A 64,348-nucleotide genomic window follows, 5' to 3' on the forward strand; every position below is an offset into this window, starting at 1 on the left:
TCACTAAAATCCGGCCCACAAACTTCCCCTGATTTCAGTACAGGCAACCATTCTTAAAGGTTACAAGGAGATGGTAAAAACCTCTTTATGTAAAATAGATACCAATTTAATTCCCATTTTTTTAACATTGAATTTTGCTTTCTGGCTGATCCTAAAAGCACTGGGGAAAAGTAATTCCTTATAAAATTAGATAAATTCCCTTGTTAATGCAGGATTTTGCTTCAATTTTTAACTGCAAAATGCGGTTCCCATGGAAGCGGTGCTAGGCTGCTGTCACATGGGTCTCACCCTCTGCACCTTCTCCACGGGGGAAAAGCAGAGTGTGGTCCATATCTGGTAGAGCTGCCTCTAGGTGTTCACGCAGGCAAATCCCATTCCAGGAAGAGCAAGAGGAAGGGCTGAAATTGTCTCACATCTACTGTTATTTAAAATAATCTCCTAATGTTTTGAGGATTTTTTTTAAAACACACTCCTCTGATCTGCCAAATGGACTTACAGACTTAGAAAACTGAGTTGATTTCTACTTGTGTGCAACCCTATGATCACTTGTTACTATATTGTATTATAGAATAGGATGATGAATGGATGGATGGATGACTCGATGGGTGGATGGATGGACAGACTGGACAGATGGACACATCAACACACACGCTACACCTCCAGCAGGAATGCTTTTTCCATCCCACTCTACCTCGTTCACCTAATTAACTACTACTCACATGTCGGTTCTCAGATTAAGCACTGCTTCCTCAAAGAAGCCTTCCCTGATCCCCAGTCAAGGTCACGTTCCTTCATTGTCCTTTCACATGCAGTGTTCCTTTCTTCAGAGCACTCATCTGCATGTAGTTATGCACTGATCAGTATAATAAGATAGATATTTAATGTTGATCTCCCCATCTAGGCTATAAACTCCATGAGAGCAGGGAGCATGTGTGAACATAAAAAAAAAAAGTGAACAAATTAGATCAAAGGACAGAGGGCTATGAGCTTGGAACTTAATTCTAAAGAGGTTTCCACTGTAATCACAGAATTGCAGTGTTTAAGAAAAGAAGAAACCTTCGAGTTCAAATGGTACTCATAGAACGAAAGAGTCTCAGTGTTTTGAGGGAAGCTTCGTTTCAGCCTTCCACACAATATAGAAATCTCTGCACTGTATTGAGATTTGACCTGTATGAACAAAGTGTATAATTTGTATAAGACTTTCTTTTTGGAGTAGGCATTTAATTCCTTGGGAAACATCATTTATTCTGGTTACTGTGAAATCCTGAGACATTGAATTTAGATCATATCAGTGACAATTTTATTCTAAAGGGTTGTTTTACTCATGCTTTTTCAATCAATTAATAATTCTACCTAGCTCAGTGCAAGGCAAAAGGAGAGAGAGAGAGAGTGTGTGTGTGTGTGTGCGCGTGTGCGTGCACTCAGATATTAATTATATGGAAATCGTATTTTCACCAATAAAATTATTTAAAGTGCACCAGAGTACTTCACATTTAAAGGAATTCTAAGGTTAATTCTTCTATAAGATGAAGGCTATTTTAAATTTTAGGTTATCTGACACCTGAATTGTATATTGTGTGAATCAAGATTTTTAATCTGAGCTTTCCAAAAATGAGACACACCTGCAAAGTTACCTCCAGCACTGGATTTTACAATTAAGAGGATCCTCGGAAAAATGATTGGGGAGCATTTTATCATAATACATAATAGATGGGGTTTAAAATTGTTCTCTCTAGTATGTTCCAGAAGCCATATGGTGATGACTCTCAGCTTCCTCCTTTCTGCTTCTGTCTCATGTCAGTGATGTGAAGATTCCATTCTCAACTCACAGATTGACTCTGCTCCCTAACTACCATGGTCGCCATCTGTAGATGCCTTTGAAGACAAGCTTGTATGGCCCCTGGAGGACTCATCTCTGAGTGTTCCCAGGGGATGAGCTCATGGGCTCCCCCAACCTGATGCCAGCCACATAACTGGAACAGGGAAGAAAATAATGTGGTAGACAGTATTAGTTGCTCCCTCACCTTCCTTGCTGGCAGAACCCTGACTGTTTAGGCAGCCCTGTGCTCAATTCCCAAAGCAGGAATGATTGGTGGTTGGCCTACAAGCTAAGCACATCAGTCCTCTTCTCCTTTGCCAGTGGCTGGGCTGGGGCTGGACCTGGGAGCCAGTTCTAACCAATGAGATGTGAAGGGAAGGCTACTAGGGGAAGTGCTAGGAAAGATTTTCCTCTTTGACCAAAGGAGAAACGGCTGGAAAGAGATGCCCTTCCTCTCCAACCCCTTCTCTTCTTGTTTGGAACACTGTCATGGAAGAGCATGACTTCTGGAGTGATGACATCCATCCTGCACTGTGAAGAGAGGTATTACTGACGCTTGGACCTAAGCAGAATGTAGAGCGCAAACATCAGGTGTCAAATAACATCTTGGAGCCACTGCACCAATCCTGGGGCCCTGCATGTCCACGTAAGTGAACGTTAAGTGTCTTTATGGTTTAAGCCACTGTTAATCTAGTTCTCAGCCACTTGTAACCAAACGCATTACTGATACAAATCATAGCATAGTCAATATTTTACATCAGCATGGCTTGTCACATTCTTCAAAATACTTTCATATCCATTACCTCACTCAATCCCATCAACAATCCTGGGAAGAAATACTGCAACTACCATTATCCCTCATTTTACAAATATAGAAACTAAAATTTTAAAAGAATTGGTCTTGCATGTAAAAACAAAAAGAACCCAGACTAAAACGGATTCAACACTCTTTGCTTTAGACCAAAAGTTAGCAAACCACGGTCAAGTATACAGCTGGTAAACTAAGACTTTTTTTTTTTTGCATTTTTAAATGGCTGGAAAAATGTGAAAAAAACATAGTATTTCGGGACGTGAAAATTATGTGAAATTCAAATTTTAATACCCGTAAGTAAAGACTGGGAGACAGGCACGCTCATCTGTGTACACATCATCTAGGACTGCTTCAGCACTTCAGTTGCAGAGTTGTTGTGTCACTCTATGGCCCACAAAGCCTAAAATATTTACTACCTGGCCCTTTACAGAAAAGGCATGCTCGCCCCTGGGTTAGTCCCAACATGCCCATTCAAAAAACCTCCTGTTCCAATAAAAACCATGTCAAGAATTTAGGACACCATATTTTACAGTGATCTGAGGTTTAGTTTGCTTTGGTTTGCTGTTTGTCATTTTTTTCATCATCTGAATATAACCTACTGACAGCTTCATAATCCCCAGGCTCCTCAGATAGGAGCAGGGAAACGTCTTGACTAACTGCTAATTAATCAGTCTGGCTTAAATTCTCCCCTCAGTAAACACCAGAACACATCTGTTTAAAACAATGTTTTGATGAAACAGTTCCTCAATCATAAAGAAAAAACTAACATCCCCGTCATGCCAGGCTGCAGGAGTTTTTCTTCTCCGAGAGTGGCCATCACTTCCATCACATGAGCGTCAATGAATCACGCTAAGTCTGGTGTTAAACGTACAGAAGACTTCCTCTATAGAGAGATTATGGGCAACCATATTATGTAAACCAAGATTATGTAAACCATAACCAGCAGATATCAAACAAACACATTATTTTATTTCTTGTGTTCTTGTTTGGGTCTTTGTAACATAATATTTAATGAATGATATATTTCACTATGTGAGGAAATATACACATAAACATGTGATACAATGCCCAGTACATATTTTGTGCTCAAAGATCAGTTGAACCTGAAATTCCATGAATCATGAGGAGGAAAATTTGTAAACCACTTAATTGTTAAAGCAGATTTTTTTTAAAGTATGCATCTTTAGCAGATAAATGCTACGAGTTGGCAGTCTACTAAAACCCATCTGAAAATAAATTTTTTCTCATTCTTGTGGCTTTGGTTTAAACCACTTCATAGAACCCCCAAAACATGCCTTAAAAGACACAATGCCAGCTTTATTCCAGCCAACATGGTTATACTAACGTGGTTTTGCCGTGTTTATAAATCTCTGCATTGTTATAAAGCAGAGGCAACAGGCTGGTGTGTAAAAGATTCCTTCAAGAGTTTTACGTTAAAATTAGACTCACTCCACTGTCACCATCAAATATAGGACTACAGAATCCCTGGTTCCCTGTCACCCAGAGAACTCGATGTTTTGAGTTTATCTGCTCCCTCTGCTGCCTGGTTCTGTGGTAATTACCAGGCTCCTGGAGTTGAGCTGACAACTCATGTGATAGAAATATACAAGCAAAGAAGAAAACACAAACAGCTGTGTTAATTCCAGCAATGTCAAACTTTAAACAAGCTAAGGGAAAAGTTGCTGAATCAGAAAGGAACAAACCCGGCAGTAACAGCTCTTTCAACTTTCTAACAGAGAACCCAAGGGCTACATCCATTAGGCCCAAACATCCAAAAGTAAAGGGACTATAAAATGTGCAGACTTTTAAAATATAATGATTGAAAATGTTCTTTCTTTCCCAGACAAAAGCTTTATTTTAATGACTGCAAGTTCTCTGGAAGAACTGATAAGAATCCAATAATTGTGTTCTCAGGGAAGTGGGTGACTTAAAGTGGCATGTGAGAAAGAATCAGTTATCAATGAAAATACTTTTGCACCTTTTGACAGGTGTAGCATATGCATGTATAATCTAGTCAAGTAACTGCATTAATTAATTATACACCAAACACGTGTCCTAAATATATTCAAGTTACCAAAAGCATACAATGTAAGTTATGACTTCTAATGAAATTCTTTCCATCATTTAACAAATATCATTTATATGCTGGATACTAAGGATGCAAAAATAGAAGATGCGGTTCCTACTCCTGCAGAACATTTGGTCTAATGGAGCATGGATATGCATACAAGCAATTGCATACAATAGGTTCAAAGTACAGTAGATACAGAGGAAGGATGCTCAAGAAACACTGGGACATATATTCCCAAATGCATGTTACAGCCTCCTAGAAGTCACGTGGAGACACCACTTAATCCAGGAACATTGTTGTTCTTGTTCAACATTGTGAGTTCCTCTTTTGGAATCAGTTTGCAAGCTGTATCAGTTACCTATTGCCATAACAATGCTGTGTAACAACTACAAAATCCCAGTAGCATACAACAAGAAGAATTTATTGCCCATCTCTTTGGAGTGATCAGGTCCTGATCTTTACTAGGCTCATTTATAGGGGTGGGGGCAGTGCAGGCGGTGGGGGTCAGCTGGCTCTCAGTTGATCTAAACTGACCTTGACTACGACAAATAGAGTGACACTACTCTGTTCCAAGTGTCTCTCACGCTTCATCAGGATAGCCCAAGCATGGTCTCATGGTAATAGCAAAGGTTTGAGAGCGTAAGTGGAAACATGTTAACCTCTTTGGTCCTAGGCTCAAAAGTGGTACACCCTCACCACCATTGCATTCCACTGGCCAAAACAAGTCATAATGCCAGTTCAGATTCAAGGGATAGGGCCACCTTTATAGTAAGAGCATCTGCAAAGTCACACGACAAAGAGCATGGATACAGAGAAGGGTGAAGAACTGAGACCATCATTGCAAATTACCACCAAGCCATAACAGGAGAGCCATCTCTAAATCACCTTCTCTTGGTTTTAACCCACCTCTATCACTAGAATTTATTTCAGATGGTTTGGTCTTTGCCCCCAGATTAAACTCATCCTCAAAATCCAGTTAATTGCCACCACTGAATATAGGGATGTTATTTCATGCCTTTTTTGCCCAAGTGCCAACACAAGGCCTTATGAAAGGAGGAACCCAAATGATATTTGGTGGATGAATGAACAAATACATTCACACGTCATAAAAGTGTTTTGAGCAATAGCTGCATATTAAGATACGCAGTCTCCTCACATGACCATTCTGAAATGGATGCCACATTCTAATATGTCAGTCCTGTGTTTGTATAAAAAGGTGATCCATTACATTTAGATCATATACCTACTACTCAACATTGTAAAGCAGATACTTTATTACATTTACCTTACTTTTACCTTCTGTTTTTTACTCAAGATGTCCAAGATGCACTTCCCAGCCTTTCATCCATCATTTTTCAAATAGTGAAGTCATTCTACAAACATGTTAACCGCTAACCTCATGTTGGGTATATTACACACTGATCTGGCATTGGCTAGAGAGCGCCTCTGGGAGGGATAATAATGACCTACCTCACAGGACTGTTCTGTGAGAAGTTACATGATGGATTCCTCAAAAAACAGTCTGCAAATGTGCTTTTTGTAATATTAATTCTTTACGTTTCTAGAGTTGACTTCCTCCCAAAGAACGCTAAGCACTTCACATATGGTCGGCCAGATCCTCTCAGAGTGTAAATTATGCCCCAGGAGTAGAGTGAATTGCTTGGAGGGAGGCGTTAACTCTTTCAGGTCACCAGGGTTCCACTTAGAGCACTGCAGGAGGGCAGTCATTTACCAAATAGCACCCTGGTGCCTGGAAAGTATACGTGCAAAGAAAAAATTATTCCCGGGGAGTAATTTATGAACTCAGAAAATCTGGTTGAGTATCTCATCTAGTCACACAGCATCCCAGTGAAGGAGAAAACAAGCAAGAAGGGAAAAACAGGTGAGGCTGGAGATGCTAGAAGTTTCCTAAGTTCCCGCAGCTCGTCAGGGACAGAGCTGCAACTCAAACTGCCTGATCATTGACATGACTTCCTCCGAACTAGGCCTCAGGATTCGGGGCTGCCAAAGTGCAGTTTCTGCTAATGAACCAGAGGAGGACGAGGCGAGTCAGGTGCCTAGGATGCAAAATGAGAAGCTTCAGCCCCTCACCGTAGACTCAGCCCCTCACCATAGACTGAGCTCTGCTGCTAATTCAACGAGGGATATTTGGGTAGTTGCTTGAAACACCTAAGAAACCACAAAATTCACACTGACATTTACTACTAACTTCTATTGAATCTGTAAATGTTGATGAGGATTCATTAGTTGATTAATTTGTTTTCCCATCCTGAGGGAAAGTGAAGGCAAATGGGGTGGGGGTATGACGGCAGAGGAGAGGGGCCGTCTTCTTGTTTTGTTGTGGAAGTTGGAAACAGTCAAATAGTTGGTCTATTTTAGATAAATCTAGAAGATTTATTTTAGAAGAATCTAGATTGAAGTCTGAAAAGAATATGAAAGTGAACATATGTATGTATACACATGACTGGGACACTGTGCTGTACACAAGAAATTGACACATTGTAACTGACTGTACTTCAATTTAAAAAATAATAAAAATAAAATATATAACATTAGATTGAAGTCTGTGCTATACAATTAATATATGGCAAAGCGGTCCCTTGGGATGTTTTGGGTTGACAGTCCAAGTGCTGAGTCCTTGTCCCAGAGTCAACCATCCTCTATGGCAATACCTCTAGTTACCGCCCCGTGATTTCAATTCTTTAGGAAGCCCCCAGAAGCTATGCAATAAGCACCAGGTGGTCAACAAAGGAACGAGGATGCAGGTGTCTTGTTTCCCTACTCAGATCGCTCTCTCTCCACACATCTCTCTGCCCTTGTGCTGAGATCCTGTGTATCCACTGCAGAAATATAATAGCCTTTTCAGAAGGAGAAAAATCTACTTAGCACTGTGCTCTGCCTGGGAGCTCTGCTATTTTCTAAAAGGTAGCAGTCACCAGACATCAACTCCTACCGCCAATGAAGTCCAGTTGTTTTCTCTGTATTTTGACTCATTTCTTGCCTCAACAAAAAATACTAAATCCTAATTTGAAAGATAAATGATACAGCACAATCCCTGTGTATCCCCCCATTGCTGCCACTGGAGCACACGTGCACGCACACACACGCCAGGGAAATCGTTTGATCTCATGTTTTCTTGATAATAAGGGTGTGTCACTCACTCAAAGAGTCACCTTGGATAAGTCACGTAACCACTCTCTGCTCGCAGTTTTCTCTCCCAGTAAAATGAGATTACACTGGAAGCCTCAAGTGCCTTCCAGCTCTGGAATTTCATAATTCTAAAGGTGACGCATTTCCTCAAAGTTATAACTGTAATCCAACTGGAGTCAGCAAACTTCAGCCCTTGGGCCAAATCCTGCCTGCCACTTGCTTTTGTACAATCTGAGAGCTCAGGATAGTTTTCACATTATTAAATGGCTGAGGAAAAAAAATCAAAAGAACAGTATTTCATGACATGTGAAAATTATATAAAATTCAAATCTCAGTGCCCATAAATAAAGCTGTATGGGAACACAGCTGGGCCCATTTATTTATACATTATCTATGGCTGCCTTTGCAACACAAGGGTCGAGTTGAGTTGAAACGGTTGCCTGCAAAGCCTAAGATATTTACTATATGTATAGAAAATGCTTGCCCTTTACAGAAAAAGTTTGCCAACTCCAGGTCTAAGCCACTAGACCATGTTCATAGTAACAAAGTCTGCTGAAACCCTCTTACCTGACTGAAGGTTTATTACTGGAAAAGAGGAGTCCTATAAAGTAACCCTAACAACCAAAAAGAAAGCTATGCCTAATTAGACAATCTGATCTCTCTAAAAGAAACGGCTGGAAATCATTGATAAATCTACCATGTCAATGTCAGAACTGATTTTTTATGAGAAACAGTTTACTCCAAAGAATTTATCTCTTACTACTACTTTACAAAGAGGCCATTACAGCCATATTTCCCATTCTTTTTTTTTCTTTTCTCTTTTTTTAAGTGGGCTGAAAAATAACACATTTATTTTTCCTTTATGTGTAATCATATCATTGGTGAAAATGACTGTTAAAGAGTGAGGCAGCCTGAAACAAATCCCTGCCCAATAAACTGGTGACTTTGAAAAGGAAATTGCCCTGCTCAAGTGATGGATTCTGTTTCAGCCGTCATGACCCACGTTATGAGGGAGTCCAGGGACCCGGGTCCTGGCCCTTACAGGAAAAGCAGCTGCAAACGTCCACTGGGAGCTCGCCCGCCGAGGGCGTGCAGTGAATGGCCAAAGGCTGACCCGCCACCCCACCGCCGCTCCAGGCTGAGCACTCATCCCTGGGTCTCACCTAGCCTGGAATGCCCCCCATCTCCCCCTTCTCTCTGCTTACCTACCCCTGTCAAGGCCCGGTTTGAGTTCCAAATATGGCCATACTCGAGGCCCATAGCCTCAGGACCCCCGTATTACTTTTTATCAGTGTATGTTTGTGTGTTCTCTTCCCCCGGACTGCAAGATCCTGGGGCACAGAGAGCACCCTCGTTTTGACATCTTTCAGTTAAAGATTTACAGTAAGTTATGATTAAGATGACGCGATCGTGGTAAAATGGGAAAACAGTAACATTTTAGATCTTTTCTCGAAGAGGAGATGAGAGACTTGAACAAAACTTGCTTCCCTCTTACTGATTCTCAGGCAGGGTTTTCCCGGTGAGAGGCTGATACCTGGGGACACTGTGGGAATTCTCAGCAGTGTGTTGCTGTTACTTTATCAAGGGGAAATCTACCCATAAAGAGCAAAAGGGGTCCTCTTCTGGACAGTAAATGGTTCTCTTCAGAACTTCGTTGAGCTTCAAGTCAAACATAACTTTGTTTCCTTGAGAAAGAAGATGGGGCCACAGAGTTATTGGGGGTCCCTACTTTCAGTATTTGGGGGCTTTGAGAGAGGGACACCAGGCCATCTCTTTGTCTCAAGACATCAAATCCTTGCTTCTTGGCAGTCACTTTGGAAGCAGCTTTGCTCTTCATTGTCTGTAACGGTGAATCTGAGGTTTTTCTCAGTATCAGTTAAAGTACTTTTAAATGTTGGGCTTTGCAGCAGGGGATCTTGGAAAATTTTAGTCTTAAAACCTTTTCTGCTGTCATCAGAATGTTGTAATCATGCAAATAAATGTTCTTTCAAAACTAGAAGTAATTGCTTTAACTCTAAACTAATTTTACATTTTTCCTTTATACTACTGTTTAAGGTAATTAGCAGTATTTCAAAAGGATTTAGTGTTTTGGAAGAGTCTTAGTCCTAGAGCCTATCAAAAGGTGTGCCTTTTAGTTTTACTCTCAAAAAGAATCATAAAATGATTGTAATCATTTTTTAAAAAGATTTATTTGATACCTTAGCCCTGGCTGCACTTAGAACAACGCAGAACAAAATATCAACTCCTGGGCTCCACCACCCAAGAAATTCTCATTTAATTGCCCAGGGATAGTGCCTAGGCATGAGTGTGTGTTTGCAATCCCCTCCAGAGCTTCACTGGCCATGTAAAGATCAGACATGAGCACCTCATACATACCTCGGTTACAGCTTTTATCACTTTGTACAATGCTTATGTGCACTCCTTAGAGATGGCAAAATTATGGAGAGCCAGGAGTTGTATCTCACTCACCCTTGGGTCTTACAGTAGACAGACGTTTGTTAAACCACAAGTGCCTGACATTAACACAACTCCTGGGGGCTCAAATCCCACAGGGAAAGCAAGGAAGGAACTCTGGGAAGTTTCTTAAGCAAAGGTGACCAGTCTCTGAACCATGTGACCCAACAAGGTGGACATGGGTGATTAGCCCAGGAATAAGCACTTGACCAAGGTCTGCTGAGCTACGGGGTGTCCAGTAATCTAAAAGAGGTCCTGACACAAAAGCTCAATTCAACTCTAGCACCTAGTTAGTCCCCAGCGGGGCCAATTAGATCCTTTCACTAAAGGAGTTTAAATGTGAGATCAACAGAGAGCTGAGCAGTTGGTAGCAAGAGCAGAAGCCAAGAGACACCCGGAGAAAAACAGAGAGAGAGGAGCTGAATCACCTTGGCGGCTAAGCCTGTTAGAAGGCATCGCAGATGCCTGTGGCTCAGGGGGCAGCGAGATAACCCAGTCACAGAGCCGGATCCTGAATGACCTTCCAGTTCCTGAACTTCAATCCAGTTTTCGTGAGGCCTGGCTGGGTGGCCTTTCCGGAAGGCTTTTCGGAGACACGTGGCTGAGTGGTGGAGATTCCGGTCAGCCTTCCTTCCACAGTGAACTCCCATTACTTAGGGTAAACTCAGTGGTATCTGTTCTCTGCAACCCCCAAAAGCCCAGTCAGCACAATTCCCAGGGTCTAGCACTTTGCCTGGCACATAATGAACGCTAAATCATTGCAGGTGCTTGGACCGCTGGGCCATTCCCTGTGAAAAGCCTTCTGAAAATGAAGAATTCGTTCACAGCTGCGGCGAGAACACTGATAGGATCGCCGTCAAATTCCAAAAACAATGCTAAACTAGAATAAATCTGTTGAGCTTATTCTGCCCCCCCCCCATTTCCAAATCTATCTACACTTCTACCATAATCTATCAAAGAAGGAAATGTCAAATTCAGCAGAACTACAGTAGGCATCCTAATTTGAGCTAAGGGACATTTGGATGACTTGATTTTCACTCCGCTTAATCTTAAATCACGGTAATGTTAGTAAGAGCAATTTTCCTCCCACACTAGCTTCAGTGACAAACCTCCAAAGTAGCTGATCTTTGACTTTAAAGCAGTTTAATGATATGAGATCTTCCCCCCACATTGCCACACACATTTCCCCTGTCTATTGTCTGTATTAGCTACTTGACGAACACATACTCCCCAACAACCGGATGAGTCATAAAATAAGAGGTACATGGATGTAAACTGAGCCTGTTTATGCTCTCCCTAGCCCCAGCTAATAAAATAAAAGAGGTCCCACTGAATTCACGTCCAATGGCTTCTGGAAAGCAGCTTTCTGCTTAGCAAAGACGTATCTTAGTTAGTATATTATTTTAAAGGTAGAGCTAATTTTATGCCCTGTGTGAATGAAACGGATTTCTGGGGAGAGTCATGTGCAGGGTGTGTAAGGACTTGCCCTCCTCACGTCCTCTGCAAAAGGCTCTGGCTCTTCTGGTGGTAAGCAAACCAACAAAAGGAATGCCTGCGAGGTCTCACAGAGATCAGGAGTGGAAGCTGGGTCCCTGCTCACGGAAACTCAGCACCCAAGGGAGTGCTTGCTTAGGTCCCCCATCTGCATTTTCAAAACTCTGGATAAAAGCAGATTTAGCCCAGCCTCCCCTGACCTGTTCCTGATAAAGTGATCTTACGTCTCTGGAATTGGGATTCTGAATGTATGTGCCTACCCCACGTCTGGTATTATATTACAACAGCATGAAAATGGAGCCTAGGACCGAGGAGCGGGCCAGCCTCAGAAGCCTTCTTCATTGCCTGCCATGTAATACATGATATGCAAAGCCTCTGACTTCAGCCAGCAGATATTTGGAGACCGTGTTGGCCCTAGCATGGGGACTAAACTAATGTGTGTTTAGGTCAGAAAGCGAATCAGAAAAGCCACTGGAGGGCACGTCACGGAGTGAGAGCCCTATAAATTCTTCCCCACGCTCAGCGTCCCCTGGCAAACACTCGGCTTCCCTCCCCGGGCCGCTCCACATCTCTCCTCCGTAGTGCTAGGAGAACTCTGGCCAGCAGCTAGCTGCTCTCCTCGCCACTGCCTTCTGCCCTGCAGCAAAGCGAACGGGCTAGAAGACACCCGAGGAGGGAGGAAAGCCTTCGACAGGCGCGAGGAAAGCCCAGTGTAGCCCTGTAGCCCGACAGAGCCCGAGCTCAGAAAGCCAGGCGCCAGGGAGAAGCCGGGCGCGGGCGCCGCGGTCAAGCTGGGATTGCCCCCTCCGGCTGGTCTGCGCCGAGCTCCGCACATTCCTCCGGATCTACCCGGCGAGGAGGAGGCACGAGCCCGGCAGCGTCTCCACACGCTGAGCGCTCTCTCCCTGCACCTCCGGGAGGGGCGCCTCGCGTCACCCACTCGCACCCCGAGCCCCCGCCTCGGGAGCTCGGGCGTCTCCTGGCTGCTCTCCTTTCCCTCCTTCACCGCCGCCTTCCGACCCCTCCCCTCCCAGGGCCCCGCGCCTCCCCTCCCCCATCCCGGCCCCCCGGCCCGGGCTCTCAAGGACCAGCCTGCGCTCCTGGCGCCCTCATGTCTTCACGGGACTCTCGGCGCCGGTTGACGTGGTGTCTCGTTCGGATTTCCAGGCAATACCTCAGCTCCGGCGGCAGCATCAGCCCGGCCCGTCTCGTGCTCCCAAGCGCTGCGCCCAGGGAAGGCGCAGAGCGCGGCGGCCGCCGCTGAGCAGCCCGGGGAACCCCGCGCCCGCGCAGCTCCGGACAAGAGCGCGGCGCGCGCAGCCGTGTCACCTCCGACCCAAGACAGCGGCGGCTGCTCGGACCTCGGCTTCCCGGGGTGCAAGAAGCCGGCGGGGAAGCTGTCGGCATCCCTCGCCCTTCTCGTGGCGGCGGCGGCGGGAGCCTTGGCCGCCGCCTCCTGCGCGCCCTCGCCGCCCCGAGCTGCCCCAGGATTGCGAACTCTTGCCCCTGACCTGTTGGGCGGGGCTCCGCGCTCCTGCCCTCGGCCCGGATGGGTCTTCTGGCTGGGACTTGGGGCTCCTGGAGTTAATGTCCAACTGGGGGTCTGCGGAGCCCAGATCCGAGGTAAGAGGGGGAACGGGCCTGGGTGGAGGAAGCGGGTGGCGCCTGAGTCGCCAGCGGGTGCGGCGAGCTGTGTGGCGTTGGAGACAGGGGGGCGCGGCTGGACCCAAAGCCGGAGACTAGAAAGAGGGGAGAGGGAACCGAGGTGCGGGAAGGACAGAGGAGAGAGGGAAGAAGTTGAAAGCTAGAGAGGCTGGCCTTGCGGAGGGTCAGGCTGCCTATCCACGTGGGCAAAGATCTCTGGCGCCCCTGATGCCTCTGGACCCCCGCATGTCCCACAGGGGCAGTTTCCCTCCTCGACTCTGCGGGGCGCTCTTCCGTCAAGCCCCGGAAAGGTGCAAGGCTGGAGTCATCTTTGAACCCACCACGACCAAAATTGGGTCCTCTGTGGACGTGCAGCTGCAGAGATACCATTGCTGGAAGTGTAATCTGTTTTGGTCTGTTCCGAGGGAAAGTGCAGGCCCGGGAAGGGACTGCTGCAAAGGTGCTGAGAACCTAAAAATAGAGTGCTCACCTCCTCCGGGCGCCTCTTGCAAATCTACATTCCTCGCCCTTTTCGGAACCCGATCGCTTGCACTTTGCTAATGCCCGCAACCCCAACTAACCATCCCCGTCGAAGTTAAGAGAGGGGCTTCCTGGACAGTCCAGGACTCAGGTCTCCGCCTCAAATAGACTCTTGAACCTCCTCAAGGTTTCCGCTAGGCCATCGAAGTGATTATTTTAATGACCTCTTTTCTCCTGTACTCTGTGCCAGCTCCCCAATAACACCCTCTACCACTACCTTGCACCACCTCTGGGCTAATTTCTTTGCCATTTGGTTTCCATCCCCACCCGGTGAAAACGAATCCTTACCGGGGCGGGGAGTAACTTTCGCCAGAACCCCTCGGCCTCCTGGCGGCTCCCTAATTTCGCTGGTGGCAAACCCGCCCGCCGAGCCGACAGGCGCGCCCCGGGAGGGGTGGGGGCTGCCCAACCCCATGCTCCCAACATTTTTGCTCATTGGTGGAGACAAACAACTCTTCCGGGCCCTGCGGCGAATATGTTACAGCGCACTCGACTCCTCCTCAGTATTCACTGAATACACAAATAAGTGTTCCAAGTAAGAGATGCTCCTTCCAACCTCATGCACGCACCTCTTCCCGCAAAGCCCTCAAAGTGGGAGCCGCTGGGCTTCCGCCCCACCACGACCAGGTCTCGCCCTCACACTTTGACCACGTCTTCGCTTTGGCAACAGTGAAATACCATGTCCCCTTTTCAACGAATGTCAGGTGTCTGGGGAGCCCGCAGCGTCCCTAGCCCACTATCCCTAGGGGTTCAGGGGCCCCTAGATCTGGAACCCAGCCTCGGGGCGCTTTAACAAACAGGCTCCTTCCTAGACTGCAGAAAGCGTCCCTCATTTTTTTTTTTTAACCCTGGTCTTGGGCCCAACAGTTAGAATGAGTGCAGGACACGAGGCACAGTTAAGAAAAGCAGTACATCTTCCGGCAATTTCTGTCCCTACCCGAAAAGCAAGCCCCCGAGTTACAGCACACCCTCAGTCCCCTACCCCCGCCTCCCTTTTCTCTTCCTGATACCTGGATCTCGAAGGCAAAGCCCAAACAAATCTCCTAGGCTGCCAGACACGAGAAGGTGCGGGGGCACTGGCGGCAGGAGCACTCACCCGCGGTGAAGCTGTCACAGTGATGCTGGCAATCGGGGTAGGGGGTTAGTTCATAAAGCAGGTCGCTGAGGAACCAGATTAAATGAGGCAGGTAGAGAGAAATGAGGGAGAGAGGATGAAGAAGGGTAGGAGTCAAAAGCCAGGATGTTGGTGGACATTCAGGAGTTGCAGGGATAGCGGGGAGTAATTTGGATATGGGGAAGATTGTAGGGGAACGCTTGTTCATCGGTTTTATACTTAAAATGACAACGCGGCCTCCCGGCCGCGTGGGCGCCACAGGACTCTGGCGGTTTCTGGTGCCCCCTGGTGCTGGAAACCCTGAAGCGCCTCGCGCCGAGCAGAAGCTTCTGCCGCCACCGCGTCTCTGCGGCGTTCTTTCTACCCCGGGGCCCGGGGACCACCAAGTGCCGGCGCTCGTGACACTCCCCTTTTGCCTTGCCGGGGGCATAGGTCCCCGGCGCAGATGGGGACGAGCCTGTGGGGTACGAAAACGGGTGCGGAGGCACCTGGCGGAGCTGACTTCGGAAGGAGAACTTGGTTACCGCACGGGGCAGCGCGTTCAGCAATGCGCGCGCGTAACCAAGGTGGATGGTTGCGGGAGAAACACTTTGGCCCCATGTGCTTTGAGAAAGCGATAAAGAGACAAACAGGGAAGGCGGGGGGCGGCGGCCCAGTTGGGCTCTGGAGAAAACGTCCCTATAGATCCCTGTGAATGCTCAGCCCCTAGACCTCCTCTTGGTCCTCAGCCCGACAAATACTAGGAACTAAAGAGCCGCTCGGACTGAGCCTGCCCCGGTGGTACTCAGAGCTAGGTAATGCGCCCTCCCCGTCCCGGGTCCTAGGCCGCACTCCGCGGAGGGCGGGAACGGGAGCCGGGAGCCTCCGCTGCCGAGGCGGAGAGTTTTCCGATGTTTCCTCTTTTGCCAGCTTCGCCACACTTCTAATTGAGGATCTCCACGTCCAATTCAAAAAGCCCTCCGTTGGCCAAGCAGGAAAAAAAGGAAAAACCCTCTTAATGCGGAAGGGAAATCTGGTGCCTCTGTCTCTTCCTGCTGGCGGGCACAGCGATTTGGATGGTATATTAACCCCGCGCCTCCCTGCCCCTCTGGGCTGCCAGCCAGTTCGCACGTACCCTCGAGTTGGCACCGGGACGGGGGGCGGGCGGCCTCGCGTTCCCCCATCCTCTCTGCTCCCCGCACGCACCCTTTCTCGATCTCTGCTCAAGCGCCTTACCAGGCTCATTTTGCATGGCCTTGGTAAGGTGTTGCTTCTGCCCGTGTGCCCCAACCCTACCTAAGCCTTTCCTTTTCCCCGGGTTTGTAAACCAGCCAGCGCGGCATGGGGAGCCGGAGTTTCTGGGCCCTACAGGCTCCCCGAGCCCAGCAGCTGCGTAGAGCGCAGAAGCCCAAGGAATGGAAAATGCAGTCGTCTCTGCAGCGTTGGGAGGTGGAAGTCGAATTAAGCGCTTCCCAGTGTGGCCTACATTGGAAATACGGGAAGGAGTTCTATGTGGAGAAAAGGGTGGGGAACAGTTGCTGGAAGGGATGTGGGCGCTCCTGGCATCTAATGGAGAGGAAAGGTGCCGAGGTTTTTGCTTTTATCTGGAAACTGTTTTACATTCCCATGGGTAAAGTTCAAGATGTTCCTAAGAATCCCTGTTCTTTGGAGGAGAGAGGATAATCAACTGCATGATTCTTGTAGTTTCCCACTGGAGAATGCCCCTTGGAAACTGCAACACTGGCATTGGGAAGGCATTGGGTAACACCCCGGTCTCCTCCCCACCTCCTAATTGTGTGAGACTTGGCCCAGAGTTGAGGGTGCCTTTTTCTCGTCCTACCCCGGCTGCGAGACCCTTCATTCTAGGGATGTGAGGCCTGAGAAACCAGGCGGAGCCTCCTCACTGAGCAAAGCTGAGCCTCCCCGTACACACCCTTTCTCGATCTCGGCCTTCCGGTGCCCGTGCTCCTCCGCAGAGTCCGCGACAGTGTTAGTCGTCCGGGACTGGCTGAGGCCGGGCGCGGGGGGCTCCAAACTTCTCTGCAAGGGGAAGGGATTTAAAGCCAGAATCTCGCAAAACTGCAAAAATAAAAAGAGGATGTTCAGATACACCACGAACATTGTCAAGACAAATGCAATCCCTACCCAACAGCGATACTAAAGCATTTATTTAGCGCTACGTTATGCTCGGCTGGGCCTTTTCCATGTTAATGTTTGTAACCTTAAGAAATGGAGGTAATACGTTAAACCGAGTTGATGCTTTGGGACGTTAAGTAACCTAACGCAGATATTCCCAGACAGGTCCAAAGTCTCCAGGTCCCTACTAACTTCTTGTTCCTGCCACAAATTACTTATTTAAGTGAGAGGAATGAAGAATGGGCGGGGCTAATGGTGCCACTGAGCCTGCCCCCGCCTCGCTCGGAGGAGGATCAGGACCCTGGCACTTGATTTTATTCCTAAAATAAAAGGCTGGTCTCTTGCTTGGGTCCAGGGCTGGTTCCCGGAGCCTGTGGGGGCTACTGGACCGGGCGGGGAGGTCTCTGCTGGGGCAGGGCACAGTATGAGAGTTGCCGGGTCGCCCCCCAGGAATGGGGGTGGGATTTCGTGCCAGTACTGGTGTCGTCGTCGCGTTGGCCAGATTTCCTGGTGTCATCGTAATGGTACCGGCAGGGGCAGCGGCCCTGCTGGAACATCCACCCTTGGAATCAGGTGGCGGAAGACAAGGGTAGTTGTGGATTGGACACCGAGAGCAGGGCAGCGCAGGAGGTGCACCCGGGAGGGCGAGCGAGCAGGGTGCTTAAAAGGAGGGCGAGGGATGCTTGGGGAACGGCTGGGCTGCAGCAGTCTGGGACGAGGGCGGTGCGGAGTTCGGAGGGGGCCCCCTGCGGGACCCTCGTGGATGAGGCGCCAAGGGCAGCGCGGGGGCTGTTGGCATCCGAGCCTAACATACTCTCTCTGGTTCCCTCCCATGCCCGCCCGCACAGGTGCCGCGGCTGGACGGGACTCTAAGATGAAGTTATGGGATGTTGTGGCTGTCTGCCTGGTGCTGCTCCACACCGCGTCCGCCTTCCCGCTGCCCGCCGGTAAGAGGCCTCCCGAGGCGCCCTCCGAAGACCGCTCCCTTGGCCTCCGCCGCGCACCCTTCGCTCTGAGCAGTGACTGTAAGAACCGTTCCCTCCCCGAGGGGTCACCCCACGCGCCGCTCGCACGCACCCCAAGTCCGCCTGGACCGCAGTGTGGCCTCCTGAACTCAGGGCAGAGCCGTGCTGGCACTCGAGCCCCCCCCCCCCCCACCGCCATGCGTAGCTACCTGTTGGTGCCCAAAGGCCCCAACACCTAGTCTGTATATGGCACGTGCTGGTTTTGCCCAGCACGGAGCGTAGCACATTTTTCTGCCCATCGTTTAGCATTCTGATGAACAGATGTTTTCCCCATCGCTACCACCACCATAGGAAAAACCACAGTTGTCCCCTTTTCTTTGCTTCCCCATCACACATGTACACCCCGTTTTTTCTTCCAAAGCCCTCTTTATCTGTTTGGGTGTGCCTGGCTCTGCTGTGTTCTGAAAACAGTTGCATTTCCATCCTAAACCGCCCCTGCAGGGAAAGAGGCTGAGGTTTCACAAAACCAAGCCAGAATCAGAGAAAACACAGAAGGGCCTTGATTTCCAGAACAAGCATCTGGGCAGTGTCAAATCTGTTCAGAAAAGTTCCGGTTCTAGAAAGACAACGGTAAATAGTGCTAGCCGGGACTAGGGGGAAAAGCTGGAGTTCACTCCCCACATGAGATTGTTAACTTAAAGGCCAGGTTATTCATATTAGAAAACAAGTCTGTGATCTGCCTCTCAAAAATGTCTTTGATGGCAGTTTATGAGGGCATGTCAACTCTGATTTGATATAATTTATCCTCAGAAGTGTATCTATTGCGTAAAGCGAAGTATGCTACTCTCAAGTTACAGATTATCAGGGAGGTAAGTGGCTAACAAAGGCAGCAATAGAAAATTTGACACGACCACAAACTAAAGCAGTAGTGAGCCGGATCCAGGATGTCATCCTGGCTACTCCCCACTCCTCTAGTTATTTTGCATTTGAAACCCACTGTGCTCATAGGCACAGTAGAAAGGGTCCCACAGGTCAACTATATGCTAAGAGTCCCTCAAACCTTGTGGCCTTGGGCTGAAAGCAGCCCAGGAAATGTGATGTGTTTTATTCTGCGCTAAATTACAACAATAAAAGCATCTTCTTCCGGAAATCCCAAGAAAAAGTGCGTTTTTCTAAGGCAAATTAAGACTTCAAGAGTGACTTAGAACATGGTTGATCCCTGAAAGTAAAGTAACTGTTCCAAGAGTTTCTGTCAATTAGTTGTATAAATCTGTTTTTAAGGGCTTTGATTTGTTGAAACCGAATTTCCATCTTAGTGTATATTAAATGTTTTCCCAATAGAAACTTATATTTTAAGTGCCCCTTTGTGCCATTGTCTTCAAAACAGTACCCATAAGAGCTGAGCCAGTGGCTTTTCATTCATTCAGACAGCTTAGGCCAGAGGAACAGGAACACAGTGGGAGGTAATAGTTTTCTGGAGAGAAAAATGACTGTGCCTGATTATGATGCTGATTAAATCATGGAGATTTCATTAGCATGTTAGTATCCTGTCTACCTAGGCTTATTTAATGCTGGCTCCTAGTTCCGGCTCTGCTTTCCGCTAACTCTGTGACTTTGGACAAGTTACTTACTCACTATAGAACTCAATGACTAGTTTCCAACTGTACAGTAAAGAGGAGGCCTTTCCACTCCAAAATGCCAATGACTATGAGATTTGCCCCACCCCCGGGCTTCACGCCCCTATCCTAACCATCCTTTGAGAAGAGACTCATAAGAAAAGACCCCTACTCACTGGACTCACCTGGGGAACTTTAACAAACACTGACGTTGGGCTTCATATCGAGATTCAGATCTAACTGGTTTGGGATGTGCCTGGCACCGGGGTGGGGGGGTGATGTAGACAGTCCCCAGGTGAATCTAATATGCAGTCAGGGTTGAATCACTATGACCTGATAATACCCTAAGAAAATCTGTGCCTCATATAAGGTACAGTCAGTCACAAAGCCAGCAAGGTAGCATTAATCCTACTGACTGGGGGTGGGGGTAGGGGCATGTTGTGGGGGAAGGGAGATTACTTCCCTTTTCCAAAATGGATGTTCAGTCATCAATGGACAAGATTCTGACTATTCTATTTACATTTGAACCGGCAGAACACACCCGATTCTGTTTTATCTATGGGAAGACCCAATAGATCCTTGAAAGAGAAATGTTCCCAAAGAGAAAGTGAGCTGCATTCTAAGCCAAATTGACTTCTTTCCAGGTATGTTCAATTCGGTAGCAAGCTGTCAGTGCGGGGAAGGCAGAATAATGACAATGTGCAGACTTTGAACACTCAACCAGTGTCAACATGCCCCTGTCACAGTGCTGACATTTATATCCTGCACTGTACACCGTGCAACTGGTTAAGGCTTACATAGAAAAACATTAAGTCACTCATTTCATCTGAAAATAGAAAGTACCGTAAATACTGGTCCCTCCTCTTCTCAAATGCTTGTAACCTAGTGACTGAGCAAAAGCTCTTTTGTGCCACCTTGAGTCATTCTGTCCTATTCAAAGGGGGCTGGACTGTACCCTGTCCACACACTCACCCTTGAGGTTGCATGTGTTCTGTTGGTTCTGAGGTAAATGAAACAGCCAGAATTCTGTTCCTAGCATTATCACAGGCTGAACTAACCAAATAGAATTCCTAACTGTCTCTCTTGCTTGCATAGAGGTTGACTATAAAGTTTATGGACTGTGGCTGCCTCCTGTAGCAACTTTGAACTTGTCTAAGCTCAAGGACTTGTGATTTTTCCTTTTGGGGCATCTAAGACTTTTCATTTTTGCCATATTTGTTCTTGTATTTTGCTTTTTACCAGTATCTTCTCCAAAGGGCAGTTACATCAGACCTGAGGAATATAGAAGGTAATATTTGCAAATGTCATAGCATTTTAGAACCAAAAGGTAACCCCTGTGGTCCCTAAAGATGTAAAGCAGCTTGTCCAAAGTGCCAGAGTTTCATGATGGCAGAAGATATTCTGCTGAAGCCAGAACCAGAGTTTCTCCAAATCACTGAAACACAGAGTGTTCAGTTTTGCTACCTAAGGAAAACACTTTATGTGGGAGGAAGTTTTCACTAATAACTAAAACTGTGTTGCACAAGGTTGTCTGAACTTACTAAAGATTAGTTAATTGTACTCATACACCAGATCTCAGCTATGTGTGGCTGCTCTAAATGTGTTTCACAGGTGAAAGCATAAAGTGCATGTTGCTTTTAAAAATTGTGATCTTAAAGCACATAATCATTCAACAAATAGTTAATGTGTGCCTGTATGTACCAGGCACTGTCCCAGGTGCCCAGGAATCCTTGGCACACAGACAAAAGCCCCTGTCCTTATGAAACATACTATCTAGTAAATGTACAATGTCTGGTTCAATTTGGTAGCATTGTAAACTTAAGCATGAAGAACCTTGGGCTAGAAAGGCGAGCTCTTTGTGGGACTAAAAGCCAACTAGAAGAAACACTGAGCATTCTGAGATTATAATTGCAGGTAATCCACAATTTATTTTAATATAATAGGATGATATTTTACCAATTTGGTAGGAAGTCACAAAATTTCATATAGAAACAATCACGAAAATCAAGCTATCAAGTTCCCAGCCTAGCCCACAAAAATCTATGTAAGCCATGATATAACTGAGATATAATTCACAATATTGTTAGGCTAGAGTCTCTTCCCAGGTTGCCAGGTCCCGTAATCTGGAAAAGAGGGCACAGTGCAACAAATCATGGAATTTCAACAGGCAAGAGCTCGAGTTCACACATTCAGATCAGACTAGGGTTTGGATCCCAGCCTTGCCACCTAACCAGCTGTCACTTAACGCTCTTAAACCTCAGTTTCCTCATCTGTAAAACAGGAGTAATGTTAATCCTGCCTCACGGGGCTGCTGTGAGAGTGACATGAGATGAGGCTTTGTAGAGCCCTTGTGTGCCCTGTATCAGCTATTGTACTTGCCACCCTCCTCCTCCTGACAGCCCCTCCCCATGAATGCCTGTTCTCCCGCTGCAGGCTTTCACTTCAGCCTCTGCCAAGACAGCGCTCTAAATGGTGGAATTTCAAGCAGCACAACAAAGTACAGAGAGTGAAAGAAATGCAGGCCTTGCGGGGAGGCTATTTTGAGCCCCACAGCCAGTCAGTTGGTCAGCACGTAGGCAGGCCAGCCTCGCCTGGGATTCTGCCCCCACCCCGCACCCCGGGTCAACTGCCTCTGGCTCTTCCCAGGTTTCACAGCCCCTCCCCTTTCCCATTCTCTGAACCCACATAGTTCCTATGGAATTTTCCCCACCAGATTCCCATGGTTGTGTTGGGGAGACCCTCTTCCCCCATGGGGAGAAGGGAGCCCGGACAGACTCAGATCCTTGTTTGTAAGAGAAGATGGGGCTGTGAGTTGCAGGCTACCTGTATTGAGTTGGAGTGTTTCTGTTTTAAGTGAGCCTAACTGGGTATTTAATTTCAGATGTTTCACAAACCCAGCAAAAAGTTGTTAATGAATTTAGGGAACTTTCCACCCATCGTTATCCAGCTAGGAAAGCTTCTAGTGCAATACCCTAGTTAAATGTTAAGCTTTCAAATCTAATGTTATGGAATGTAGAGTTCAGAATAAGTAAGCACCATCCATCTACTGCTCCTTACTATTTTAGAGGCTCTATGAATAGGCAATATTGTAGTAAAGCACCTAAGCTGGGAAGGCGCTCTGCCACTTGAGATGAGGCTCTTGGAATCAAGAAATTGCATGTCAGACTTTTAGGAGGCACTGATTCCTCACTTGAGATCTGAGACTAACATCTCACTCTGGCCCCAGTCTGAAGACCTATTTCAAACTGTTGCTGTTTAGAGAACTCTATTTCAGGCTTCATTTGAATTGGCCAGTCTTAGGACCTTAGGCTGATCCAACAGCCGGAGAATTATTCTCAAAAGATTCTATGTCCACTGATATGAAAATAAAAGTTATCTGGCACTTCCCCCTCCTAATGTCATTTTCATCTCTGTTTCTTTAGCACTTAATGGTCCATAGCCCCTTTATTCAATTAAAACACTTTTTTTTTAAATTAGTCTCTTGAGCTCAATCAGGAAGCAAGCATTAAATATCTTGCATGCACTAGGTGCTGTGTGGGCATCTGAAAGGCAAAATTGTGAACTTAAATAGCTGATGATCTGGTTGTAAACTATGGATAGGCAGATGGGTGGGTGGGCGGGTGGGTGGACTGTCAGTCAGACAGATAGCTGTGTCTACCAGGGGGTTTACATTAACTGCGGTTATGGTAAGAATTTCTGGCAATGAAGTCACTGGGATTTGGAGATCATAGCGGGAAAGAATTCAGGGGAGAGGGAGGATTTGAGCTGGTACTTGAAAGATGGGTATTAGGAAAGGAAGGAAAAAGGAAAAGGGTACATTCCAGACCAAGGAGAAGCACGATTGGGGAAGGGGCAGGTGGTGGATACAAGGAGGAGGCCAGCCTGGTCGCCAAGTACTGGGAACAGGTGGCGGGAAGTGGTGTGAAATTTAGGATATCTCTGTAGGTGATACCCAGATTATGAGATGCTGTAAAATCCAGGAAAAGAAGGTGCTTGCTCCGTTTCTGATAGCAGCGGGGTGCCACTGGAGTGGCTGAGGCAGGCAGGGATCTTGCTGCAAAGCCTTCTTGCTGCAAAAAATACCCAGGCTTCATGAGTCGGGGCTGGAACATAGGCATATTTTTCATTTTGAAGGCTTGTGCCTTTATTTCTAAAAGGCTTCTCGGCATAGGCATGATTGAATCAACCTATTAATCCTCCAATAAGTGAACAGCTACAGATAAAAACCGGTTAGTATCATAGCACCTCTTAGCTCTCCACGTGGTAACCCAGTTTTTTCTTGTCCTGAAAATTGAGTAAGTCTGAGAGCTGCAGGGCAGGAGGAGTGTTAGTCTTTCCATTGTACCAGGGAAGCAATGAGACCTAGAGATTTGCTCAAGGTTACAAGTCTAGTAAGTGCTGAAGCCAGAATTCAAACTTCAGACTTCTAGCCCCAAAGCCAATCATTTTGGCTTAACACAGACTGTGCTCTCATATTAGTAGCTTAAGAAAACACAAACATCGGCTTGCTAAAAATATACTCCCTAACTGAAACACAGACCTCTAGGAAAATTGAATGAGCAACCCAGTAAAAAGGAGCAAGGAATTTTGTAGTTCCTTTCTTATAGAGCCCTTTCTTTGATTCCTACTGGGCCATCATGAGCCTGGGCTCATATTACTAGTGGCTACTTCAGAGTCCAAGTCAGGGCGTTTTAGGGAGAGAAACATATATTTCTCTGCATGCTCCTTAATACTGATGCATTTTGCAATGAGAGAAGTCTCCCAAACTCCTCAGGACAAAGCGAGGTCTCCTCAAATGCTTGACAGGCTGGCAGCCTGCTGGAGGCCTTCGGAAAGGTACTGGCTCTCAGACCCTCCTGTTACGCCACGGGGAGTACACGTGGGAAGCCATGGGTGACCACCCCGTGGGCCAGAGTGCTCACATCTGTGGAAATAGGATTAGGTTTGGGCCACTTTTGGCAATCAGGTAGTCAGCTCAGTAGAGGCAAAACCTACTCTTGTATCATTTTGTAAGATAACTGAGATAGAAAGGCATGGTTTTAAAAGTCTTCAAACATTTTTGCTTTCAAACCTACAAAATAATGTCAAAAAACTATTGCACACTTCTAAGGTGACATCTGCAATTTTTCTAATCACAAGCTTAAATAGTTGTAACAGATGTAATTTCCAGCCCATTTGGGAACTATATCTGCACTTCAAATATACTTTTGGCAAAAACCTTGGAGCTGCAAATCTAGCTGATTTGATTTGTGGAAAACCATCAAATGGATCAGCTCAAACCAATTGATATTTTGATCAGAAAAGGTCCAACCTCATCTTCACTTCAAATACACAGGTTAGTATGCATTCATGACAACGATTATACTCCTGGGTTCTAATTGTAAGATGAATAGATGGATGGGTGGATGGACAGACAGGTAGATAAAGCACCATGCCTTGCCATGAGTGCCTGGCCAGAATAAAGCATGGAACCATCCACTTTGATATTTCTTGGTTTATTCACATGGGACTTTTCCTCAGCATTTATAGTACCCTTTCACCAAAATTGACCTCTTGTTAGCATTTTGCTTCATTTTTTTTCCCTAAACCATTTGAGAATTGGTTGCAAGCATAACAATAAATAGTTCAGCATATACCTTCCAGAAGCAAGGACATTATCTTATATAACCACAAGCCAGTTACCAGTCTCAGGAAATTTAACATTTATGCAATACTGTTATCCAATAGATAGTCCATATTCAAATGTCCCCAGTTGTGGCAATAACACCCTTCGTGGATTTATTTTTTCTTAATCAAGGGTCACAAATTGCATTTGATTGTCATCTCTTTATTCTCCTATAATGTAGAACTAGCTCCCACGCCTTTTTTTCCCCATATTGACATTTTTGGAAAGTCTAGGCTGTCTTGCCTGCTGTTCTGCAGACTGCCCTTCAGTCTGGATTTGTGTGATTGTGTGTGACTAGATTCAGGTACACACCCTTGGAATACTAAGTTCATGATGACTTGTGCTTGCGTCTCGAGCCACTGGTAACAGTTTGTTCCAAGGAGCCATGCATGCCTGAGTTGTCCTTATGTGGCACCTGCAAGTCTCTGTTTCCCAAACAGTGCCTCAGGTAAAATGAGTGAGATGGGCGCGAGGTACGTCTCTCTCGGGAAGGTAGAAGGGTGACTGTGGTAGGAGAACCAGCCGCAGGAGTGTTCGTGGGCAGACCAGTTTCAGGACACAGCACTTGTGGAAGTTGAAGATCTGGACACTGATTCTCTTAAAACTACCCATAGACCCTGCAGAAGGAAACCTGCCACCGTTTGCCACTATGTGCCATAGTGGACACATGATATTGCACGTGGGCTGTGGAATCAGTTCACATTGGTGTGGTTAATTTGGGGGATTTCTAGGAACAGAGATGAGCCAACACAAACTCCCAAGACAGGCCTGCTCCTTCTGCCCACAGGCAGGGGCCTTCAGGGCCTTCTCCTCTGTGGAACATTCTGGACTAGCATGGAGCCAGTGTCTGCATCACCTCTAGGGTAATCGTGCTGTGTCCAGAGCCAGCAGAGTTGATCTTCATGCCGCTGCCGGCAATGTCATGTCAGTGAAGAACGATCACCGACAGGAAAACCGTGCGGACTTACTTTGGGTACCACTTGTTCAATACTTTCAGGCACTGAGCTGAAAACTTCTCTTCTACCGGTGTGAAGGTGTAACTAGCCCCATTTTGAGGGGAGCCTGGGGTGGCCCAGGGTTAAGCAACTTGGCCAGACCCTGGACCCAGGAAAATCTGAGCCCAACACTCATCCTCGTGATCACAACCACTCCCTGCCAGCCTACGACACCCCTGCGGGACTCTTCTGGCTACGTCAGAAAGTCAGCGAGGAGAAAAGTCAGGTGTATGCAGCTGTTTTTGAGTGATACAGCTGATTACCTGAAGAGTCTCTGAGGTTCCAGTAAATTCATTCACTGAGGGCTAGAAAGCCCCTCCTCACATCTGACCAGAGGAATCCATCAAACAGGCTCAAATGATACAGAGCACTTTTCTTTCACCCCTTTTGCTCTCTTTTCATCTTCTTAGTCCCTCTTCTTCTTGCCTAAGTCTCTCAGGCCCTTCGAGTTCCTTCTACCTACTGCTCAGTTGGCCGCACCCTGGGAAGGGCCAGGGGAAGTTGAATGCAGAACCTGGGGGAGTTCTGGGCCCTCTCAGGCTGCAGGGGGGGCCTTGTGGGAAGGAAGAAGCTCCTTTGCTTTCCAGGTAACTTTAGGGTTTCCCCTCAGAAACTACCTGCCTCTGACAAGGGATTATTTTCCCAAGTGGCTTTTTGTGGGCTTAATTTTACTGGGTAACCTTCTCGCCCTTCCCTGTTAAGTGTTTATAAGGGCAGTGGCAGGGCTCCTGGGGTGCACTCTTTGGTGTGAGGTGTTTACAGCTGGCTGTGCAGAGCTTTTAGCTCACACCAGGTGTTCATGGATTAGCTAATAAATGGACACCCTATTGGGTGTTTTCCTGACTTAAAAGCAGAAGAACGGACATCTTCCCCTCAGGGGAGCCATTCTGTATTACTGTAAAATTATTAGTCTAACTATAATCAAAGTATGGACCACGTAGGTGGAAATCAGAGCAGGGCAATTAGAATCTGAGTAAATGGCTATAGCCTGTCTTTCCTGGGTGAGGGTTTTTGGCTATTTCTATTCATGGAGTAATTTCCATTACAGTGGTGACAAGTTCTCTGAGTTAAATTGTAGGATAAATATCCAAGATAATGGTATAGCTGAGTGTGTGCAATGTTGGTCAAAGTGGATGCAGATGGTATATAAAATGGCATTTTGTGGGCCAAGTGGCCCATAAAAATATACCCAAGGCTCCTTTCTTCTGTACTGTGAACTGGTTTGTCTTTTCTTCCACCTTGAGAGGATCCAGAAATGCTTTTTTAAAACAACAAAACACTGGTGTTTTTATAGCACAAATACTTTTCAAATAAACCCGTGTCATGTTTTATTGCCAGCAAACCGCTGGTCATGGAGAATGCTCTGGTAGCTCTGGCAGTGGTCACAGTGACTTAGTAAATTGCCTCAGGTGGTGACTATTCACGGGAGATTGGATGCTGTGGACCCTTCTTGAATTTAACCCAAGAGCCACGTCTGACCTGGGTGGTCTATCTAATGCTAGATGAATAGTGGGTCCAAAATAGGAAAGCAGGGGAGCTCATTACCTAATGTGAGATGCAGCAGCATTCCAGTGGTTAGGGGCCCATGGGCCTTTTTTTATGTATAATTAGTTGAAATAAATGGCAAAATCAACACTTTTAAATAGTAGCAGATGACAGAACTTTGACTTTTTCAGGGAACTGAAACATTCTCCTGGACTAACACAGCACATTTCAGAGGTCAATGAAGGTCAAATGAAAACAAGGGTCGACAGCTTCCAAGACCAGCCGTGGGGTCCTCTCTGTCCATTTGGTAGCAGTTGCCGTGGGTGATTCTAGCCTTGGAGTCCTAAGCTGGGTGTGGCTTAAACCTGCTCAAAGCAGCAAAACCAGAAATGAATACAATAGAGATTTTGAGAAAATGGTAGGTTTGGTGTTTGACCTTTCGGTGATGGGGACTGAAGGGACTGGTATCGTAGGTCCTCTCTGAGGTCATTGGCTCCATCTCTGCCTTTACAGGAGGAGACTGGGGTGTAAGGATGCCTCCCACTAGTACCTGGGTGTTCTGAGACTCATAATACAGGGTGCTTTCTACATGTCTTCTCACCTCTCCTAAACAGGACATTGGAAGATGATGAGTTGAGGGACACTTGGTTATTTCAGTCGTAACCAAGATGTTGAGCCAAAGGGCAAACTGAAAACATTGAGAACTGCTTGAACCTAGAAGACCTCTTGCGGGGTCTCCTGGGGCCCCGATGGTGGTGGCTGAGCAGAGCACTGCTGGGGCATCAGCAGGAGGCAGTCCCCTCCCTGACGGGGGTGACTGGAAACTAACATCCAGCAGCCCCTTCCCATCTTAGGGTCTTAGCACTGGGGAGGGCACCAGAGAGGGGCTTGCTGACCTCAGAAGGGTTAAGTGACTAGTCCAAGGTCACGAGGCTGGGCAGGGGCTGACCCTGGACTGGAATCCCAGGCTCTGTCCTCTCCAGCTCTGCAGTGAGATTTTGTCACTTGGTGCCAGCGTGAGTTTGAGGAGCTTCCGGAAACGGGGCCTGTGTGTCTGAATCTGCCACCGCCCTTGGCTGCCAGCTTTCCGGTTTTAGTTGGGAAATTGCCAGGTCTGCCTTAGAGTGACATGCAAGACCCAGGACATGGGAGAGATGCCCCTGAACGGCATGCTTTTCCCTTTTGGGACAATTTATTGTACTCTGAGGCCTGTCGCAGCCTGACTTCAGAACCTACTTAGAGCACCTCCATTCATGCTGAACTTCCCAACATAAAGTGTGTTTCTTCCTGTTGTCAGCGTGGTAAATGTGTGCAGGTGAAATCAGCACCTCTTGCACTGGTTCCAGGGTGAGTTACCACACGCCCGAGACTTAAACTGCTCGATAGTAGAATTTTTACTTTAAAACAGACAGGCAGCTTGGAACAGTACAATGAGTTAGAGCTTTGAGACCAAGCCAACTAAGTCCACAGTTACAAGCCACGTGGCCCTGGGCAGAAATTTGTCTTCTCTGAGCCTCAGTTTCCCAATATATAGAGATAATATGCGATCCCAACTCCAACCTTGCAGGGATGTTGTTGGGTTTAAAGTTAATGTGGGAGAGTCAGCACCCATCCCACCTTTGTATTTGTTGGTAATGCTGTCAAGTGCATCAAGGAAGCTGTCATTTAAAATAGAGGGTGATGAAATTTTGTAATGTGAGGAATTTTAAAGGTAAGACTCCATTATGTAGTTCTTATACTATTTCAATTTTATTGAAAGAAAATCATATTTGTACCTTGTTGAAAAGTAGAAATAACTTATAAAAAATGACATTAGCTGGGAGTTTTCTTAAGAGGTTATATAAATCTTAGACTGATTTTTTCATATAAATATGCATGCACATGTTTGTATATATGTGTATATGTATGTATGTGCATGTGTGTATACACACACACACACAGAGAACTTCTATTTTTCATGTACTTGGTCTGCAGAACAGTTGGTCCTTTACCTGGGGTAAGAGTAGCAAAGAATATCAGGTTAAATGGCCCCACCCCCAGGGGTTTCCACTGCCTCTTTGCAGACAACCTTTCAGGAGATGCTCCCCCTGTGAGGCAGGGCTGCCCAGCCCCACAGCGGCCCCAGGTACAGCATCCCCTGGCTTCACACCCAGGGTCTAGCCCACCCCAGAACTAGGCACTACCTGCAGTGAGGGCATCCTGGCTGCTGGTTCTCCATGCTGCTCACCTGTGTGGCCTTGGCTGAGGCTGTAGTTCACCCCTGTAGACCCCAGCGTATTAACCCTTGCCCTTCCAGTGCACAGAAGCTGGACACTGTGCACTGAAGGACAGAGACTGGTCCTCCCCAGAGCAAGAAACACCTGGGCCTTCTCTCCAAGGCTCCTGCATCCTTGAGGCTGGGAGACAGCTCCTGTAGGAGAGGGCCACTGTGGGTCCGAGGGTCCAGCTCCTTCTCTCCTGGGCCTCTCAGAGCCCACTCCCACTCTGGGAAAGGGGTCACCCCCTCACTGCTTTGCACACAACCTTGTGCTGCCCCCATCTTGGGCCCACAGCTTGAAGGCAGGCTGAAAACCAGCTTAGACCACCAGCTAGGCCGGGGTGAGGAGGGGACAACCCAATACGAGTATAAAATGACCCCTTTGATTAAAATATAATTAACCTGTACTGTTTTTAAGAGAAATCTAACATTTAGGAGAATACTTTGTCTACTACATGCCAGCTTAGCCAAGATAACGTTTTGCATTATGTGCCTTTTGATTCGGCTGTTACAGGGTACAGGAGGACTCCGAGTTCTCACCATAGTTCCTGTAAAAACTCAGTTACCTTTACAAGATAGTCAATATCCCAGGTCTTTGTTCCTGAGGTAATGTTACTATTTTTTGCCCATAATCGAGGGAGGCGAAGTCTCTGCAGTGAACAGTTTGGTTTGTTCCCAGAGTCTGGCCCAGCACAAGGTTTCGTTTGTTTAAATAACACTGTTTATACAAAGGACACATCAAAGTTAAAATATTTTACATAGGATAATGCCAAAATATTTGGTTGGACCCGGTAGGATGACTTAAATGCATTTGAGCATTTTGACTTTTCAAAACCTTTAGCTTTGAGATGTCCATGTTTTCCCAGATATATCCTCCAAGTGGGTCTGGGAAATGAGCACATGTTTGACTTTTTTCTTTTTTTTTTAATATGATGCTCCTCTTTTGTGGTTTGCAAGTATTTTACTATCAAAGTTAATGCTAATGAGGGCCATTTGTGTAGCTGACATTCTGCCAAGCCCTTTATAGGATGAAGAAGAAAGTGATAGGCCATTAAGTCTTAATTTGGGGAACTAATCCAAACCCAGACTCAAACCCCCTTCTTTCCCCTCACTCAGTGAACTCCAGGAAGACAGAGGCAGCTGTGGGCTCCTTGTTTCCTCTCGGGGAGTTTACTTGCCTGGGCAGGATTCAAGGCCTCTACAGAAATGTTAAGGATGGGCTCAGTGAGGTGTGTGGCACTCACTGCCCCCCGATGCCTAGTTTTGACAAATTGAGGTCTCTCTATGAATGAATGAACTCAGTCAGCAGCAAAAAGCCTGGAACTAGGAATTTAGTTGGAAGAGACAGGTCTATTTGCTCTGTGGTTTGGAAAATATAGTGTTGCCCTTTTCTGGTTTCCAAGATTTATATCCATGTAAAAATTTTAGCATAAATATTTATTTTTTACTCTATTTTTCAAGAAGAGGAAGGTGGGGGGGCAACCTTCAGTTCAATAAGAATCATCTATGTCCTGAACTTGAAGCTTAAGTATTCCCACCGTAACATCAAGGTACGAGGGAGATTTCCCATCCAAAGGAGAAGTTCTCATTAGCTACACTCTTTAGTTGAACACAGCGAACATGGATTGACTGCTTCCCTGGGTGCCAGGAAGCCTTTTAATTCAGGCTGATGATCCGTTCACCACCGCACCCAAAAGCATAAGTGGTTGGTGCATTCACACTGCTACACTCATCAGCCTGAAAAGGCCAAGTGGAGTTTAAAATAAAGGAGAAAAGGTTCTCATAACAAAGTACAAATATGTCCCCAAGCATTATTAGAGACTGCTTATACTAAAAATTCATTCGCTAGTTATCTGGAATTCAAATTTAACTAGGTATTCTGTATTTTATCTGGCAAGCAAAGTCAGTGGACAGAGCCATGAGGTCAAAATGTCTTTTAAAAAAAAGGGAGGGATAGTGTTTTTCTGGAACTTTGAAAGTGTCAGGCAATAAGTAAGAACATTATAAATGCTGATTCAAATCATTATAATTCTAGTAATATAAATTTGTGTAATTTATCATGTTCTATAATGAGTCTCTAAACCAGTGTTAAGTGGAACTTTTATAACTCGAATGTTTTCCCATTCATTTATGTTAAAATTTTAGTAATATTTCATCATTTTATTTAATTAATCTGCAGTTGATTCATAATCAATTTTAACTTTCTGATTAATCTGCAGTTGATTCATAATCAATTTTAACTTTCCATGTTCCCAGGTTCTTAAGTTAATGATCTATTCAGGAGTTCTTGACTAGAGCCCAGGATCCCATCATGTGAATCCTTTTGTAGAACAAAGAGTCTTTTTTGAAATCTGAAGACTTTTTTTGTATTCTGATTAATCACCACTGCCAAGCAGTTTTAGGAGTCAGATTTTTGTGCAAACATGGTTTTTTAAAAACTGAGCACACCTGATTTCCTCTTTTATAGCTTATTATTGGGGAAAAAAGTCACAAATAGTATAAGCAGCTCATTTTTCAAAATAAGTAGTTCATTTCTTTAACTCAGAGTGATACAAAGGTTTTTGTTTGTTTTGTTTTAAAGAAAGAAAGGAGGGAGGGAGGGAGGGTGGGAGCTTCCTAAGGAAGTCCAATTAGAAAGTGGTTTGGAGAAGATGACAAATTCGGAGTACGTGCCCTCTCCTCCGGTCCTCCTTGAGAAAACCTTACTCCCAGGGAGCCAGAGCCCCTCCGACGACTTGGGAGGAGGTGGGCTTTGAGAGCTGACACTTCAAAGCTGCAGGAAGCCGGCACAGGAGGCAGTAGGAGACAGTCACTCAGCTCGCAGGTGGACGGTGACTGTACCACTCTGGCACTGCGGCTTCTCGTGCGATGCAGGCTGTTTATTTTGTGTGTTTTATCTCATCACAGTGCGGCTCTCAGCTGGAGAGCAAGTGTCCCCTTGAAAACTCAAGGACTCTTTCTCTCTCCCCTCTTAAAGTGACCTAATTCGTTCAAAAACCATTGAGGGCCTCCAGGGACCAGATCCTCCTGTAAGCACTTGGGATCCACTGCGGGCAAACCAAGGAAAGGTCATGGCCTCCCGGAGGCAGCATTTGCTCAGACAGAAGACAAATAACTAACGTGAGAAATAAGTTATGCGGTGTGTTGGAAGGTAGCAAGTATTATGCTGGGGAGGGAAAAGCAGGGAAGGAGGGTCTGGATTGGGGCTCAGGGAGGGACTGCGCTTTAGACAGGGAGGTCAAGGTAGGACTTGGAGGTGGTGACATTTGAGAAAAGACTGGAAGGGGATGTGGGAGTGAGCCACTGGGTGCCCTGCAGGAACAGTGTTCCAGACAGAGAGGGAATAGCCAGCACAAAGGCCCCGAGTCCCCACTTGTGTCTGACCCATGCAATTCTACACCGATGACAATTTTGCCCCCAGGGGACATTTGGCAATGTCTGGAGACACTGTAGTTTGTCACTACTGGGACGAGAGGTAGGGAAATATTACTGGCATCTCCTGGGTAGAGGCCAGGGGTGCAATGAAACATCCTAGAATGCTTCCACGACCAACAATGTTCCCACCCAAAATATTAGTAGTGCTGAGTCTGAGAAATTCTGTGTCTGAGGAACAGTAAGGAGACCAGGGAAGCTGGAGGGGAGGCCGTGAGGAGGAGAGAAGTCGAATATGAGGTCAGTAGTAACAAAGGCTGAGACAGAGGCAGAGGCCAGCTCCGGGGGTCCTTAGGCCAGTGTGGACTTTGGCTTTTACTCCAAGATAAATGGGGCACACCATTGGAGGGTTTGGAGCAGAGGATGGACATAAGCTGCATTAACAGTTTCAGGAGTGTCGCTCTGGCTGCCCGCTGGAAAACAGACCAAGAGAGGGCAAGGCTGGAATGTGGAGGGCTCAGGCTGTTGTGGTTACCCAGGCAGGAGGTGCGGGGCTCAGACCAGGCAGACGCAGCTTGGAGACTCTGTGCAGCAGAGCCACGCAATGTCAGATTTTAGATTTAGGGCAACAAGGTGATCTGGAAATTCCACACCATCCCCACTCTTTTTACTACTGTATGGCATATATTTTATACGTATTATATATTCTCTAGATAGACAGATATGTATTATATATTATCTACAGATACATAGGTAATAGATGGATAGATGTGGTTAAGCTGCCTTCGCTGGGTTATGTTTCACACAACAGGACACCTGATACCTGTTTTAACAATCAGTTCATAACAAAACAATTTGATGTGGGTTAGGCACAATGTAATCCTGCTTTAAGATGGTCTTGGCAAAAAAATATTCAGTCTTGCTAACAATTCTTTTGTGGTATATTTTTCTAAGCCACATATAACCCTAAACATACTAAATTACCTGAAAATGGGATGAGGGGAGCATAAAAGTTCTAGTACCTAATAAACAGGCATTTGAATTGCTTTCCTCTTTTAGAAATGTATTCAGTTGTTCAAATAGGTTCTCTCCTCTTACTTGATCAGCCAACGCAAATGCTTGGAACACAGCAGAAGATGCTGAAAGATCGCTAATCCATGCGTTTGCCCGAAGGTCTCAAATGTCATAGAGGCGGCACCTCAATCGTTCCTCCATGTGAGCTCCCTCAGGTGCACATCTCTTGTCCTTTCTGCAGCCAAAGCCAGTGAGTCATGTGACAGCCTGCAGCAGAGGCTGGACCCCACCCCATCTGACCACAAACAGCATTTTGTTCCATGTATTGCTTTGATACATTTAAATGTCACCTTATGGGAAGACCATATATTTTTTAAGTCATGCATCCAAGAAAGTGGTAAATTAGTAGAAAAAGTAGGCTGCTTTTTCAGTCTCAACTTTTATTTTTTCAGGAAGCTTTAAAATATAGTTGAGTTCAGGAGCTTCTCATGTGATCATGGGTCTCGTCCCACTCAGCTGTGCAGAGGCATTGAGTCGGGGTGGATTTTAGGGCAGAGCGCTCGGTATTCCAGGCGAAGTGGAAATATATTCCAATCCTGATCCAAGATTAGTCCTTTTATCATCCTCTCAGAGAGGGTTTCTCAAAGTGTAGTCCGTGGACTGCCTACCACAGAGTTCCTCCAGAGCTTGTTAACAATGCAGATTTCTTGGTCCTTTCCCATGCCCCCACCAAGGGTAGGGCCAGGACTCTGCATTTCCGTAAGCCTCCCAGCACAGTGTCATCCACGCTCATGGCTGAGAACCATGGCTCTCAGTTATGTTACTAGACAAGAAAAACAACCCTCCATCAGCAACCTCAGTGTAGACTTGTTGAAATTGGCAGATGTTATTCAAATGCAAAATTCACTTCTAAGGATCTGTTTTCTACAAGGAAGTGTGTCACACACACCCACATAATTTCCTCTTTCAACCAAACAATCTTCCTTCCACAGTCTTGGTGGGGGCCTTTTGGTCTGTGATCTTGGGGGCTTACAGTGGTCCCTGAGCTCGGTCCCTGAGCTGGTAGCTTCGCCGTGGGTCCCAGCTTGGCTGCCTCTAGAAGAGACTTTGATCTTGAAGACTCCTTGGAACAGCCCTTGTTGTTGTCTCACATGACCTCTTCTGTTTTCTTGTTGTGCAGCAAATATGCCAGAGGATTATCCCGATCAGTTTGATGATGTCATGGATTTTATTCAAGCCACCATCAGGAGACTGAAAAGGTCACCAGATAAACAAATGGCCGTCCTTCCGCGGAGAGACCGGCACCGGCAGGCCACGGCGGCTGGCCTGGAGACGTCCAGGGGGAAAGCTCGGCGGGGCCAGAGGGGCCGAAATCGGGGGTGTGTCTTGACTGCCGTCCATTTAAATGTCACTGATTTGGGTTTGGGCTATGAAACCAAGGAGGAACTCATTTTCAGGTACTGCAGCGGCTCCTGTGATGCAGCCGAGACAATGTATGACAAAATATTAAAAAACTTATCCAAAAATAGAAGGCTGGTGAGTGACAAAGTCGGGCAGGCGTGTTGCAGACCCATCGCCTTTGATGACGACCTGTCCTTTTTAGATGATAACCTGGTTTACCATATTCTAAGAAAGCATTCCGCTAAAAGGTGTGGATGTATCTGACTCTGGCTCCAGAGACCGCTGTGTATTGCATTCCTGCTACAGTGCAAAGAAAGGGACCAAGGTTCCCAGAAAATGTTTGCCCAGAAGGGAAGATGAGGACCAAGGAGGTGGAGGAGGAGGAGGAAGGCAGCCGTTGTGGGAGCCTGGTAGAGAGAGATCCAGCTACAGAAAACCGGACGGGAGAGAGGAAACAGCCGTCCACCTTCTCCCGGACAGCAGCCAACGGCGGCAGCAGCTCAGGGCTGGTGTCCCTGGTTGGGTGTTGCCATCTTTTCATCTGATACAGTCCACCGGCACCGGTCACAGGCGCAGTTGCGGATGCACATGAAACCAAACCAGTGTGTCTCCTGTGGTTTGTTTTCACATGTCAGGAGTCACCAGGGAAACAGTCCTCCTGGTGTCATTCCTTGTCGTTACGTTTTACTGCTGAAAGCAAGAAAGGTTTATTTTTCTGTCACTCAATGGAGACATACCCCAGAAGGAGGGAAAAGAAGAAGAAAACAAACAAACAAAAAAAACAAAGACACAAGAGATAAAGTAACCTTTGATTTTGAAGATTCAGGCCTGAGGTTTACTACAACCAGCGATTTGGGGAACGGTGGGTGATTGATCTTGAACATGATGTGTGGGGTGGGAAGAAGTTGGCTAGGAACCAAAAAGGCTGTCCTCATGACTAAAACCAAACCTGAAGGTATTTCCTTTCTGTCCTTGGAAACAGGAAACCAGTTGTGGTTTTCGGCAGCATTCTTGCAGGAGAGCGTGCAGGGAAGGCCCCCAGCTGCACCGAGGCGGGGAGGCCCGCCGGGTCTGTTGGTTTACAGAGAGACAGATGTTACATACACCCCAGCTCCGTTATGCGTGGTCACCAGTGACCAGAGAAGCTACTCGATGCAATGCATCTGTTTCAGATACAGAAATATAGAGAAGATATTTATTGAGATTTAAGTTATTGTTATTTATTACCATTCACTAATGCATTTCTCTTTCTTCCCTTATTTATTAAAGTTTCTTTTCAAAGGTGCCAAAGTATATGTGCTCGCAAAATGCAAAGAAAGGTGACAAAGGAAATTTTAATTGGGAACAAGGGTCCATGCTTTTCAAAGTATTAAAAAGTTTTGCGCTAGGCAAAAATCACTGACTTTACCTTTTTAAGAGAAGCCCTCCTGTGATTTCCCCAGATTTCAGCATCTTACCTGTTTTTCTATTGTAGAAAAGAAACACATCAGAAGGGGCGTTTCTGGCAGGCCCCCTTTGCGGGAGCCGTGCGCAGAGACAACGGCACTCGGCTCTGTTTCTTCACGGCTCCATCTCTGAACAGATCTGCCGTGTGCTTCACTCCCGGTTGTGTTTGAGCGCTCCCTCCCTCCTCATGTGTCTGTCTGCGATATGCATAACCATATGTAGCAAAGGTTAAAGTCCCTTCAGTAGGTAGTCCTGGGTCCGTGTTGACCTCAAGGTAATGATCCTGCCAGGTAGCCGGGGTGCTGCCCTGATGGTGGAGACTCTTCCTCCATCCTTCTATCCGCCATCTTCCTGAGAAACGCGCTCAGGGCTCAGTGCAGCCAAGGAGCGCGGCGGGCCTTACAGAAGTGGGGTTGGCCGGGTTGCTAGAAAAGCCACCAGTTGCTGGCCCCGTACACCTGACCCCTCTCTCAGAGGAAGGTGGCCCAGAAGGGTGGACAAGGAAGACGGGCCTGCCCAGCCTCGGCAAACACACCCCTCAGAGTGCGCCCCCTGGATGCTAAAAGCCTTCCACGGGGTAGGAGCGTAGGGTGAGAACAACCATCCCAGCGCCCCAGGTCAGGGATGTGTCCTGCAGCTGACCCATGCGCAGGGCCCTGGGCCCTGCTGTAGAGCTTGTCACACATCCCATAAAAGGGATTTTTATCAACGAGATCATCTATCACTACCTTAGTGGCTATTAGCCCCAAAGTATGACCGATTTAGTGATTTAAAGTCTACTGGCCTCTCTCAAATAATCATGTTAGTTTTACAAAGTAACCAAGCAGCAGCAGTTACCAGACATCCCTCCCCCTGCCACCCAAAGGACCCAAGTTGTCCATCATTCTGCCCCCTCTGCCCTTTCTGCTCCCCTCACATAACTCAAAAATGGAGGAAAAGGGCCTCCCTCCTGCCCCATCTTGGGGCCCAAGTAGGGACCTTGCTGAGGAGCAGCCTGCTCAAAGTAGGGACAGACCCCACTCACAAGTCACTCATGAAGCACAGTCTGATGCAGCCCCAGGGTCCCCTGTCCAAACCAGAGTGTCCTGGCCGATTTGGTATCTGGTGTCCCCAGGGGTCAGCCTCAGCCCCAGCTCCGCGTGGACAGTCTCCTCCCACAGGGGTGGTAGGAGTCAACGGGTGCTGACAGCTTGTTCCCAGCATCACCTACACACCGTAAGCAGGTTTTAACAGAAGCCAATTGCTCCACCAAATCCATAAAAGGGTAAAGTTTGTGATTTTTCTTTATCATTGCGATTATCATCTGATCCAGGAAGGAGTGCACTTCTTAAGAAGTTCTGACTTCTCTGATCTGTCTCGGTCGTTTGTGTTATACAACCAAAGTTCTCTACAGACTTTATTTTTGTACAATATTATTTTGTAACTTTTTACAAATAAAAACTCATTTCTATCGCCCTCTGTACTTCTGTGCTTCCTCACGGGCCGGTGGACCACGACTGGCGCAGGCTGCAAGGCCGTCCCCTTTGCCACCGCTCAACCCGCTGGTTGGTCAATGGTCTTGTCCATCAACTCTCCACAACCAGTCACCACCCAAGTGGGGGAAAATGTGCAAAGTTGTTCTTCATTTATTAATTTAACAAATATTTAGGGCGTGCAACACTGTGCCAGGCACTGTCCAAGGCACTGGGGATCCAACAGTGGCCAAAAAAACAAACAAAAAACAAAACAAAAAAACTCTGCTCAATGTTGTGAAGTTGATATTTTATTTGAGGGGAACAGACATATTCAAAAAGGTAAAAATATATAGGGATCCAGGTGTTGACAAATGAGTCACCATTTATAAAGAATATGAATAGGATATCATAATAGAAACTAACAGGGGCCTACTTTAACTAGAGGTGACATTGAGGCAGGACTTAAGAGTTAGGAGTGTCCTGGCAAAACCCCGAGGCAGGCAAGTGCTTGGACCAGGCCACCGCTTTGCACAACCCTGGGTGACGCTGTTCACGTGGGCTCTCCGTGGCAATGTAGCAGAATCCCTGGAATTGTGCAAATGGTGGCCTTGAGCTTAGTTGTTCTGGTGGTAAGAAAAACACTGAGGAGAGGAAATGCCACGGCCCTGGGCCGGGGTGAGGAGGGCGTGCTTCCTCCTCAAATGACACACACCCGTGCTTTGTCACTGGCGGCCTTGTGACTATTAAAAGGTGGCCTTGTGAAGCATTTCAAACCCAAAACAAAACTCTGACTCTCCTAAGACTCTCCTGAGTGGCCACCCGCCTAGGCTTTCCAGCCAACCTCAGTCAGTGCAGGGCCTAAAATGCCCTCCCCTTCCCAACGCTCACATCCCCCAGGGAGAGTCACTGGTACCCACTCTGGGCATTTGGAGTCCTTCTGCCTGAGCAGTGCTGAGGCCAGCATGCTTTCTCTAAGCCAGATTCTGGTTCAAAGCTGATGATTCGGAAAGGAATGCAAACTCTTACTCACCTCCACTCCCTTTACAGAGCCATTTCCCCAACGTGTGTTCCCAGGGTGACAAACCAGGTGAGATACTCCTAAAAAAAAAGAATGAGATGGCTCTCTGATTAAATAAGTTTGGAAAACACTGAGTTAAATAACATTGAAGTTATTGAAGTTAAATTAAACAGAGAAGTGTAGAACTTATCGGAACCTTTATCAGACTAGCGAACATTGTGACCGTCCAGGAGGAGCAGAGCATGGAGCATTCCCCAGATAGATGGGCCATGAAACAGCCCGTGATTTTGTTTTCTTTCATAACACCTTGACCGTCCCTTGAAACTACCTTGGGCCATGTTGTCTGCTCCTGTGAGCATCAGGTGAGCAGAGAGGGGGACTAGAGACTAGTGAAGAGACAGAATCCCCAGACACACACACACACACACACACACACACACACAGTCTGGACATTTGGGCATTGTGGCTTCTTGTTCGGCGTGATTAACCAGTGGTCAACTTTGGAAATTTCATTCAACCGAGAAAGGGAAAGTGTGTTGAAAGCTGGGAAATTCTTAGCAGCAGTAAGACAAGGAACTTTCACCATGCTCACTGCAAAGCCTCACCCAGCTCAAGCTGTTTAGAACCACCAGTGCTCTGGCTGGCCTATAGTCTTGAGGGGCTGACCCCCTCATGGTTTTCCTCAGAGGAATGCTGCATTCACAGAATCCTTGCTGCTCATGAGAGTGGTGTGAGGGCCCAGAGTCAGGAGCCCGGACACCAGGCTCTGATGGTCTCAGGGAGCTTGTGCCCACCATCACCTCGGGCCAGTTTTCTTCTGTGTGTCAGACGCCGAAGTGACAGTTTAAAAGAACTTTTACAAGAATCAATCCACTTCCAAGTAAATGTGGAAAATCGGCCTCAAAATCAGAAAGTCCCTTCCCCTTCACACACAGGGACCCTCTTGGGCCACAGCTGATTTGCTGTCTGACCCCAGAATCACGGGGAGGAGGGAGCCTGAGACTTCACACCGTCCACCTTTGCTTCTCGGTTCACAGTGGCAGGGAGGGGACATAAGCGTCAGCCACGGGCCTCGGGCTTTCTTCCATCGGGTAATGAAATGTCTGAGCCCAAAGTGTATTGTTGGGACACATCTCTGTTAAGAAAAGTGTTACTGTAATCCCAGGGAACAGTTAACTTGACTCCTGTCTCCTCGCACAACATCCTGAATGAAATCAAAACCAGATGCTGCCAAGTCATCCCTGAAAATAAATAGAGAGCTCGGGAAATAAGAAGAAAGCACCCACTTACTCATACGTGACAACTAATACGCTGCCACGTCCCGGGCCCGTGGCAGGTGAGGATAATGATGTCAGAGTGCAGACGGGCGGGAGGGTGTGCAGTGACAGGTGCGTAGAGAGTGCTAGAACGCCTCCGCGAGCAGCAGGTGGGAAGGGAACCTGAAAAAAAATGAGTCAGGGCCAACCACAGAGTAGGGTTCCCAGGTCATTTGAATTTCAGCTAAACAAGCATCATTTCTTAGTATAACTATGTCCAGGGCAACGTTTGGGACATGCTCTATTTGGGATATATGTCTACTAGAATGATTACTTGTTGTTTACCTGAAGTTCAGCTGAGCATCCTGTATTTTAATTTGCTAAATCTGGCAAGAGAAAATGACATGCAAGCTGGGCCTTGAGTATCTGTCAGGTAGATGAGAGTACACGTTACATATCAAACAAGGCCCTGAGAAGGCCTGCAGAGGAAAAACCTGCTTAATTTTGTTTAACCCAGCATTTCACATCTTATTTGAACAAGGAGCATCTGCTGACATCTCATACAAGTGTATGGCTGGACACAACTTGGGAAACTCTATTTTAGAACAAAAGGACCGGATCACTAATGGAAGAACCGCAGACATCAGAAGGTATACATCTGGGCAGGGGTGGATCTTTCCAGCCCACCATCAGTACAGAGGAACACTTGGCCCAAAGGACCCGACAAATTACCACCCTGTTTTCTTACATGCAACCACTGGACTGGCCCAGTGAAGCAGCCAAACTCAGCCGTGTTCTCATTTCTCCCTGAAAGGTAACCAACCCTCCCCACCATCCTCTCTCTCCACCTGCCCTCTACCCTAACCTACCTGGCCAACCCCACCAGAGTTCACAATTGCTGGCTGGAAGACACTCCAAGGGATTCTAATCTATGACACATACACACATAGAAAAACCAGCTATCCTGGTCTCCAACACTGCTGCTCACCAAATAATGACAGATCCCTTCCACTCCTGGCTACATGGTTAGATTACACAGTTGGGTTCTCTTGTGCTTGACTGAGGCCAGTGACTGGCCAGAGAGCATGAGCAGAAGAGACATGTGTTTCTTCTGAGCCTAACATTGAATTGCCATTGTGAGAACCTCAACAGTTTCTTTCTCGATAGGACGGCAACCAGAAACATTCAAGATGGTGGCTGCTCTGTCAGCTTGGAGTAACTCTGAAGAGCAGAGCCACTCCGCCCCACCCACAGCAGACATGGCCTGGTGAATGGGCAATAACCTGGTATTATTCAAGCCATGGAAATTTGGAGGTTATTTGTTACTACAGCATATCTTAACCTATCCTGACAGATACAAGCTTTTGTTATGATGAGGCACGTCGTGAGTCAAGAAGAGAAAGATAGCAGTTAGCAGAGGAGCAGGAGTGAAGGCTCAAAGTGAAAAGGGAGTGGTAGGCAATACAGATGGAGAGGTAACCAAGGGTCGGAGCACGTAGAATCCCCTGGAGCCATCGTTGGGATTTAGGATTTTATTCTGAATCGGGCAGAAAGCCATCAGCAGGTTTTAAGAAGAGGGGTGACAGGATCTGACTTGTAATGTTAAAGGATTGTTCTTGCTGCTTTGCTGAGTTACAGACTGGAGCAGCCAGGACACCAGCCAGGCTGCTGCAGGAATCCACATGGGTGATGGGGGTGACTTGGAGGAGGGTTAGCCACAGCAGTGCGGGCGGGACTTACTCAAGACTGTGTGTGTGGAAGACGAGAGAGAAGAGGACTGAGGTGTGGACAGAATGGCTGAAACCAAAGCAGTGGCATCTCCAAGAAGGCCAAGCTGCACTTGTCTCGTGGTGGTGGTGGTAGGGGTGCTGGGTGGAGTCCCATTCGTGAACTTTTCTGCTCAGAAGGCCCTGAAGTTAGAAGGGAGACGCTCCTCCTGCCATCCTCACTCTGGGTAAGGCAGGAGCCAGAGCAGGGGCAGGGTTCCGAGGGAGTCTGCCAGGCCCCGAGGTCTGGAATGCCATTAAAAGTGTGCATGCCAGGCCGACTGGCTCACATTCAGGATGAATCTGCCACTGCTCCCTCTGACAATGTTTAGCATGAAATAAAAAGTATGGCTTTCAAATGATACGACGAGGAAGATTCTTGAGCAAATATGGCCAAAGCCTCTCTCGGCAGAATGTTCTCAGAGGCTGGGATTCCATCCGCCTCCAGCCTTCTTTTTCCGTCTGGTCCTTCCCAGCCCTGCACTGAGGTTCAGCTGCGGTCGCATTGGCCTCCTCACCAGTCCCCTGCCTCCCAACTGTTCCCCTCCAATTGTACTCGCTGTTGCCAAATCAGCTTCATCACCTCCCTCCTCTACTCAAAATCCCTCTCTCGCCTCCCACTGCCAATCAGACCCCTCAGACTGCCAATCAGAGCCTCCACAATTTGTTCTGAACAAATCTTTTCTCTAGGTCCACCACCACCACCACCCAGAACCTTCCTTTTCAATGTTGGACCCTTGCCCAAGCCTTTTCCTCTGCCAGGAACAATGTCCCTCATCTCATCCATGCTCCAAATTCCTCCCAGCTGGTATTCATCACTCCCTTTGCTGTGGTCCTCCAGCCAAGCTCTTCATGCATGGATCAGGCTGATGGCATGGGCCCCTTTTCTTGGGGATATTTGTGCCTGGGTCTTATATTCTGTGCTAGGTTGAGGGCTCCTGGCATGCTGGGGCCACGTCTGGCTCTTCTTTGAATCCTGAAGGGTACGCCCTCATGTGCAGTAGATGCTCAAAAAACATCTGCATTTGTTAGGACTTGGAGTTACAAGTAGCAGAAACTCCACCCAAGCTGCCTTAAACAATGAAAGGAAACCAATTGGCTCATGCAACTGAAAAGTCCTAGGGTGGATCTAGCTTCAGGAAAAGCTTTTCAGTGTTCAACTGACATCATGAGGAATAGGCCCCTCATCTCTCCACTTCACTGTCTTCCACTGTGTTGGCCTTGTTCTCAGTCTGTTTTTCTCCCACGTGGTGGCAAAGATGTCCAGTGGAAGCTACAGGCTTCAAGCGAACTCTCTTAGATACCCAGTGATAATTCCACCAAGGATCCTGGAAGAGATTCTGATTGGCCAACTAGAGCCAGATGCCAATTTCTCAGTCAATTACTATGGCCAGAGGGATGGCTAATTTGTCCTGGCATAGGACATGTGCCCACCTCTGATGCCAGCAGGTGGGCCAGCTCCACTAAACCACATGGACTCAGAACACGGGAGGGGAGATTCTGCAAAGGAAACTTGGGTACTGTGATCTAAAGAAGGGGTGATGGATGCTGGGCAGATACAAACAACAGATGTCCATGACAGAGTCATTTCTATGATGGCACATTCCAGGAAAACAATCTGGCGCCTCTTTTGTCAGACTCATTTTGATAGCCATCTGCTCAAAAAAATTAATGTTCCTATCTTGGCTCACTCATTTGGCCAAAACAGCAAGTTCACATAACAATTCAAACAGAACAGCAGGGAGTAGGGGATACTAGTTAGGGCATAACTGAGAGAAACACAGAGATTGGCATTCAGTTTTGTTTTGTTTTGTTTACAAAAAAATTAAAGGAATATTGGATGGATGGATGAATGAAGGAATGCTTTATTTATTTGATTGTGCCATTTATCAGATTCAAACCCTGTTGTAGTGGATCCTATTAGAAAGACAATCCAAAGAAGGTTCAGTTAAAAGAAAGCAAGATTATACTGTATAGCACAGGGAAATATACACAAAATCTTATGGCAGCTCACAGAGAAAAAAATGTGACAATGAATATATGTATGTTCATGTATAACTGAAAAATTGTGCTGAACACTGGAATTTGACACAACATTGTAAAATGATTATAAATCAATAAAAATGTTTTTAAAAAACCCTTGAAACAGCAATAAAAAAAAAAAGAAAAGAAAACCCTATTGCAATGATTTAAATAGGGTTTACTTATCTCACACAACTAAGCACTTAGGAATACATACACAGTGGGTGCCACAGGGATAACTTTTGTAGGTAGATCCAAGAGTGGATGTTAAAATTAGTGGGCATATATTTGAAGAGAAAAAGATATTTGCATAATCTCAAAGTATCTCTCTCAAAATAGTTATCAATTACTAAGGGGGAAATAGTAATTTTCCAGTAGAGAAAACTTAGCAGAAACCACCTCAACCAGGTGATAAAGGCTAAGATCATCAGTAATAAAGCATGTTGATATCACATCTCCTGATATAACGATGCTCTGAGAAGAACACAAAATCCTTCTTGTGTAATTTTTTGCCAAAAATGCAAAACCTCAGTCTAGCCTTGAGAAAGCACCAAACTCAAACTGAAGGACGTGTTACAAAGTAGCTGACCAGCACTATTCAAAAGTGTCAAGTGTAGGAGGAACAAGGAAAGACAGAAGAATTATTCCCAGGTTGGAGAAGACTAAGGGGACACGACAGCTACTTCAAGGTGAGATGTTGGATTGGATCCTGGAACAGGGGAAGAATATTAATAGGAAAACTGGGGAAATCTCTCTCAATAAGATCTGTAGTTTGGTTAATAGTATTGTACCAAAGTCAATTTCCTGGTTTTGATCACTCCACATGGTTATAGAAGATGTTAACATTAGGGAAAGCTGGGTGAAGGGTATATGGGAGCTCTCCTCTTATTATTTTGACAACTTTTCCATCTAAAATTATTTCAAAATTTAAAAGGAAAAGGCAAAACATTGTGTTGTTTCTTAGTAAACATATAAACCAGTTGCCACCTCAGTGCAAAGGTCCATGGGATTTGGTACCCAAATCATAGTTTCAGACAGATGATCTGAGAGCTTGGAGAAAGGAGGGAGCAGTATGGCCTTGATACTTCTGATGGCTCTAGGAAGAGCTTCAAGCAAGCTGTGTGGCTTCAGCTAGACCATGAAAGCATAAGCCAATGGGTAAAAGAACTTCCATAGGGGACCCCAGCTGAGCAAAGATACAGAAGTGTAAATAAATAAACATGGCATGTTCTGAAGTCTACCCAACTCATTCTCAGGCAGAGAAAGGGATTATGGACTCTCATATGGTGTAGCATTCTGGAATTCCAGGCTGGGTGTGGAAGTGCAGAGGACATGGGATTGGCCTGTGGGACAATCCATGAGATTGACTGTGGGACATGGAATAATGGAGAAATAAAGGCAGCATCTCAGGAGAAATTAGTTTTGCAAGAATATGTACTAGAAAAATTTCTGTACGCAAAAATAAGAATGAAGTCTGAAACTAAAAGCCAGAAGCACACATGTTAAGAGAGAGCTTTTAAGGGCACCAAGCTGATTTAGATCAGGATATTCTGAAGTGAATGTTTATTTATTTAGAGGCACAATGAGTGATATGGGGTCAGCTTAGAAGTTGTGTTTATCTCAGTCTATGTCAATCAGACCTCCTCCAACTTCAATATGTATACAAAGCACCCAGAGACCTTGTTAAAATGTGGATTCTGATTCAGGAGGTCTGGGATGGAGCCTGAGATTCTGCATGTTTAACAAGCTCCCAGGTGATGCTTGTGCTGTTGGTCCTCAAACCATGCTTTGGGTAGCAGCAATGAAGACCATGGGAGATGTTTACAGAGGAAAGACACATTGAAGATAGTACTTTAAGAATTTTGATCTAGGATACAACAGAACAAGATAGTAAGCCCAGAAATAAACCCACACACTTACGGTCAATTAATCTACGACAAAGGAGGCAAGAATACACGATGGAGAAAAGACAGTCTCTTCAATAAGTGGCTCTGGGAAGACTGGACAGCTACCTGTAAAAGACTGAAATTAGAATATTCTCTAACACCATATACAAAAATAAACTCAAAATGGATCAAAGACCTAAATGTAAGACTGGATACTGTAAACTCCTAGAGGAACACGTAGGCAGAACACCCTTTGACATAAATTGTAGCAATATTTTTTTGGATCCATCTCCTAAAGTAATCTAAATAAAAACAAAAATAAACAAATAGGACCTAAATAAACTTAAAAGCTTTTGCACAGAAAAGGAAACCATAAACAAAATGAAAAGACAACCTACGGAATGGGAGAAAATATTTGCAAACAATATTTGCAGACTGACAAGGGAATAATTTCCAAAATATACAAGCAGTTCATACAGCTCAATATCAAAAAAAAACAAACAACCCAAATTAAAAACTGGGCAGAAGATCTAAATAGACATTTCTCTAAAGAAGACATACAGATGGCCAAAAGGCACATGAAAAGATGCTCAACATCACTAATTATTCAAGAAATGCAAATCAAAACTACAATGAGGTACCACCTCACACCAGTCAGAATGGCCATCATGAAAAGTCTACAAATAATAAACACTGGAGAGGGTGTGGAGAAGAGAGAACCCTCCTACATTAGTGGTAGGAATGTAAATTGGTACAGCCACTTGGAGAATATCATAGAGATTCCTTAAAAAACTAAGAATAGATTTACCATATGATCCAGCAATCCTACTCCTGGGCATATATCCAGAGGAAACTAATTCAAAAAGATATTTGCACCCTAATGTTCACAGCAGCACTATTTGCAAAAGCCACTGACAGATGAAAAGATAAAGAAAATGTAGTGTGTGTATATATATATGTTACATATATGTATGTGTGTGTTTCATACATACAATGAAATACTACTGAGCAATAAAAAGAAATGAAATAATGCTATCTGCAGCAACATGGATGGATCTGGATATTATTATACTAAGTGAAATAAGCCAGAAAGACACAGAAAAATACCATACGATATCACTTACATGTGGAATCTAAAAAAATGACGCAAATGTACTGATTTACAAAACAGAAATGAGATTCATAAAAAACAAGCTTATGGTTACCAGAGGGTAGGGGGAAGGAGGGAGGGAGGGATAAACTGGGAGTTTGGGATTTGCAGATACTAACTACTATGTACAGGATAGATAAACAACAAGGTCCTACTGTATAGCACAGGGAACTATAATAGCTCATAACAACCTATAATGAAAAAGACATGAAAAAAAATGTGTATACTTGTGTGTATAACTGAATCACTATGCTGTACACCAGAAACTAACATAACATTGTAAATCAACTATGTTTCAATTTTAAAATATTAAAAATTTAAAAATAGAAAAAAATTTTAAAGAATATTGATCTAGGATTATTCTCAACAAGACTGGCCTTAGTGTGAGGGTAAATAGTCACAAGCAGAGTTAACACTGGAAACTGAAGAATTTATATGAAAAGCCCTATCAGGCAGGTAACATTGGCTTGAAGAGCAGAAGGTATCCGCTCCCCAAGAACAGAGAACCCAGAGGTGAAACTGCAGTTCATCTATAACACTGACTGTTGCAAACAGTCCACTAAGCACAGCTCTAAACACAGCTGGATGGCCCAGGGCCTCCCAGGAGCAGCAGAGACCCGGCCAAGTGTAGGCTCCCTGATCCCAAGCTCATGGCCACCGATGCCTGGGGCCTGGCCCGTGTACATGGGAAGTCTGGTAAGTGGAGCTCTTCCTGGTTCTTTCCTCCTTCATCACGTATCAAGTCTCCCTCACCCTCTTTCATCCCTGTCCAGCTCAGACATACCATTACCCAGGAAGACACCTACCAGGCTTCCCACATGCAAAAATGCAAACGCTGGGAGGAAAGAAAAAAGAGATGAACTTTGACCTCTCCTAGGGACTTATTCATTCCTCTTCTAGGGAATGGATGTGAGTTCTACCTCCTGTCCCCACCAGGCAAGTCAGGAAGGCCATTTGTAACCATCAACCAGGAAGGCATTTTCATTTTCTGTGGGCATCTGGAAGGCAGGCCTCTTCCCTAAATGGTGAGATTCTTTTCTACCAAATGAGCAGAGAGTGAGCACTTCCTGCCTGAGCTGTGTGGTGACCAAGGCACAGCCTCTGCCTTCAAGATGCTTCCAGTCTACTGGGAAAGAAGAATAAGGTCAAAGTGAGGGAGGAACCAAAGGCTGCAGGAACCGAGGGAAACAATGTCTGATAGAGTCTAGGAACTGGAGAGCTGGGAGATATGCCCTGAGTAAGGGAGTCTGCAGTCGCCTCTCACAGCCCCACCTTCTGCCCAGCAAAACAACATAGCGTCAGCCATCTCCACATGTGCTGTCAAGACCTGGGCTGAGGCACTCCCCCTGCTATTAGGTGCAGAGTCTGCTGAATCCCACAGACTGTTTCAGCCTCACCTGACACACACTCCCCACAATTGGAGTCTTTCCTTACAGCTGCCTTATTTCTCCCGAGACTTCTAAATCATCCCACAAAATCCTCCCAGATCTCTTAGCCCAGAGTCTCACGGTCCATTCACTGCCCTGGCTTCAGGGCCCTCCCCAGAGCATGGATCACACACCCTGGTGGCCATAGTCCCTTGCAACCCCTCCTTTTTCTCCCCTCTGCCCCTTTCTGTCCAGTGCTGACAGGAATCCCTGCATCCCACCCACCATCTTCCCTAGTGTTTGCTTGGTCCTCTTCTCACACTATCTGTTGTTTGGGAACATGTTCCCTCTTTTTCATCCAAATCCTAGTATTTCAGGTCTGTGTTCACAGCCACTACTTTGGAACAAACTGTTAGAAGATGATTTTCTATAAGCCCAAACTCATCCCTTAGGAAGCTGCTGGATAATGGCTTTGAGATCCATCCAGGTTGTAAGATGTGTCAGAACTTTATTCCTTTTCATGGCTGAATAATATTCCTTTGTATTACATACCACAATTTGTTTATCCATTCATCTGTCAACAGACATTTAGGTTGTTTCTGCTTTTGGGTTATTACAAATAATTCTGCTATAAACATTTGTGTACAAGTCTCTGTGTGGGTATGTGTTTTCATTTCTCTTGGGTATATGCATAGGAGTGGAATTGCTGGGTCATGTGGCAACTCGATGTTTAACTATGTGAGAAACCACCATACTGTTTTCCGTAGTGGCTACACCACTTCCCTCTCCCTTGTTACCATCATCATTATCATTAACCACAGCAGCTGATATTTACTGGGTGCACAATGGGCCAGACTATGTTTCAAAACAGCTTGAAATGGATATTGAAAGAAAGCAGAACATGTCCCCCCAAAATATGCATCTTTGACATAAAAATTATTTGGAGCTAAAGGCGATTAAGAAGCAACAAACTCAGAAAAATTTCCCACTTTTCTGCCTAAAGGCAGGGTATAAATTCTCCTTTTACTGGAAACAGATTCTTATCAGTTCAGAGAGCACCCAGAGGAATCTGCAAACAAACTTCACTCCATTAGTTCCTTCCCATATATTTACCTTCCCACAGTTTGCTGCCCTTGGAATCCTAAAATTGCTTTCCCTTGTCCCATCATTTCTCTCTAGATTTATTGTTCTTTGTTGAAGATACTAGATAAGCCAAAATTCTAAGCCACCACTTTGAGTTACTTTTTCTTCAGGTTTCTCCCGCGTGATGTGCACTGCATGCACTTGTAAACTGTTTGTTTTTCTCTTGTTAATCTTTTTGGTGAAGAGTCCCAACTGAAAACCTAAGATGGGTAGAGGTGAAGTTTTGCCTTCCTTGCAATATCAGCATTGACTTCCTTTTACAGACGAGGAAACTATGGCACAGTGACCTGCCCAGATCACACAGGTTGGATGTGGGGGAGCCTGGCACGGAACACTTCAAGCACATCAAAGGCCAGTGGCAGCTGGGGTACAGAGGAGGGAGAGATTTATGATAGCTCCAGTAAGGAAGGGGCCTTAAGCTAAGGCTTGAAAGATGAGTGTTTCTGCCAGGAGATGAGGGGAAAGGACGCACGGTCTCAGGGGAGCAGCAGAGAGAACTGAGTGAGCACAACACTAATCTTGGCTTGGTGGTGACGGGTCATAAGTGCAGGGTGGCAGTTATTTTTACCACTGTGTCTCCAGCACCTACATGGTACCTGGCACAAAGTAGGTTCGTGATAAACGTGTATTGAGTGAAGAGGTTAGGGTAGTGAAGGAAAAGAGAAAATTGGAGAGACAACAGAGAAAAGGGAAGGGGAGAGAGAGTTAAGGGTTACCTGCACCCATGTGAGCACTGATGCCACAGGGTGGGTGAGATCTCAGGCATGTGGGTAGAAGCAGGTGAATAGGGATCTGGAGGCAGACACAGTGGAGACACTGTATCATACTGACCCACCACCACTGTGCTTTCCCCAATCCACTTAGATAATTACTACTTGGTTTCTTGTTCTCAACAATTTAACTAAGCTGAGCCAGTCAGAATAGTCCAGAGACCACCTTCCTTTCCCACCCCCACACATCGTAACATCATTTACTTTCTTTTCCTTCACGAGAAGATATTTCAAGAAATATGCCCCTGTCTCAATTTCTTTGGCATCCTGAATATCTCATTTATTAACTTGAACTCACCATTTTCAATCTTGGAAAAATATTTGACTGTACATCTCTTTGGAGAAGAGAAATCTTTTGTCTTCTCCTTAGAAAAAAGGATGTGCCCTTCAAAACAGGGTTTGGTGGCAACAGGAGCAGAGCTCTCATGGATGCAGATGTGGGTAGTGTCCTCCCAAAGGGACAGGAGCCCTGGCTTGGGGACTTGATGCCCTTGGGCCTTGGTGGCAGGGCTGACTCAGATGCTCTCTCCCTCCCCCATTGACATTCAATTCCTCTGACTTGACTCGGTTATACGGCTGCCTGATAAAGGAGAAAACCAGCTTGCTACGCCAATGTGGACCTTGCCATGGTGATTTCGTGCTGGAAATTAACTAATCCAGTGTCTTGGATTAGTTTAAGTGCCCGTGGACTTACCCTTGATCTGTGGACAAAATGCAGTGACAGAGCCTGTGGGCTGAGGCACAGCCCTTGAACCTGGTGAATTCCCCAGGGCCATGACTTCTGTCTGAGAAGCTGCTAGGGAACAGACCTCCCTCCCCAGAAATGAATGATCTGGGCTCTTTTTTTTTTTAAACTGAGTCTCTCTACTCTGATCACCTGCCACCTCCTTCCACAACCCCTCTTTCTTACTCCTGAGACTGCCATGAAATTTTAATTTAAATGTTGATCATGGAAGGCCCTTCTCAATGTATACTTTCTAATTTAACCATTGGGGATGGTGTTCTAGACATCAACTTTTAGACTGTGAAAAAAAGGTACTCCTAAATGACAGTGTTCACAGTTCAATTAAGTTCCTTAAAGCACCATTTCTGGATACATTTTGTGAAGTCACAGCCTAGAAAAACAAAAACTCCCAAATGGCTTTAAGAATAAAACCATTTTCCGATTGTCAAACAGATTAATTCATAAACATTTTCTCGCGTTTGTTTTTTTAACTTTCCCCTTCCAGGGGCAGAGATAGGAAACATAATTTGTGCAGAAATGTGTTGATGGTGCTGCTGGAGGCCAGGGGGCTGCTGGGATGCTGTTTGCCCCCTGCTCGACACCCCCACTCCATCCCCTCCACCCCAGGGAGCAAGCATGCACTCACACAACAGGTGTGACCCATGGGGACTCACGTGAAATCAGGACGCAGCCAACAAGACTGCAGCTCACATACATCATCTGCATCAGTCTGCAAACCTGCTCCCTTTGTAACCACACCTCCGAGGTTCATTTTGCCCTTCTGACAACCCCCTATAACTCTTCCATCCAAAAGATGGCCTTTCCCAACATTTTTCTTCTCAACTTTGTTGCTCCAGGCTGCCTTGGATGTTAGGATAAATAGTGTTTAGAATGCCTTCTGTTTTCTCTGTCTTATAAGCACGACCTCATTTAATCCTGAACAGAGCTAGGAGGGAGACGCAATCAGTACCCACATTTTACAACTGGACACCTATAGCTCAGAGAGGTGACTATTAACCTGGTTAGGACCACCTGGTTGGAAGGAGCAGAGCCAGGTCTTGAACCAGGATAAGGCTGACTCCACGGAGCCTATACTCTCTTCCAGTCACGTCCTCTGACTACGCTGTGTCACCTGACAGATGGAAAGGTGGGTCATGGGCGTCACAGCCACTAGATGAGCAAGAGGACAAAGCAGAACTTTGCTTTGCTCCCACTTGTGGCTCCCTGGCCAATGCATTTCTTACCAGAAATGGAATTGCCCAAGTATTTATTTGTAAGAGGTGCAGAGCAATACAATGGGGAAAACATGTGCCCAAGAAGCAGAAGTTCAGGGAGCCAGTCAGACTTTTGCACTTGTAAGTTGGGTTGACCGTGGGTGTAGATATAAATCACCCAGACACTCTGTTCTTGCTTCCTCATCTGTATAATGAGGATGAACAATGCCTGCCCTGCCTTCTTCTCAAGGCTGCTATGAGGATCAATTGGGGAATAGCAATGAAAATGATAAAATAAATCCTATAAATTATGTATAAATACATATTTTCATATGGGTGTATTAATGTCTGATGAAAGAACATTTTAGAGCCATTGAATCCATTCCTTAGCTCTGCTCTTGGGCACAGCATTCAATTTCTCCTGGCCTCAGGTTCCCCATTTGTAAAATGTGACCATAGGGTTCGTTGAACCCTAAGCCTCTTTCTAGCTCTGACATTCAGCAGGCCGATGACTCCTCCTGATTCCTCCCGTGGTTCCCACCCAGACCCTGGTGACCAAGAAAACCCAGAGATGGGGTTTCCTCGCACAGAGCCATCTGCCCTCTCAATCAAGGGGAGGCTGGAGATTAAATAGCAAAGGTGCCCGAGGAATGTTCAACAGCAGAAAATGGCGGCATAAAGTGCTGAGAGGGGGAGCAAGATTTATCCCCTCCACAATGTTTTATCAGTGAATGTTATGTGCCACCTAGTGTACTGGAAATAAGATGGGATTCAAGAAACAGCTCAGAGAGGGAGACAGGCTTTAAATAAATATTTTCCCAGGTAATTATTTAACTGGAGTTGCGACATAGTCTAGGAAGACGATGTTTATCGGGAGATTATATAATGGGGGCAGGAATGTCTCAGGAGGATTTCCTAAGGAAGCATCATTTCAAACTCGTTCTTGAAGGAGCCTCTGGAGTTGGCAGGGCATGGCAGGGGATTGAGAAGGTGGAGAGACTGTGCTAGGCAGAAGGAACATCCAGTGCAGAGGTCTTTTAACGAGGAGAGTTCTTGATGTAGTTGAGTTGCTGCAGATAAGCTGATTTGGCTGAAATGCTGGGAGTGAGGGGAAGCGTGGCAGGACATGCATAAGCTCTGAGATACAGACAAGGACAGATCCTGCAGGGTCTTGGAGGTCAAGAGGAGGAACTGGGGCTTTATCCTAAGAGCACAGAGATGCCACTAGAAGGTTTTTCAGCTAGAGGCTATGTTCCAGGTGACTGTCCAGAAAGATCACTCTGGAAGCAGCAAATCTATTAGTGAGATACAGGAGTGCATGCGACAAACCAGCCAAGATGCTAGTGCAATGGTCTAAGGTGAAAGAGGACAGCAGCTGGGCCCAGGACGGTGGCCACAGAGACAAAGAAACATGGAAGGAGTTGAGAGATACGTTAAGAGGCGGGATGCTCAGGATATGGCCATTGATTGGGTGGGGGTGGGGGGAGAGGGAAGTAACTTGCACACTACACATTATAACCCACTGGAGTTACTGGTACCATGAACCCCAATTTCCAGATGAACAAAGGAAGTCTCAGAGAGGTTGAGGGGCTTATCCAGATTAAAGAGCTAAAAAGTGAGGTTCCCAGAACTCTCGGCTCTTAAGTCATAATTATTTCAGGTATGTAAAGGCTCTCATCCCAAGTGATTCATCCTAAGTGCTATCATTACTTCACGGGAAATTCAGTGAAGGTCTGATTTCATGTGCACTGAATTCTAACCACACTCCAGCGAAGGCCATATGATGAGCAGGGACTCGAGTGGGCAAGTGACATCATGACCCAAATAGAGTCGCTATTCAAGTGTGTGCTGTGGCCTCCTTACACCATCACCTAATTATAGCTCCTGAGGAAGTGCTGTACAATAACACACTGTGCAGAGGCCAATGGGTGACTGTCTGTGGGCCAGACGGTCCTGTGAATCTGAGTTGATATTTGGAAGACAATGTGAAAAACAAGCTCAGTGAGGTTTTTGCAGTGGGGTTTTTGGCCCATCAAGTCATAAATCTTTCAGGTCCAAGAGAAAGGCCTGTTCAGCTTGTGAGTTGAACAGGCTCTTCCAAACTCCGGAATGAGCACAATTGAAAGTATGCCGATCTTGGAGCCTTCTCTCCTCCCATCCCAAAAAAAGGGAACAAAGAGGTCACAAAGTTCTCATCAACGTGGGTGCATCTGACACGGGGCAAGTCACTCACACACCACGGCACCCCTCAATGCACGGGCCCAGCATGGGTTGGCCAAGACAAACGTTGACTGCTTTCCAAATATTCTGGCTTTAATGACTATAGTTAAGTAACTTCCCCCAAAGCCATTATGACAAGCGACAGAGTCTGGAAACTGAGTCTCTCGGGACACGGGGTCCCGTCACCTTGGAACCCTTCTGAGCCCCGGGTTCCCCAAGCGCGCAGTGAGGACCGGCTCTGCCTCCAGGCACCGCGGTGATGTTAACACCAGCAAAGCGCCTCCCGCCGGCCTCGGCTCCGTGGGAGCGCAACAAATTAGCTCCACCAGTTCCAACACAGCGGCACCAGAGTACACAGAGCGTTCCAAATGGAATCAAAATGAATATAATTTGTATACTGATTTGTCCAGACTGACATCTGAGGGTCAAGCATATCTTGGAGAGATTATTTACATCAAGCAACAACCAGTTTCCATCTCTTAAACCCTTCAGTGACTATAATTCAAGGTCTTACCACGCTTTGGATCCTTGAAAGCAGCGTGGCTGTGGGAAATGCACACAGCACAGTCAGTGTTGCTCCCCACCACGCCTGGATTTTGCCTGCCTTTGGTTGACAAACATTTATTCCACTTACTGAGTTAAGATGTGGAGCCAGATGCTGGCTCTACAAACAAGCGGAAGGGCTGGTCGTTGGTGTCACGTGGTCCACCTTCTAGCGTGGAGGGAGGCCTGTGAGCCGTGGTTACGATGCGATGTAATAACAGCTATAAAAGCAGTAAATTCCAGCTGGTGGTGGGAGAGGACCTGGGGAGCTACTGCCTCTGCTTCAGAGGGAGGGGAATTCAAGAAAGCCTGCCTCTCCCACAATTCCACCATCTCAGGAAAGCTGCTAGGGAGGTGCCAATAAGTTAGCCAATTAGCTGTTAGTGAGAAGTGGGTTTATCTGGGTGATCGTGGGGAGGGAGTGCTGTAGAACAGTGGGAAGGGGCACCAACCAACCGAACCCCACCATGATTTTGTCCCACGCACTCCATTTCGAGGGGACACAGTGGGGAGGCACAGTGACCTCCTCACAGCTGACAATGATGGACGGCAGGCTGGCCTGCTCTCCTCCCCTCACCCCTCTCCGTGTATCACTTTCTTCCACCCTGTCCTTAGCCTCTGACACCCAGAACGTTTTATCCAGTTAGGCGGACTGGCCACCAGCTCCCCTCCCTCGTGTAACCGAATACCTTACCCTGAAGATAATCAGACTCCTGGCCTCCGCTCAACCCTCCGGTTGACAGCGTGGCCGCACAGCCAGCCAGCGGGCCCAGTGCCCCACCGGTTTCTAATTAAAACGGAACACGTGTTTCTCTAGACGCAGAACAATTTCTTGGAGGAGGAACAACAGGTTCCTCTAACGTTGGCCTTCAGGTCTCCCAGGGATGGGCTGTTTGAGAAGGAAAGGCCAACAGGCTGGATTTAGAAAGTACATGCAGGTGTATTATTATTATTATTTCCTTTTTTCTAGCCATGGTGCTACCTGATGCTGCCTGTAAAGAACTTAAGTATGTCTCTGGAATGGCATTCAATTGCTGAAAAAAATCACATTATGTGTTAAAGCTGCAAAAATAAAACAGAATTTCCTGTTTTCCCGTAGGTTATAAAAATTTACCTAATCCTCTCCAGATTGATCAGGGCTAAGCACTGTGCTATGGAAATGTAAACACTTCCAAAAATAAAACAGCTTTTATAATTAAAAGCTAACCACAAAATTAACCCAAACTCCAAAGCCATCTGTGATGGAGAGAGAGGAATGGAAAGCTGGCAGGATCCAGCCCAGAGGCTGCAGACCTTGTCACCTAAAGGCAGGGGTGATAGTCAAAGTATTTAACAGTCATCATGGCTGAGGGCAAGGATAGTCAGCAAATGGATATGAGATCTTGTGATGCAGCAGGGAGCTGGAGGCCCTTAATGCCAGGTGGAACTTCTTCATAGCCAGATTGTAGGGAAGTGGGCTTGGGGGTTCTCTGGGAGAATGTGCCCCCTGGAGGAAGGGGAGCTCAGGAAAGCATTTACCAAGAGAACAGGCAGATTTCCCCAGTGTAACAACTGGGTCAGGTATCCCAGTACACACCCACTAAATATTAAAAATTTGTATTTTATTTTGGCAAGTAACACACATTAAAAAATAAAGCTTCTATAAATATTTTGCAAACAAAATCTTCTTAGAATTGCCAGAAAGCTCTAAATATCATTAATATAATTTTGTGGTAGGTTGATTGCAATTTGTGTTTGGGTTTGGTCATGATACAGTATACAGAAATTCCCAGCATAGATGAGTGAGTTGCCATTGGACAGAGGTGATCTAAAAATTTTCCACTTTTGGTTTCTCTTCTGATTTCTGGTTCCATATTTGGTGGTTTTAAATGAACATGGTACTACTCTATTCAAACAATTTTCCTTTTAGTAGGTTAGGAATCTAAGTCACTTATGGTCTAATTAAATTGTTCTTGGAAATGTGAAATTCATACCTGAAGATAAGGGAACAGATTTAAAATTGAAATATTATAATAGGGGACTAACAGTTGGAAATAAATGGACCATTACACATTAGAAATAATAATAATAATAATAGTAATGCTGTGTGAGGCACATGAAAAAATACTCAGTATTGCTAATTACCAGAGAAATGCAAATCAAAACTGTAATGAGGTATCACCTCATACCAGTCAAAATGGCCATCATTCAAAAGTCTACAAACCATAAATGCTTGAGAGGCTGTGGAGAAAAGGGAACCCTCCTACACTGTTTGTGGGAATGTAGTTTGGTGTAGCCATTATGGAGATTCCTTAAAAAATTAAAAATAGACCTACCATATGATCCAACAATCCTAATCCTGGGCATATATCCAGAGGGAACTCAAATTCAAAAAGATACATGCATCCTAATGTTCATAGCAGCACTATTTACAACAGCCAAGACATAGAAACAACCTAAATGTCCATCAGCAGATGACTGGATAAAGCAGCTGTGGTATATTTATCCAATGGAGTACTACTCAGCCATAAAAAGAATAAAATAATGCCATTTGCAGCAACATGGATAGATCTGGAGACTGTCATTCTAAGTGAAGTAAGCCAGAAAGAGAAAGACAACTACCATATGATGTCACTCATAGGTGAAATCTAAAAAGAAAAGAAAAAAGAAGACACTAATGAACTTATCCACAAACAGAAATAGACTCAAGACATAGTAAACAAACTTATGGTTACCAGGGGAAAGAGGGTGGGAAGGGATAAATTGGGAGTTCAAGATGTGCAAATACTAACTACTATATATAAAATAAATTAAAAAAACAAATGTCTTCTGTATAACACAAGGAACTATATTCAATATCTTACAGTAACCTATAATGAGAAAGAATATGAAAACAAATATATGTATATGACTGAAACATGCTGTACACCAGAAATTGACACATTGTAATTGACTACACTTCAATAATAATAATAATAATAACACTGTGTGAACCAAACCAAACAGATTGGTATGTGAACATTTTACAACACCTGCTGGACAGTGATCAGGCGGGTCAGGGCCACCTGGATCCATGGCCTCCACAGAAACATGAACCCACCGAGTTGTTCCAAAAGCCAAAATCTCTCACCATCCTCAAAGCCCTGGTTCAGGCCACCTCACATCTCACCTGCATTACCACAACAGACCCAACTGGTCCTCCAGCATCATGGACATTCCCCTCTTCCAAACCTACCATCTCCTATTGTAATGACTTGTCTGTCTCAACCAGAGACTTTGTCCTATTTTTTGCTGTATCTGCAGGGCCCTGCATAGAGTTTGGCACCCAGTAGGCAGAAATAGGGAGAGAAAGGAGGAAGGGAAGTTTTCTTCAGCTATTTTTCACTCTTTAGTATCATGTCAAGCAGTAGCATATAATTGTGATATGTGGTACTGCAACTTAGCTTTATTTAACTCAGAAGATGCTCACTTAAGCAAAGAGGAAATAAGAATGTGATACCTAAAGATTTCATATCATAAGAGAAAGTCCAAAATTGAAAGATGCAGCAAATGCATTTATAATAGTCATGGCCACCATGTTATCTCTTTCTTTTAAACTCAACCATTGAAGGATTTTTTAATCATAAAAGCATAGCATCAATTGTCTAATAATGTATTACAAAATTAAATATAAATTTTAGAAAGCCAGTCTGTAGCCATTTCTCCTATAATATCTCATTTCTGAAAATTTATGTATCTTTCAGGTCTCAGGAGTTTCTCTTAAAAAGAGATAGACCTTGATATCCAACAATGTAAATATACTTAATATAACTGAACTGTACACTTAAAAATGGTTAAGATGGTAAATTTTATGTTACACGTTTTTTTATTGTAATAAAATAAATGTCAAAATAAGTATATAGGAAAAGATAGATGGTCCTCAACCACCTTCCTTCTTCAGAGGTCCTTGTAATGGAGAAAGCTGGTGCCAACACAAGATAAAGAATTACAAGGGGGAGAAATTGAGATGGAGCCCATACCCTTGATCCTGGCACTCCATTGTCTGGTCTTGGAACAGCTGTTCCCAGGAGTAAGTAGTTTCTCTCTAGTTGTTACGATCCTATACTGCCAGGATATTCATTCATTCAGTAGACATATATTGAGTGCCTACTACGGAAGCTCTGAGGATATCATTAAAACATAGTCCGCTCTTGACTTACTCTAAATCCAGACTCTGGTGAGTGTACTGCCAATATACTTGGAGTTGTAGGTGAAGCAGGTGCTTGCTAAGGCACAGCATGTCTGTGATCCACCAGTCCTTAGCAACATTCCCTCACCTGGTCATGAGGTTAGGTGGCCCCAGGGGTGCCCACGCCTGCCCGCAGCTAGAAATGCCCACCTCTTTCTTATTCACTTCCAGGTATGACAGCATCCAATGCCTCCTTGTTAGTTTCCTCCTTGCCATATCGTGCTCTCACTGCAAGAGATCCTGGGCTTCCTTCAGGAAACAAAACAAAAGCTGTAGGCAAAATGAATAGCGGAGGTGAAGGGCATCTGTATATGCCCAGAAGGCAAGGGAATGTAAACATACGCCACGGCTGTGTTTCCCTAAGCCCTGAGTCTTCTACTTTCTGTACCCCTGAAAATTCACCAAAAAGCAGTATTTTCTTATCCTCAGGCTGGCTCCTGGGAAAGGCACTTATTCATGTATCCCTAGCATTCCCAGTGGATTGGTGGAAGTTAGATTAAAGGATATTAGACCCAAAAGCCAGCTTAGAGTCAAGAAATCTCACTATACAGTCAAAGAAATGGAGACTAAAACAGATTAGCAAGTTTTCTAAGCTCACAGCAAATTATTGGCCAAGTCTAGACCAGAATTCAAGTCTCCTGACTCCCACCATAATCTATGCCCAGCATGAGATTGCTGCATTAAGAGAACAGAAGTAGACTATTCAGTTATAGCTGATCCAATTTCAGACTTTGGTCACATAAAAGTCATAAAAGTTTTTCCTGGTCATTTTAAACTTCTTTTTCTGATAACTCTGGATTAAGGTAATATTAGCAACACATAATACTCCATGGATTTAATATAGAAAGGTGGGAGGGGCTACCAGGAAGACCACCACCCTGGTGATTGAATCATATTCCAATTCCAGGTCTAGTTCTGCCTGGGCCATCGAGAGCAAAGAAATGGAGAATGTCAGCACCCAATTCAAGAGACCCCTATGGGCAGACACCACAACCAGTCTCCTTGGTGAGGTCAATCAACCATGTAGATTATGCAGTGGCCAGTTTGAAAAGCAGGACCCCAACCTTAAGTTCAGTTCTCCAGGTAATGGAATGATGTCGCTGTTGGCTCTAGAAGACATCTCTGCATCTCAGCATCTTCATGAATGAAATAATTTTTTGTGAAAATCAAAAGATAAAGTGATAGCTATTATTACATTGTATCTAAGTTTAAGTTAGCACACTTTTTATCTATATTACCTCTGCTGTCATACAGTACCTTTCCTCTTAAGAACTCAAAATACAGAGTGCTCCTGTATGACACCACTTACATGTGGAATCTAGAAAACAAAACACTCTAGTGAAAATAACAAAAAAGAAGCAGACTCAGATAAAGAGAACAAACTAGTGGTTACCAGCGGGGAGAGGGAAGCGGGGAGGGGCAAAATAGTGGTAGGGGATTAAGAGGTACAGACTATTATGTATAAAATAAATAAGGTACAAGGATGTTTTGCACAACATAGGGAATATTTGTAGTACTTTGTATTAATTATAAATGAAATATAACCTTTAAAAATTGAAATCACTATGTTGTGCACTTGCTAACTTCTGTAATATTGTACATCAACCGTACTTCAATTTAAAAAACGGAAAAAATGGGGTGCTTCATTTTGCAGTTAGAAGAATAGAGTATCAAAAGGTTGCAGTGGGGCCAAGACTGAAAACCTCCTTGGGTCTTCTCAGATCAAGTCAGCCATTCTCTCTACTCAGTAATGCCATCAAGGTCTTATGGGCATCTGAGGTTCCAGGTTTCCCAAATGTACTCAAGTTCATCATCTGAAGGAAGATGAGGTGTTCCTTCTTCAGTTGTGTTTCATGAGGCTGAGTCCATGACCTCCTGACCTCCTGTTTCAGAGTCACTCAGGACAGTGGTTACAAATGCAGATTCCCGGGCCCTGCCTCGGGAACATATTGCCTCTGAATGGCTGGGGATGGGGCCCAGGATTTGGTATTTTTAATGACTGTCCCTAGATGACTCTGATGTAGTCAGTCTAACGTTTTAGATTCAGTTTCTTCTGATAGTGGATCACCCTTTTATGGAGAGAACATATACCGGAAGGCGGGTCTTATCCCAGAGAACCTTCCTCCAGGCAACATTCTTTCAGCAGCTTGTAAGATACCACAAGCTGTCAGAATGGGCAGCATGGAGAAGGATATATCCCCGATGGCATTTTGGATTCTAGAAGGGGCAAGGGTCCAACCCCTATTTCCCAGAGAATGACTGCTTCGACAAAGGGCTGAGCGAGAGGTTAGCAATGCAGCAACAGCCACAAGTATGTTCCACCCAGACGGACGCTGCCCCAAGCACATGACTTACACCCCAGTCATGGGTTTGACTTTTGCGGGATCTCTGGTCTGGCATTTTCTGAGACCAGATCACTCTCCCTGTATCTGAGGGTTAATAGGATATTTATCAATAATGCCCATAAAATGCCACCTTGGGGATAGAGAAACTCCTGACCCCAGGGTAAGCTTAGCCACACCTTATGTCTAGTTTAAGTCTAGTTTAAGTCCCTGTCCTTCGATTTCTTTAGAAACAAAACAGAAACTCTCTCACTGCCCTGCCTCTAAGGGGCACGGCCAGGAGAAAGAGACAGGACTTGCAGAAAGCTGAGTGCTGCAGAGGAGAAGCCTCAGCCCACCCTCGGATGCCCCTGTGGAGTCCACGCTCTGGAATTTAGGTGCCACCCTCGCCTGAAAATCAAAATGGTTCATACCCTGGGCCTTGCCAAGCAGCACGCCCAGGAATAGAACCGATGGGAAGCCAGCTGCCCCTTCTGATCCCACACAAGCCCTCCCAGCGCGTGAGTACTTGGCCCCTCAGTGCTCACTCCTTCAGCACACTCCAGTTCGGCACCCTACTCCCCACCCGGGGCCTGGAGCCCACGCGGCGCACTGCCAACACTGTTGGAACCCACAGGAGCCTCTGCACATCGCCCTCAAGGCAGCAAGTGGGCCGGGCCCTTCTTCCCACCTTCTCCATCTCCCCATCAGGCGGTCCCGGGATGTGTCTTCATCTCTCCTTTACTCTTTTCAAAGCAGGCTTAAAATTCTCGGTGGTTTAAAAAAAGAGCGCGGGAAGAGGGGGGCGGGTTGGAGATTGGAAAGACTAGATTCAAGAGTGATTACACTCAAAATCCTCAAAATCTAAAGTCTTTAGTGAGGCTTCCAAATATTTGGATTCTCCAATGCCTGTTTCTAAAAGAACAATCTGAAATTTAATTGCATGCTTCAGTTAATGAAAAGACTCCAATATGACTAATTATGGCTGAGAAAGTTAGTAAAGTAAAATGGAGAAACTCATTTGTTTTTGTGGATTGCATTTGAAAGACATGGGCAGGATAATCCAGATCTACCTCTGAAAGCCACTCAGAGGCCGACAGAAGGCCAACCAAGCTGAGAGAAGATTAGTCTAGAACTGATGGGAAACTCATTTCAGTTAGGCCAAATTTATGCACAGTAGAGTGATTTATGCAAACTCAAAGATGTATCGGCCCCCTGCACAACCAGAATAACTGTCACATACTGAGCCTTGTCTTAGCCATTGGTTAAGTCTTTGTTCTTACATTAATTATCTTATTTAATCTTGACAACAAGATTAAGTTAAGTATTAATGTCTCAGTTTTATAGATGGGGCTCAAAGAAGTGAAATAACTTGCCCAAGGTCACAATACATGGCAGAGCTGGGGTTCTAGGATAGGTCTGTCTCATTCCAATTAGTGACCTCCAAGAACAGCGGAGCCGAAGGAACACTGGGCTGCCTGCAGAGATCTTTGTTATGGTCCCAGCTCTGCCGTTAGCAAACAGTGTGTCCTGGCACAAACAGCTGCCCCTCAGGGCTCCAGTTTTCTCACCTGTAAAATCTGGGGCTCACAGTAGATGGTCTTTTACATCCTTTCTAAGTCTAACAGCCTCTAATTACAGCTTGGCCCTGTCACATTATCCTAGTGACCTTCTGCCCTTTTCTCTGAATTTTATGACACATGGCTGGTCATAACTATAACTTACAGGATGCTCAGTTCTTGATCTCCTTGGCCTCCCACTTACAACATTGTTCTTGTGGGTAAAATACAATCTGCCTGACAAGTGTCTGCTTTGCTACAGCCCAGGCTAGGACGCAGTCCCCAAGGCACATTGAGGCA

General features: G+C 45.7%; 1 protein-coding gene and 1 long non-coding RNA gene across 3 annotated transcripts; one reads left to right on the forward strand and one right to left on the reverse strand.

Moving 5' to 3' along the window:
• The first annotated feature begins 12,971 nt into the window (after nucleotides 1-12,971).
• On the forward strand, nucleotides 12,972-38,948 carry GDNF (glial cell derived neurotrophic factor). Of its 2 annotated transcripts, none has more exons than XM_006207670.4 (3): nucleotides 12,972-13,422; nucleotides 18,061-18,237; nucleotides 35,762-38,948. In XM_006207670.4, the coding sequence occupies exons 2-3, from the start codon at nucleotides 18,087-18,089 to the stop codon at nucleotides 36,244-36,246; spliced, it is 636 nt and encodes a 211-aa protein (XP_006207732.2). In that variant the 5' UTR covers nucleotides 12,972-13,422; nucleotides 18,061-18,086; the 3' UTR covers nucleotides 36,247-38,948. The 2 variants fall into 2 exon arrangements, with proteins under 2 accessions (XP_006207732.2, XP_072814862.1); XM_072958761.1 differs by having other exon boundaries at nucleotides 18,061-18,159.
• A 2,252-nt stretch (nucleotides 38,949-41,200) lies between these two features.
• On the reverse strand, nucleotides 41,201-60,406 carry LOC140689814 (uncharacterized). The gene is made up of 3 exons (XR_012064938.1): nucleotides 60,319-60,406; nucleotides 46,865-46,956; nucleotides 41,201-41,339 (listed from the first exon to the last, which is right to left on the reverse strand). It is a non-coding gene; the product is annotated as an uncharacterized lncRNA (long non-coding RNA).
• Between the last annotated feature and the right edge of the window lie 3,942 nt (nucleotides 60,407-64,348).

This window comes from Vicugna pacos, chromosome 3 (genome assembly GCF_048564905.1).
Source record: "Vicugna pacos chromosome 3, VicPac4, whole genome shotgun sequence".
Lineage (NCBI taxonomy): Eukaryota > Metazoa > Chordata > Mammalia > Artiodactyla > Camelidae > Vicugna > Vicugna pacos.

Excerpts from the sequence above, each read along its gene's own strand:
- GDNF (XM_006207670.4), top strand. The coding sequence starts at position 18,087 with ATGAAGTTATGGGATGTTGTGGCTGTCTGCCTGGTGCTGCTCCACACC. Across the intron at positions 18,238-35,761 it reads CTTCGCTCTGAGCAGTGACT|CAAATATGCCAGAGGATTAT; the intron begins GTAAGAACCGTT and ends CTTGTTGTGCAG.